Source organism: Camellia sinensis, chromosome 7 (genome assembly GCF_055761805.1).
Source record: "Camellia sinensis isolate YWXY chromosome 7, ASM5576180v1, whole genome shotgun sequence".
Classification (NCBI taxonomy): Eukaryota; Viridiplantae; Streptophyta; class Magnoliopsida; order Ericales; family Theaceae; genus Camellia; species Camellia sinensis.
Window position 1 is genome coordinate 49201846 of NC_138967.1, and position 72089 is coordinate 49273934.

Genomic DNA, 72089 nt, shown 5'->3' on the forward strand with positions numbered 1-72089 from the left:
ACTTGTTGAATCTACAGGATCAATGCTAGATTGTAAATTTTGGATGATCCTACTTTGCATCATAATTTAGTCATTGGACTTGTCTATTATCAGCATAATAGTGTAAATGCAACATTTTCAATCAAAGAATCATGTAACAAGGCTCAACCCCCTTTTAATTGTTGTGTCTTCCCTTTATAAATTATAGACGTGGCATACTTATGAAAGACAATATTTGTACACGTGAGATGAAAGTTCTGCATCGTTTGTTTTCAAATAATTACTTCCACCTAGAATTGTTCTTTGATGTTACTATCCATGTTGTAAGATATATTTCAAATGATTCATACCCCAAACAAAATCTTAAAAAAGGATTTTGCTGAAGATTCAATTAAACGTACACTTTGGGGGGAATTTTAGCATGCTGGGTTTCTATCCAAATTCAGATTGGCTGAAGAACATTTATATCTAATCTTAACTGTCAATGTGTGCAATACCAACAAATTCAATCTAGCCTTACTGTCTCTAATAAGTTTTTCTTGTGATGTGCAATAGGAATTCATTGGATCAAGACATTTATGTTTGTTCCAAAGTAAGCTAGATTGGAACCAGAGTCCTTACCATTTAAGTGGATACCTCAAGCAGGTTGTTTGCAGTAGACTACTAGGCCATTTTTCATGAAGTAGCCTTCATTAACTCTAAGAAATTCACTCTTAAGTGAACCCCGGTCAGGCGGGCTGTAATTTTCCTTTCAAATTATGCTATGAATGATGTTGGTCTGCGTTCACTAGTAGAAGTAAAGGAAGGTAAACCCTTGGAGAGGTCTAGGTAAGATCTCTTTTCCCTTCATTTCTCTTACTTCTTTTTAAAGTACTTCCTTCAATTCTCTCTCAAATCTTCTATCAAATGTCTCTCCCACTAGTGCTCTTGCAAACAATCCCTGTCTTGGTTTCCAAGGTTATTCCATATCAATATTAAAAATTCACTATTCTTCAAATTCTATTTCTAAAAATGCTGGAGCTTCATATATTTGGGACACTATTCAACAAATCTTTCAGGACATTTGTAGATGGAAATAAAGGCATACTTCAATAGGCTCATATTGACATTATGAGCAGCATTAAGAGTTCCACAAAGTCACTTGCAATAACAGTCCAGGCTCTCAAAATAATCAACTAAACGTTCATGATTGTTGTGAGAACTATTTTTGCACAGTATAAGTTAATATGCGTGTTGCTATTCTAGTGATACTAGTATACATGCAGACTCCGACCGCTGAAACTTCTAAGTTATCTCCTTCACCTCGGCCCCAATCTCAACTCTCATCCCCATCAACATCTCCAACAGACGGAAAGAATTCAGCACATAATACCCAACCACCGTGTCCAAAACCGGCACCGGCGCGTTTTCAAACCCAAATCATCCACTTAAATAAAGTTCATGCAATCTTAAGAGTTTTTGAATTGGTATGCCAACCAAAATTCACTATTCTCATAGGTTGCACATCTAGTACATCCAACTTAACAAAAATCCATGTATCCATGTATCGCTAAAAGTGTTAAAATTACTTCCAAAAACACTCAAACATCCGCCCTTACAATTCCATTCTACATCTTTCTGTTGGAATTCACCATAATTGCATGACCTTTTCTAAGCAATAAATGCATCATAGTTGCCCATGGTTTCAAACTTGAACTAAGGTTAAGGTACCTCCAAAACCATCAACGTAATAAGATTTAGTAAAGTCATTTTAATATTTGGAAAAGGCCAAAAAAGAAACTTTGCCGAATCTTTCTACACTTAGAAAATACACAATCATTATGGCACTGCTAGAAAAAGGGGTATATGACAAGAAACTTTTTGCAACGGCATAATTATTCGTCGCAAAAAATCACTTTTTGCAACGGTTAATACCTTGTCGCCAATAGTCGCTTTTTGCGACGGCAAATACTGTCTCAAAAAGAGGAAAAAAATATAATGGCTGGTTTTTGCGACGACGAGTCAATAGTCGTTGTGGAAGGCTTATTTTTTGCGACGGTTTTTTCTTCCCGTCACGAATATTTTTTTTTTATTTTAGCCATGTCCTTTGTTGTGCCCTCGCTAGTAGACCAAAAAAAAAAAAAACTCCTCCTTCTTGTGAAGCCCTTATGCTCAAAATCCCCAAATTTTATCAAATTTTGGTGCTCTTGACCTCAATCTCATTTTCAAGCTCATCTCTCTCTCTCTCTCTCTCCATCTGCATATTCCATCTTCGTGTGACTCAGAATCACTCCCATCCCGCCGGCAAGGGCTCAAATTTGTAGAGCATCAATGTCGAAGCCACCGTTGCTTATCTTAATGTCGCACGGGACCGCATAGTGTCCGTCAATCTTCCACCGTCGCTCGTCGTCGCACATCATCACATGGCCACCGCCGCTCACCATTGCCTCGACGACCACCACCACCACCACCACCACCATTGATATCACCACCGCCAACCAGCAACCATTCTCTTCTTATCTCACAGCACGATCCACCATCGGAGCACTACCCCCAAGTATATCTTTTATATTTCGCTCTCTCTCTCTCTCTCTCTCTCTCTCTCTCTCTCTCTCTGTGTATCTCTGTCTCTCTTCCCCCAATTTTAGCCTTTAGGTTTTTTTTTTTCGCATACCTTCAAGCAAACCCACCCCCAAATCGACCCACCCACCGCCATTAATGAATGACTGGAATCTTGAAGTTTTTTTTTTAATGATATGATGATCTTGATTCATGGATTCAAAATATCAAATGGGGTTTATTAATCTTGTATTTTGGTTGTGTTATGTTACAATGCTTCACACATGTTTGCATAAATTCCCCACACAAACTATATAATATTTTTGTACTTCGCTGGGTTTTTTTTTCCTTCTTGTTTTGGGCTTGTGTTTTGTTTCCCACGCATATTTTCCTATCTATGTATCGAGTTTTAGGCGAAATCCAATTTTTTAGCAGATTGGTATTTGACATTGAAATTGTTTGTCTTTACTTTTAAGCTAAATTTTTGATAACCCACTTTCACACCTTCTGCACTTTCTGCTTCAGCAATCTGATTGTGGATGTCTCTTCTCTTCTTACTAGTGATTATTAGTTGTCCATGGTGCAAATTCCAATCATCGACCTCAATATTTTCTCGCCATTATATCTCTATTTTGAACAACACCTTATGAACTGGATCCCCTATTCGATTGCCTCCAATCATGCATGATTTTCTCGAGCCTCGCATTCTCAAGGTTAGGTAATTAAAGTAATGTTGCTTGATTTCATTTTTATTTTGCTGTTATAAATTCGATTCTTGTTAGCTTTTTTGTTTCATTCTTTGCTAATTAGAAGTGTTATGATCTAATTAGACAAAAGATAAAGTTCTATTCTAGTTAGCATTTGTTTAATTCTCTGCTAATTAGTTTTTGTTTGATCGTTAGACGAGAGAGTGTTATGATCTAATTAGACAAATTGACGGGTTTTCGTTTCATGTTGATTATTAATAAATTCAAATAATAGTTATCTACGATGTGTTTGTTCGGGATTCTTCTTGTTTCTTTGTTCTTCTCTCACACGCTTCATATAAAGTTTGTGCTTGTATGAGCATAAGCAAACAGTAGAACATTTGACTTTGTTTTCTTAAATATTAAGGCAAAGATTAACCTAGTGGTGGCTATTAAGTTTGTGTGCATGGCTTTCTAAATCATCAGCTTTGGGCAAGGCACTACAAGAGTGATGATCTAAGCTTTGGGTTATGGTCCTTCTGCTTTATTTGCATGCGCTACAAGAGTGATGATGTAAGCTTTATTTTTGTGGGTTTTAAGGGTTTGTGGTTATTCATGACTGTATATGCCCTGTTGTCTGTTAAGAGTTCTCATTTTTTGTGCTAGAGTTTCATGTCTGAAAGCCTCATCAGGAGTTGTAAATGTATTGAGAGTTTCATATGCTAAAAGTTTCTTTATCTGCAACTTTTTTCACATTTTAACGACCAATACTATCTTTTTGCTTTGTGGAGTTTGTTTGATATGTATACATAGTGTTCTTCACAGCTATTCTTTATCAGAGCGCCATCGGTAGCCTAAAAACTCACCATAGAACCCAAGTAGTTGTTAAACGTTGTGGCTAGGTAAGTTGTTTCAGCTTGAGGAGGGCTTATAATGCTCCAACTAGAGTTTTTAATTTCCTGTTCCAGTGTCATCTATTCCAGTGATTTCAATTGTCGATAGTGTGATTTGAGTTTGAACAAACGTTCTGCATTTTTCCCTTATTTTTTATTTTTGTTTTCGTACTTGTTTCTCCATGCTACTGCTAGTGGCACATTATGGCATATCAAATTTGTTTTTCTTATACTCATATTCAAGCCCTTCTTTATACATGATGTTTTTATGGTTGCAAGAGTAATATTAGGTAAATGTTGCCTAGTGATGTTTCTAATTCTCGGTCACAGAGTCTTAGTGAGGTTCCAATATTTTTTTTAAGAGTTAATAGTTTCTGGTAACTTGTTCTTAAGAGTTGTTGGAACCTGTTATGATGTTGTTGACCACTTAAAGATTGTGCCTGTCTTTGGAGTTTTGAGACCCATTCACTGTTTAATGCCTTCTTTTTTTCTTTTTTTACTTTCTTCCTTTGCTGCCCGGAATTTATACAGCAATCTTAATTTCATGATATTCACATCTTCCATTGTTGTCATAGCTTTTCAGTTGTTCTATTATTTGCTTTAGGGTGTTAAAGTTTTCTGATTGCTTCAATATGTTTCAACTTTGTATTCTTTTCATCTGGTTTGGAAGCGTTTACTAGATATGGTTTCATTTCTATGATTTCTGTCAGATATTTTTTACAACTTTAGATGTATTTTGGTTATCTTCAGGTTAGAGCGCTGGGCTGTTGTAAACTTTTGGGCTCGGTGCAACATACGTGGCCTTGTTAGAGATCTGATCAAATGTGGAGACATGAAAGGAATTGTACGTTATGTCATTCTCTGTTTCTTGTTTCCAAATTTTGTTGATTGTTTTAGTAATGCAGCTGATTAAATGCCATTCAGATTATTCATGTAATTTAGTTCTTGTTATATTCCCGTGATTATGATTACAACTCCATTGAGCCAAAGCAAGACTCTCTCTTTCAATTTCAGGGAGCTTTTACTGGATTTCTATGTTAGGTTGGGGAAAAGGAAGCCTGATCAAATTATCATATTCAGGTAATTATTTCTTCTCCATTTGGCCAATGGCAAGTATGTTCACTGCATCATACCTGAATTATTATCTGCTCTACTCTCTAATTTTGCTTTAAGAAAGAATGGCACGGAAATAAAATCAGAGAGCACAATAAAGATACAGAAATAGTTGAGAAGCAACTGATGGAGAAGATGTGAGATGATATTAACAGAGAACTACCTTTCTATTGAGGGATATTTGAGATTGGAATAAAATTAACTTATTATCTTCTTAAATCTATATTGTTATCATCAAAATCAATTATAAACAATGTGTGGGCCTAACGCTATGGCATTCAATGACGGGATAATAAAATGTTAACCATTGATCCGGACTCTGTTTGTCACGTGTAATAGGTTTATTGGGATGATGGAACGAAATTTTATCTTGTACATCAGAGTATCACAAGCATCTTACATGAACTCTCATAAATTTGTGAAGTATCTGTGTTGGACTTGTGGGTATGGGTGTGAAATATGTGTCCGACATTAAATTGAGAATGTCACATGAGAATGCAATCCTCTACCTGCTTTTGGTGCCCCTTCTAGGCCCCATTAATCCTATTGGTCCATTGTGATGACATGGATAACAACATTAATTAGTATTTTATTTTTGATATTAAATAGTTATTATCCATAATAAAACTAAACGAACAATCCCCTAATCTGTTATGACTCCTTCATAAATATAATGCTCAATTAGAAAATCAAAATAAAAAGGGAGTCGCTATTCCCACTCCACTTTACTCTAAATATATTCCTTTCGTTATCCTTATTATACATAGTTACATTAATACCCTTTCACACAAAATATACTCCCTGAAAAAATCAAAATTCCAAGGTTATTAATATAACTATGTATAATAAGGATAAAACAAAAAAAGTATATTTGGAGTAAAGTAGAGTGAGAATAACGGCTCCCAATAAAAATTCTCCTAATAAAAATTCAATCTAATAGGTAACCCTTAAACACAACAGTAGTTGCCTCATTAGTGAAACCACAATAAGTAGGTGCCAAGTTAATATTAGGGTGTTCAAATTATCCCGTAAAAAAAAAAAAAAATTGAACAAAATTGACTTTTTTAGATTGGGTTGGGTTGGGTTTGGTTGGATTGGATTGATTTTCTAGTGTATTCATTTGGTTTTGGATTTTCAAATCATCAAATGGATATAATTGAGTTGATTCTTAGTTTAGACCTTACTTAAATCGAACCAACCAGATAACCAAACGTATATATATTTTCAAAATTTTATTTATATTGACATGTTTTTCACTTAATGGGTGTATTACAATGGACTTGATTTCAACTAATAATTTCTCATATACAATAATTAATTAAGTGAATGAAGGAAGTAATAGGAGTTTGAGTCGGATTTCTCACTTGATTTTAAATTGTATTGATTGTATTAATGAATTTAATTTGTATTGGTTATTATTAAGTTTGAGTTAGATTTATAGGAAATATCATTTTGTCTCTCAAACTTTTACACAATTTTCAATTTGACCCCTAGACTTCAAGTAATATCAATTTTACACCCAAACTTTTAAAATTTTGATCGTCACATTCCGTCTACAATTTGACAGAATGTGCTGACGTGACACAAAAATTCATTTGAAATTTCATTTTACCTCCCAAACTATACCTTAAAAATTAATTTGCCTCCCAAATATAAAAAAAAAAAATTTAAATTTAAATATTTAATAAATAATTTTTTATCTCAATAATGAAAAAAATTAAATTTTAAATAATATGTACTTTGCAAAAAAAAAAAAAAAAAAAGTAATAATAAAAAATATAAAAATCGTCATTTAGAATTATCTTGAGACTATGAAGCATAGATAATTCAACAAACATGTCGTACACGTACTGGGTACTTACCAATGTATGGTATTTTTGTATACGTACTGAGTACACAAAACATGTACTCAAATTTTTCCTTCTTAATTTTTGATGTATCCAGACATATCTAGTATATACCCAAACCATGCCGTACCTCAGTCGAAATAATATTTTCTTCTACTACAAAGATAAAATTCTTTTTACTGAACTTCTTTTTCATTTTTAGTTTTGTACTCAGCATGGTTTTAAAATTAAGTTATAGTTTGTAAGTTATTTAATATAATGATATTTAATTTTGATTTATCTTATACCTATACTTTTGGCATTAAATGTCAATTGTAGGTTGGATTTACAAATTAAACCATTTAATCCATTTTATATTATTCCAAATTAAAAACAAATATTTTTTTACAAACGTATTAAGCCGTACCCGTATCTTACTTTTTTTTGAATTTTACTCTGCCAACATACCCGTATAGTACCAATATTAGTACTCATACGCGTACCTGTGCTTCATAGGTCTCAAATTATCTCAAGTCAATCTTAGAGAAACTTATTGAGCTGAAAATTTCTTGGTTACTCTATGTATGTGTGTGTGCGAATTGTAACTAGCTTTTTACCCAAATTAATTTCAATATAATTGATCGACTAATAGTAATTTTAAAATTGAGTGAGAAAAAAATTTCAAAATTCGGTAAGTACCTGTTACGGGTACGACATGTTTGTCGAAGTACCCACGCTTCATAATCTCAAGATAATTCTAAATGAGGATTGTTCTATTTTTTTATTAGTTTTTGCAAAGTATATATTGTTTCAAATTTAATTTTTTCATTATTGAGATAAAAAACTATTTATTATTTATTAAATATTTAAATTTAATTTTTTTTAATATTTGGGGGGTAAATTGATTTTTAAGGTATAGTTTGGGGGGTAAAATGAAATTTCAAATGAATTTTAGTGCCACGTCAGCACAATCCGTCTAATTATAGACAAAATGTGACGGCATGGGTCAAATTGATCAAAATTTTGAAAGTTTGGGTGTAAAATTGATATTAATTGAAATTTGTGGTCAAATTTAAAAATGTGTGAAAGTTTGAGGGGCAAAATGATATTTCCTCTTAGATTTAATTGTATTGGTTTGCATTAAACAATATTTTTTTCTTTGTTTGTGTTATGCTTAAATGTTAAAGACTTACTCATTTTAATTTTTTATTATTTATTGATTCACTTATTTTTAATATAGTGGAATTGTGGTTTCAACTCGAACTACATTGGATTTGGTTGGGCTGGATATAGTGTGTGATTGGTTTGGTTTTGGATCTAAAAACTTAGAATCGATTATGATTAGGTTGATTCTAAATTTAATGTCAAACCAAACTAAACCGATCCATGAACACTCCTAATTCAAATATTGGGATTCATTGTTTAATTTCAATTTTTTTTAAAAAAATACAGTCTTAAGTTTTAATCTTTTCGGATCAAAAGGATAAAACAATTTGGAAGATTATATTATTTCTATCTATTTTTTCACATGTGCACTATTCACTTATTTGTTCACATGTCAGTTATCTATCAACCTAAATGTCCACCTATAATTTGCCGCAACCTCCGATGACTTTTGCTACTATTTTTTTGACGATTGATTGGCATAAAAATAGGGGCATAAAAATAAAAATATTGTCATTTTTATTAAATAATTTCATTAAATAAAAATAGGGGCATAAAAATAAAAATAAAAAGAAAATTATTTAAAATAATAATTTGTCATTTTTATTAAATAATTTCATTAATCAGGTGTTTGTTATTCAAAAAAATTAATCCTCGGACTTAATGCCATATTCCCCATAGAAAAGGACTTGCCAATAAAACCCTGGTATATAAAAATTGCCAATGTTTAAATCATAAATTTAAGATAAATTTATTAAGGAAAAAAAAAAAAAATGATGACCAATGCGTGTAGGAAACATGACGACCCCCGATGTGGATGTTTGGGTTTTGCTTTTTTTTGTTTTGTTTTGTTTTGTTTTTTTGTTTTTGTTTTTATAGATGTTTTGTTGATTAATTTTTGTTTTTGTGGATTTATTTTTGTCCTTTGTTTTATATAATAGTATAGATAACACGATACATGTGGGATTGACCAAATTCATTTTGGAAGTTGATTTTATACTGAAAAATAGTTTGTTTGGTTTTCAAAAAATTGAAATATTTTGGGCTTGTTTGGTTTGTATTTGAGAAACATGTTTTGAGATAAAAAGTATGAAAATTTGTTTGGTTTAGTTTTTTTTCAAAAGATGTTTTGAAAAATTATTTTGAGAGAGAGTTTTGGAAAAAGTGATTGATTTGATGTGTATGAGAGAGAGATTTGTTTGGAAAACTTGTAAACCCAACAAGTTTTGGAAAAAAATTTTGGAAAAATTTGTTTGGTTTGATTACTTTTGAAAACTTACTTGTAGAAAATTTTTCCCAAAATTTTTTGAGAAACACAAACCAAACAAGGCCTTTTTGTTTTTCGTATTTTTTTTTTTTATTAATTTTTTTTAATATTCTAAGCAATTTTACTTTAATTTTTAGATACACTTAACATAAATACACTTAAAAAGTATAATATTTGTGAAAAAAATATTTAGAAAATTCACTAAATATCAAAAATATAAAAAAAAATACGAGAATTCAATATATTTTTTGTATTCTTGTAAATTTATTGATTTTAAAAAAATTATAAATATTTTGCTTTGTAGATACATCTAAATAAGATGTATTTAAAAAAGTAAAAAAATTATTTAAAATTTTAAAAATATTTATTAAAAAAAATTACGAAAAATAAAAATTCAACATTCAAAAAATTGAATATAAAAAATTAAAACAAAACTTAATAAAAATTATTATAAAGTATCACATCACTTTTTTAACTTCCGGTACCTATCTTTATAAAAAATTAAAATACAACTAAGATAGCTAATTATGCAAATCTTTGGGCGTAAGGCCCCGTTTGTTTTGGAAGATAAAGATGGGAATGAGATTGAGGGATTTGGGGTGGCTACTGTGTGGGGTGCACAACAGCTACTGTTGTGCTGTCAAATGGGCCCATTTCGATAATCCGAGGCGTTCACATTTTAGAATACATCAAGTAGAACATACCAGCAAGAAATCAAGTTAATCGGATATTGTTTATCCTTTCATCCACTCACATTTGTATTCAATTTAATACTTTAAATCACAATTGTTATTTATTTTTGTAGGTACAAATGTGAGTGAATGAATGGGTAAATGATATCTGATTAACTTGATTTTTTTGCAAAGATGTACTAATTGATGTATTTTAAAATGTGAACAGTTCGGATTATTGAAATGGGCCTCGAAATGGGCCTATTTGACTGCACAACAGTGGCTGCTGTGCACCCTGCACAACAGCCACCCCAAATCTGAGATTGAGATGGAGGTGAGGCCAACTATATATTGTGTTTGTTTTGGAAGATGGAGAGGGGATTCATAATCCCATAGGATTAGGATGGGCCTTAGTGTTGGGATTGAGATGGAGGAGGTGGATGTGGAGGTGGTATTAGGAAATTAGTCCTCCGATTTAGGTTTTGTTTGTTTTTTTGTTTTTTTTTTAAATGTCGGGCATTTTTTTTTAACATTAATGGTTAATGTTTTTGTATTTTTTGTTAAGTAAAAATCATAATTTTATTTGTTTTAATATATTACATTTCTTTTATAGGATAATAATTTAACAATCTCTACGCTAACAACTATCATCAAAACAAACATAATTTTACTTAATCCTCTCACTATCAATTCCCTCATGAACAAACTTTCACTATTAATCCACTCATTATCAATTCCTTCCATTCTACCTGGGAAAACAAACGAAACCTAAGGGACAGGTAGAGAGTTGAACGACGGGACATAATATCTACATGGAAAATACAAAACAAAAGCACATGCACTTCCATGTGAGCTAACCAACAACAATAACCCTTGTCCATATCGTTGCTTTTCTTTTTGAAAAGTGCTTAGAGATCCCAAAAGAAAATTTATTAAATTTTTTATTAAGTATTTTATATGGGTGGAGGACTCACACCATATAAGTGTCAGCAAATCTCACTCCATGTAAGATATTTAATAAATCTTTTTACTCTCTATCATTACTCTTTCTCATTTATAATTCTCTTGGATCTATTTTCATACCTGTTTGGGGTCGCTGCTATGCATGGTGTGCAACAACTATTGCACACCTTATTGGGCCTATTTTAGGGCCTAATTCGATAATTTAAACCGTTCACATTTTAGAAGTTATCGAGTAGAATATATTTGTAAAAAATCACGTTGATCAGATATCATTATCTCTTTCATCAAATCATATTTGCATTGTGTTTTATATTTCAAATTACATTTATCTTTTTTTTTTTATTTAAATGCAAATGCGATTTGATGAAAGGGCCAACAATATCTAATTGACGTGATTTTTTACTAGTATACTCAATAATTTCTAAAATATGAACAATTTAAATTATCAAATTAAGTCCTAAAATAGACCCAACAAAAACAATTGCTACACCCCCAAAAAGACTTTTCACACTCACTACCTTTGAACATTAGGGTTTTGAAAAATCACCACAAACAAACAAACAACCAATAACAAGAAAAGGAAGCTTCTCACTGTGAATCTCATTCCCTGTCCTTTTCTTTCTTTTTGGTAACTCTCTCTCTCTCTCTCTCTCTCTCTTTCTCTCTCTCTCATACCCATCTTTTAATTTTTTTCCCTCTACTTTTTGAATCTCGTCTTATTATCTTACTGGAGAAGAAAAGAAGGGTCAAGTTGTGTACTGATTTTTTATTTTTTTCCCCTCAGTTTTCTCTGGAAACAAGCAAAGGGTATATGATTGTAGTGTGCTCGTTTTGAATCTTAATTAAGAAATAACAAGGGATTTTGCAGAACCCAAATGGCATGCCAGGCCATTCATTCATGGACATTTAGTGGGTTAGTGGGTGCTTTTCTTGATCTTGCTATTGCTTATCTCTTACTCTCTGCATCCACTCTTGCATTTTTCGCCTCCAAATTTCTGGGTTTTTTGGGGCTTTTCTTACCATGTCCTTCTAATGGCCTATTTGGCAACGTCAATAGCAATTACTGCTTGAAGAGGCAGTTAATTGATTGCCCAATTGAGACAGTCTCTTCTGTTCAACCGTCTGTGAACACAAAGTTTCCCTTCGATTCAATTGGCGGGAAAAATGCAGATTGCCAATTGAATTTGAAGTTAATTAAAGATCAAAACAATTGTGTTGATGGGTTTGTTGAAATGGAAGGCGAAGCGTCTTGTAGCTCAATATCAGGTGCTAGGAAGTTGCAAAATGTGGTTGAGAGGGACTTGATTTTGAGGAATGAATTGGTTAGGGGGTTTGATGTAGTGAATTCATCAGTTCATGTCAAGAAGGGAGGGTTTGATCTCAAGGGTAAGGGGATTGTAAATCAGAGGCCAAGGAATGGTCTTAGGCGACGTTGAAAAGGTCTTGCTGATTATGCAAAAGTTTTGCCCGTTTCTTATGACCCTTCATATGCAAATGATCAGTCACATTTTAGCATTGATCGTAAAGGGAATAATGAGATTGAATGCAGTTCACTGCCAGTCGGCTCTGGAGCTGATGCTAATCACTTTAATTGTGAGTGTTGATTTTGATCTTGGTTTGTATTCTATCCAATTTTTTCTTTTTTCATTTCATCCGAAACTTTGCACCTTAACTGAAAAGAAAAAGAAAAAAAAGAAGAGAGGTATTAGTGTTTCGTTTTATGAACTCATGTATCTGTGTATTTTGTGTATGCACTTTCACATTTTTTAAATCAACATAAGTTGTGCTGTAATCTTACACAGCTGAAATAAAGAAATTGAAGAAGCTTGGTGTTGTAAGTTCAATAACTTATAAGAACGGTTTCTTGTATATGCTATACACGAAAAGTCACAATTTCAACTGACAATGCATATACAATACCCCAGTGAAGACCTTTCTGGTGAAATTATGTCTTACAATTTTTTTAAAAATCTTGGCCATTCTTGGCAAAGGGATGGGAAGGGATTTTAAACCATAAAGGGATGTCAAATTCCTTGGTGAGGATTCTTAAATTCTCCTAGGGTTTTCAAGGATAGACTCGGAGGTCCCATATGCACGTAGTAAAAGCTTTTAAAAGAGTTATATTTTAAAATCCTTAAAACAAAGAACAAAAAGTGGAAAAGTTCAGGAGCCCTTCAGATGATCGAAATTATTCATCTATGTGTGTGTGTGTAAGACGGCTTGTAAGGGAATTTTTTAATTTTTTTTATTGGTTAAACTCACCCCCTAGGTTAGTGCTTCATGTTTCTTTGATGATACCTACATTTTTATTCTTAATTGATCAAATCCCAAACAACTAGATTTGTAGAATTTGTAGTTTTTCTTTCTCTCTGAGTCGTAGATACATAATACAGCTTTGGCCTCTTTTTTACTTAACGTGGATATAATGCAGATAAACATTGACAATAAAGAAGAAAGAACAAATAAAATGCATTTAAGAAAAGAAAAAGAAAAAGAAAAAAGGAAATGAAGAAGTTGTTCTGGTTTTAAACAAATGGACTACCACCAATACATATATGGCAAGGGTTAAAGTATAATTTTTATGTCTCTTTTTCAATTAGCACTTTAAACTGTTAGTGTGAATGTTTAAACCTCAAGGATTATTCCTTGTGCTCTCCTCAGGGCATAAGCTTTGCACCCATTTCAAAACAATGTTTTGGACATGAGTTGTCATGAATTCTTGGTTGGTGTATCAGATTTTACATGGAATCTTACAAAACATAAATGGAAGCATTCATAGAACCATGCTTAGGTTATTGCTAATACGACGCATGACAATGCTATTGTGTGTGGTATGTGATTTAGATGACGAGGACGCTCCAATTGTTAAGAATTTTGGGGATAGAGCTTTACATGGCTTTCAGTTGGATGGAATTCTTCATGAAAAGAAACTAGCTTAGAAAAGTGAATCATCCTATGAAGAGATAAAGAGTAATGTGCAGAAGGACCTGGGTTATGAAGGTAATGAGAAAAATGCAATCAGAATCTTGGAACAGGCACTTGAAGAAGAACACGATGCTCGTGCTGCTCTTTACCTTGAGCTTGAGAAGGAGGGAAGTGCTGCTGCTACAGCTGCAGATTAGGCCATGGCTATAATACCGCGTCTACAAGACGAGAAGTTATCCATTGAAATGGAGGCTTGGCAATACCAGAGGATAATAGAAGAAAAATCTACGTGTGATGCTGAAGAAATGAACATCTGTAAAGAAATTCTTGTGAGGAGACAGAAAGAGAAGCATTTCTTGGAAAGGGAAGTTGAAGCTTATAGGCAGATGATTCATATTGGAAATTAACAGTTACAAGATGACATTCAGTAAATGGTGAACACACAGAGAGAACAGGCTGATGCTCCCACAGGTAGTGAATCCATTGACAAGAAGGAAATTGTAAAAGATAAAAGTTCAGTTAATGAGGTATTGTCTATTGATAAGCAAAACTGTACACCCTTGCTCTTGGAGAGGAATTATGAATTTCCGGATGGGATGAAGAAGCTGATTTTCAAGCAAGGATATGTAGAGAAATCTATAGTTTCTGGTCTGCAGAAAAATTTGATGTCAACTGCTGACAATGAAAGACTGAAAATTGACATGGAAGTTGAGTGACTCGGAGAGAGGTTAAGCATTGTGCAGGAACAAAGACAGAAGCTCAACTTCTCTGTGGACTATCGGGAAGGGAAAAATTTCAACTGCAACTTGTAGAAGATATAGCGTAACAACTTCGAGAAATTTGACAGCTAACAGAACCTAGAAAGGCCGTGCACAAAGCTTCTTTGCCCCTGCCATCCTCTAAGGTTTGATGTAAATTTCTCTTTCATCATTATCTTCATCTATATCAGTAAGGCTGTGTTTGGATTATGCATTTAGGTAGGGATTTGGAAAGAGAATGGAAAATGCGAGGAAATGGAGAAAAAAATTATCTTATATTTCATGCAAATTTCCTTCACCTTTTCCTTTCCGAAGACCTATCCAAATCCATTATGCAGACACAACATAAGTGCACAAAGTTACAATGCTTACTCTCTTGAAGATCAAAACTTCACCCTCCTCCCAGCTCCCACCACCATACTAATATTCACTTCAAACATATTCCCACTCCTTTCTAATACCTTTCCAAATATGCCATAAGAAATAGATACTTCTAGAGAGGTCCAATCCCCTAAATAGGAGTACAAATTGAGCCCTAGTCTACCAAATGGTTACTTGAATTCCACCTCCATTCTACCCTACAAAAAGTTGATCCATTGCTTTTCTAATCTCTCGCTCTATTTGGTTCATTGGAAAGAGATGGAATGAAATGGAATGGCCATTCTTTAAGCTCCCCTATGGAATGATCATTTTCTTACAATGGTGATTGACTATTTCAGTTGCAATGCATATTTCATTATGTTTTTCAATCAACCAAATATGTGAATGGATATTTTGAAGGAATGATTATTCTATTCAACTCCATTCTAGTGGACCAAACACTATCTTAGCAGCACTGATAGTAACAGCATACGAGGACCTAAAATGTGTTGGAAAACTTGACAAAGTAATGTTGATTGGATTACTTAGTAAAACTCTACAACCAAGTATAACGGCTAGCGAGTCAATGTTAGATACCTCCTCTTTGCACCTGAAGGCTCTCTTTATATCTCCACCAACTAGTTCTTCCCTTCAGTTTTTGTTCCTACAGGTTCTTTTGGCACTATTTATGTTGTTGGCTACCAGAATTTCTGTAATTAGCATAGTTTTAAAAAGCCTCCGCAACCATTACTGCCACCTGTTACAACCGCTATGGCGGTGTGACAAAAATTCGCATCCGTAATGGTCGCCACTGTTGCGTAGAGGTCGTAATGGCTGTTACGGTGCCGTTACAATTTCGTTGCCACCATTACAGTCATTACACTTCTACTTTTATTTTATAGATTAGGTATATAAGGCCATTTTTCTCATTTCTCTTTTTTCTAGTTAGAATCGCACAAAAAGAATATAGAACTCATGTCAAAATGTTAGATCTACAAGTTTTGAATGTCCAATCTTCAAGTTCTACAAGACTTGAGTTGATATTAAAGTTAAATGAGCGTACTTCTCTCTCTCTCTCTCTCCAATTACCATTTTATTGAAAAGCTTTCATTAATCTCATTTGATTCTTTGAATATTAACTTACATTATTTCCATATTTTCTCTTTGGTTAAATTTATTCATTTGACCTTTGCTGCCATTACGATTATATGCTTCTATTTTTTTATTTTATTTTATAGATTTTGTTTATAAGGCCATTTTTCTCTAGTTGTTAAAATTGCACAAAAAGGATATAGAACTTATGCGAATATCTTAGAGCTACACGTTTCGAATGTCCAATATTCAAGTTTTACAAGACTCCAATATTAGCGATTACTCTTTTTCTTTTCCTCTCAACACCAAATGTATTTGCAATTATGCTTGATACTTTTGGATAAATTAGCAGAGTTAGGTAAACATAGCGGTGTAAAAATGGCCTGGCCTAGGCCCGCTTGGCTCTTGCCAAAAATTGGACCGGGTTGGGGCTGCCCAATTCCAAAAAATATAGGCCCAGATCCATGGGCAATCGGGTTTCGGGCCTTAGGACTGACTCTTCTATTTTTTAATTTTTTTTTTGCCACCAAAATAGCTTGCAAGTGATGTTGGGCATCAGGGCTTATCTAGACCAGGCTCGTCGAGCTGGGCCTCAGGCAGGCTTCTGGTTGGTGGGCCATTTTTACACTCCTAGGTAAACATAGGTGAATAGTTGTAAGTCCTCTTGTTTGAGTCCTGTATTATTGAATTTTCTTAGTAGATTTTTATTGGGTGTTGTGACGTACCTTTTGGGTTTTGCACATAAAAGCTTGGGCCTTATTTGGTTTGATTTCGGGAGATAAGTTTTCAAAAAATATTTTGGGGAGAGAGTTTAGAAATTTTTGTAGTTTGTTTGGTTGTATATTTTGAAACTAGTTTTGGAGCTTGAGAGTTTGGGATTATTTGATATTTTGTTGTAATTGAGTTGATGTATGTGAGAAAAAGTGATTGAAAAGGAGAGAGGAGAGAGAAAAAATGATTGATTGATGTGTAGGAGAGTGATTTTGGAAATTTTTTGAGAAAAATTACAAACCAAACAAAATTTTCTCCAAAATCTTTTTCCCAAAGCCAAACCAAACAAGGCCTTGGTGTTTTTATGTGATTCCTTATCTGTGTGTTTAATCATTTAAAGGATACAAATTGAGTAATTAATAAGAATTGTTATTAATTGGCTTATTCACCCTCTCTAGGTAAGTTAATAATATATGTCCGGCTTTTTAGATAAGTCCAACATTTATACTAGCCTCAAAAATAAAAATATTTTTGTTAAGACTTGATAAAAAGATGAGGGTCCAATCCAACTTATCCAAGTCTAAACTTTGAACTTAAGGGCCCAAAATCCCAATTGTAAATATTTGAAAGTAATAGACTGTTGTTTTACAAATGTATGAATTGTTTATAGAATATTGTTGATTATATTATTATAATTGTTTTCTAAAATTTTTTATTTTCAAAGTTGAGTTGATCAAATCTTACTTTTCGACTATGTCACAAGAAAATTTAATAGATTAATTATGTTAATGATATGTGAAAAATCTTAAATCCCCGAGATATTGATTTGTGATTATGTACCAATTTTAACAAGTAAATAGCAATTTCAATCAAACAATCAAAGACAAATCGACACAACAATTTTACGTGGAAAAATCACAATTGGAGCGCTTCCAATTGTGATAAAAAAATCACGGGCAAAAGTCACAAAACAATCCATTAAGAAGACATAAAGGAATTACACCCGAGATATTGATTTGTGATTATGTACCAATTTTAACAAGTAAATAGCAATTTCAATCAAACAATCAAAGACAAATCGACACAACAATTTTACGTCGAAAAATCACAATTGGAGCGCTTCCAATTGTGATAAAAAAATCACGGGCGAAAGTCACAAAACAATCCATTAAGAAGACATAAAGGAATTACACAAGTGTAAATGGGATTGCCAATAACAAAAACATAATAATATGTTAGATAGTATAGATTATACAAATTTAATTAGCAATTTCGTCATTAAAATATTATGAACTAGTTTAGTGAGAAAAGTTATAACATGTTTGTTACGGAACTCTAGCGGCTCTCAAATTTGATAAAATGATTTTTCTTAATATTAAATTAAAGCCTCCATTTGGAGAATCTTAGCTTCCAAACTAACCCAGATTGGTCGATGAACCTTTATGTCTAGGTGCTTGTAGGGCGTTTTTGGATGGATGTGAATTTTTTAATTGCATATATTTGACATTAAGGTCACGTTTGGGAATTTAGCTTTTAGTATAATTAAAAATACAAATTAAAAAAAAATGTCAAAAAATTAAAAGTTTGACCTTACATGGAACTTAGCTTTTAAGTATTAAACTAGCTATTGTTAAAACCACTAATAAGATTCAGTACACAAGAAATGTGAGACTTACAATTTAGAATTCACAATTTAATATTTATCCACAATGATAGGGTAATAATTGAGTTTGTGATAAATTGAAAGTTGACATGCAACACGCCATATCATTGTGGATAAATTTTGAGAGTACTATTCAAAAAGATAAATGTGTCATAGTCTCAGGACATGCACCATTATTAGTAAAGTTTTCTTCTTACTGGTAAATGTGGGATCTAACAAACAGCCTCTTGCTATCCACTGGAGTCTGCAACACTTCCTCCACCATAGACACCGTCATCAATAGCTTCTTCAGTAGTGGGGGGCTGCTGCTCAACAAGGCGAGGGATTGGCTTTTCCATGATCGGTCTTCCAATGGTCAAGATCTATGGGATAGGGTAAGCACACCTGATTCACATTTTTAATTTGAACTGAGTTAGCTTTGCAATTAGCCATTATCATACAAGGGATGTGTCTCTGACTGAGCTTGTTGCTGAGTTGTGACATGATTATTTGTTGTTGATGAAGGCGAATGAGCTCTACAAGGAAGGAAGGGTGTCAGAGTTTGTGGACCGGAAATTGATACCATCGATTGTCCTTGATCAAGTACAATTGTGCGTACATATTGGGGTAATGTGCACCGAATATGATCCAGAACTACGACCCACCATGGGTCGCGTTTATTCAATGCTATCAAAGAACCATAGCAGCAGCAGCACCCTAGTTGAAGAACCAATGAGAGATGGATCATCATCAGCATCATCCACAGCTCGAAATTCGGGTCAGTCCAATTCCCATATCTATTCTGTTTAAAACTGATCACAGTGCTACTGCTACTTCCAAGGGCCCTTTACGTTCAATGATTTTCCTAAGAATTTCTTTCCAGTTGACAAAATCGAGACTTACTAGTTTTATCTAGTCCAACTAGTGTTTTTTTGCACGAGTGTTTGTGGAACCCATAGCATAGCAAAATTTTCACCTTTTGAACCTCAAATCAAAATGTTTGTAAGCTATCTTGTACTAAATCAAAATATTCCTATACAATTTATTATTTGATTATGCTTTTCCTATAATGTACCCTACACAAAATATATAATTATGTCACAAAATTTCTAACATCAATCACAACATACGTCACCTCATCACAAATTAGCTTTACAAAATGTCCAAAATTTTGTGATTAATGTTGCAAAAGTTTATAGTTAAGTTATGACATTTTTTGTTACGTCAATTTGTGACGAACTTAGCATTTTTAGGATTGATGTTATAAAATTTTATGATCAAATTACACATTTAGTGGTACGATGCATATGGTATGCGCACCTAAAGGAGTGCACACCATAGCATTTTCGAAAGAAATTTTTTTTTTTGTTATTTCTTGTGTGGTGTTTTGGTATGACTAATCATTCATTTTTAGCTATAACTGAAAATGATTTATTGATGACATTTGTGGTAATAAACAAAAAATCACAAATGTCAGAACTTGTATATACATATTCTAGCCTGACCCTATGTATATATATATACACATACATAGACCTCCTATACACACGCACATAGGTCTACAAAATAAATAACTACTGTGATGAACTTCACAGACCTAACTAAAATGGAGAATAGAAGCTAGTTACACACCTATGGGGGTGTATTTTTGGGGGCCTCGTGGGCTCCCACCAAAAATAGGTCGGGCCAAGCCAATCTTGCAAAATCTCGACCTAGGCACAAGCTCAAGCGCAAGCCTTAGGGAGATTCGGGCCCGACAATTATTTATTTAATTATTTTCATTTTTTTTACCAAAATTGCTTTAAAATAAGGTTGGACCTCGGTTGGGTAGGGCGGGTCGGGCCTCAGGTGGGCTTCAGAGTGGACTTGGAGCGGGTCGGGCCGAGCCAAATAGTGCATGGCCAATCCCAAGCCTGGGGGTTTGGTTTGGGATCAGGCTCAAGCTTGGTCAGGCAGCTGACAAGCTTTGGGTGGGCTTCAGGCCGGGTGGACCATTTGTACACCACTACACACATTATATACTAGCGATTGACACACACAACGGGTGTGCAATTTAAATAAATGATAAAAAAAATTAAATAATACAATAATACATGTATTGCTCTAGTGTTCAGAGTTTTATTCTTTACACTCAAAGTCAAGGTTTCGAGTCTTATGCATATTTTTTTTGTTGGTTTTTTGTTTTAAATATAAAAACAAGGACACATAAGAAAAAGGTCTAATGTATTGATAATATAATTCCTAAAGTCCTATTTGCGTCATTAACTACAAACATGATATGTATTTTTTTTTTGCAGGCCCAACTGAGGTCGCTAACCATGGAACATCTAAGGCAAACATTCACTTGGAGAATGAGGGCCTACCCAAACACAGAGGACTAACCTGTGCTCGACGAATCCAACCAGAGGATGTGCAATCTTACATACCCTCCATTCCAAGCTTCTCATGTAGCAGTATGGATGGTATAGATAATTACTAAAGTCCCGTTTGCATCATCAACTATAAACATGATCAGTATTATTTTTTTGCAGGCCCAATTGAGCTTGCTGACAGTGGATCATCATCTGGGGCATACATTCACTTGGAGAACGAGGGCCTACCCAAACACAGACGACTTTGAATGTCTGTCCCAGATGATGATCCTTTGTTAGCGAGCTCAATTGGGCCTGCAAAAAAATAATACTGATCATGTTTGTAGTTGATGATGCAAATGGGACTTTAGTAATTATCTATACCATCCATACTGCTACATGAGGAGCTTGGAATAGAGGGTATGTAAGATTGCACATCCTTTGGCTGGATTCGTCGAGCATGGGTTAGTCCTCTGTGTTTGGGTAGGCCCTCGTTCTCCAAGTGAATGTCTGCCCTAGATGATGATCCATTGTTAGTGAGCTTAGTTGGGCCTGCAAAAAAATAATATAGATCATGTTTGTAGTTGATGATGCAAACAGGACTTTCGGAATTATATTATCAATACATTAGGCCTTTTTCTTATGCCATGTGTCCTTGCTTTTACATTAAAGAAAAAAAAAAATATATATATATATATATATATATGCGTAAGACTCGTAACCTTGACTTTGAGTGAAGAATAAAACTCTGAACACTTGAGCAATACATATATTATTGTATTATTTAATTTTTTTTTATCATTTATTTAAATTGCACACGCATCGTGTGTGTCAATCGCTAGTATATAATGTGTAGTGGTGTAAAAATGGTCCGCCCGGCCTGAAGCCCACTCGAAGCTTGTCAACTGCCCGACCAAGCTTGAGCCCGATCCCAAATTGAACCCTTGGACTTGGGCTGTGCACTATTTGGCTCGGCCCGACTTGCTCCGAGCGCACTCTAAAGCCCACCTAAGGCTCGACCCGCCCTACCCAACCAAGGTCCAATCGTATTTTCAAGCGATTTTGGTGAAAAAAATGAAAATAAATAAATAAGCGAGGCCCAAGGACAGGGCCAAAATTACACCCCCATAGATGTGGAACTAGCTTCTCTTCTCCACTTTAGGTGGGTCTGTGAAGTTCATCACAATAGTTATTTGTATATAGGTCTTTGTATGTGTATATATATATATATAGGGGCAGGCTAGAATATGTATATACAAGTTATGACATTTGTGATTTTTTGTTTATTACCACAAATGTCATCAGCAAATCTTTTTTAGTTATAGCAAAAAAGGAATGATTAGTCATACCAAAACACCACACAAGAAATAATAAAAAAAAATTCTTTAAAAAATGTTATGGTGTGCACTCTTTTAGGTGCGCATACCATATGCATCGTACCACTAAATGTGTAATTTTATAACATCAATCCTAAAATGCTTATTTCATCACAAATTGACGTAACAAAAAATATCATAACTACGCTATGAACTTTTGCAACATTAATCACAAAATTTTGGACATTTTGTTAAGCTAATTTGTGATGAGGTTACGTATTTTGTGATTGATGTTAGAAATTATGTGTCAAAATTATATATTTTTTGTAGGCTACATTATAGGAGAAGCATAATCAAATAATAAATTATATAGGAATATTTTGATTTAGTACAAGATAGCTTACAAATATTTTGATTTGAGGTTCAGAAGGTGAAAATTTTGCTATGCAATGGGTTCCACAAACACTCGTACAAAAAAACACCAATTGGACTAGATAAAACTAGTAAGTCTCGATTTTGTCAATTGGAAAGAAATTCTTAGAGGAAAATCATTGAACATAAAGGGCCCTTGGAAGTAGCAGTAGCACTGTGATCAATTTTAAACATAATAGATATGGGAATTGAACTCACCCGAATTTCGAGCTGTGGATGATGCTGATGATGATCCATCTCTCATCGGTTCTTCATCTAGGGTGTTGTTGCTACTATGGTTCTCTGACAGCATTGAGTAAACGCGACCCATGGTGGGTCGTAGTTCTGGATCATATTCGGTGCACATTATCCCAATATGTACGCACAATTGTACTCGATCAACGATAGCCGATGGTATCAATTTCCGGTCTATAAACTCTGACTCCCTTCCTTCCTTGTAGAGCTCATTTGCCTTCGTCAACAACAAATAATCATGTCACAACTCAGCAACAAGCTCAGTTAGAGACACCTCTCTTGTATGATAATGGCTAATTGCAAAGCAAACTTAGTTCAAATTAAAAATGTGAATCAGGTGTGCTTACCCAATCCCGTAGATCTTGACCATTGGAAGACCGATCATGGAAAAGTCAATTCTTTTGACCGCTTATCAACTCCAAAACCACTACCCCAAAGCTGTATGTGTCTGCCTTTGGAGAGACGTCTCCACAATTGTACTCGGGAACCAAATACCCATTGATTCCATGTACAAGCATATATTAACAACAAATCCAAAAAGTTTGGTTCGGTTTAAAAAAAAAAAAAGAAAAAAAAAAGGTTTTTGAAAACTCAACAAAACACTGATTGGATGGATTTGATTTTTTTTTTTTTTTTTAAAGAATAGGATTTAGTGACAACATATAGAGAATTTAAATTATATCCCAAAATCAAATTGCTGAAAAAAAGTATACTAGGAAAAATAAGAAAAATTAAATGCTTAACACATATAGGGTATCGACAACTTCACTGATATTCACATGTGTTAATCTTGAGGGAAGAGGCTGGCCTTGCCAAAATCAGCATTGGGACCCAATTTTCATCTATTAGGATGTTGGTGGGTTTGATGTCATAGTGGATAATTACATTGTGTGATTGTTCAGGAAGGTAAAGCAAGCCCCGGGCAATAGCTACAATTATGCCATATGTTTGCTTCCATTCAAGCGCATCTGACCTGCTAGTCTTTGAATCTAAAGCATCAAAAATAGTTCAAAACTTTGAGATTAGTTGCGTGTTGAAAATGGTGACTTAATTCAAAAATTGTAGTATTATTATACAATTATTGTTTTTTGAACGAAGTATTATTATACAATTAATTTATATTATGTTCGATGCAAATTAGAAGAGAACAGATGTATAACTCTTATGAGCATATCCTTCCCAGAACGGAGGGTGTCTTCACTTTATGTGTAATTTTTATTCTTTGATCAAATGAATGATTGTTCCTCATGGTTTTTCATTTTTTTTAAGACAGTAAAGAAAGGGAACTTTATTGATGATATGTAAGATACAAAGAGCATAACATACATCAAAAAGGCAAGCGAATGTTACAAGTATCATAACTAGACTAAACGATTTCAACTAGGTTAACACCGAAAAGATAGTGCAATCATATACTAGCAAAGCGCTAAGTTGATAAACCAACCAACAAAGCAAAGAAGGAAAGAAAAAAAAATCAACACCAGTCACACCCAATGATCAATGGGAACTAAATAACCCTAAATCCCTTATCATTTTAGATTAAAACAAATTTTTATCTATTTATTATTATAATAAATTTAGATTATTTAAAATTGCAAGTCTATGGGAGAGTCTTTTATTGGTTCTCATTAATTGCAATCTTAGCAATATAATATCAAATGGTGGTCAAATATTAATCAATCATATTGGTTATTTAATATTTTTATTAACTAATTAAATAAAACTTAGACAAAAAAATTAATAAATAAAAAACAAATGAAAAACTTCTCAAAAAGTTATATGAAAGTTAATGTAGGAATTTGAATAGAAATTTTTGAATTACATTGAATTTAATAAATGGTAAAATAACATTGAGAATTTGTGTGATAGTAAGGCATGTGTAATTTTAAAATAATAAATTTAGAATGAATCTTTTTGATTTTCGAAGACCCTATATGTTATAACTCAACTTACAAATAAAAATACAGTAGGTGATATTAGTACTTACTAAAAAGAAGGTAATCAAGGCTGCCATTTCTTGCAAACTCAAATACAAGCAGCATCTCTTCACGGTGTGAACAGAAACCCAGGAACTTAACAATATTTTGGTGGTGTGCAGACCCCAGCAGCAGTTACATCTCGTTCAGGACAAGTTCTTTTCTCTTCTCTGAGATCAACAATGGTTTCTTCACCGCGATCTCTCTTCCATCATTCAACTTTCCCTACAAAACATTTTCAGTCAAGGATGGATCCAAGATTCAAATTTCAGGGGAGGGCAAAAATAAATATATTTTGAAATTATTTTACTAATTACTCATATAATAACTATATATATATTTTTTATAGTTTTTAGATGTGTGATTGTGCTTGCCCCAAGATCCATCCTTCCTCTTTGTTGATGTATGTGGTTCATTCTTCGTTCATCAATGAAGTTTATTTTTTCCTAACCAAAACAAAAATATTTTCTTTTTTTGATCTACTTAAGGTTGTGTTTGGAATAACCTTGTACACTTGAGCAAAGCCACTGTGGGTGTTGATTTCTAACCACACAACCAAACGGGGAACTTAGCTGGAGTGCACCGGCAGAATAGATTAAGCCCGAACAACCCGTTACAGAAAGATAAGAATCCCGCGGTGGTTCGTCCACCCGGGGGCACTCCGACGATCAAGTCAGTAAAATATCTCTCAAAGATAATCAATAGTGCTTAACTCACTAGACAGAGCATAAAAGACATACCTTAGACCCATGAGGGTGCCTTTCTTTTATAGCCAACACTGACCTAATCCCAATAGATTTTGGATTACTTCTTATCTTGGACTCCTAGTAGGATTGAGATAAACTCTCTAAGAGTCCTATCTTTATCCAAACTGGAGTCCTCACCCAATCTAAGACTCTTGTCCCTTATCCGCTTATCTCGCATTCCGGTATCTCTGCAAATAACCTCGGCCCAGCCGAGATTACCTTAGCGTCAAGTCAAGGATACATGGCACCTCGGCTGACACTTCGGTGTCACCTCAGCCACGTGTTGACATTCAAAAATTATGTCCCCACAGCCACGTTTGCCAAGCTTATTTTTGCATTGGAATTCTTCTGTCGCAGAAGAAAGGGTTTTGAAATTGAATTGCTTGGGTTCTTGTTTTGCCACGATCTCCTCTGCATCTTCAATTACAACACAGCCACGAGTTGAGCGCAAGAAGATGAAAATAACTATAAATACATATTTGGTGACTCAGATATAAATCCGATAAAAAAAAAATCATTTAAGAAGTGTATGATTTGGGAGTTGTGTTGAGAGATTGAGACTTCTTCTCCTTTGTTTTGTATTTATTTTTGTTGTTTATAGTGAACCTTTCTCTCTTTTCTCCCGTGGACGTAGGCATTGGACTGAACCACGCAAATATATATTGTCTCATTTGTGTGTGTGATTGTTTGTAGATCATTTTTTGGGTGTCTTTAATCATAACAAGTGGTATCAAAGCCAAGGTGAGGGAGTTTTAGAAAAACAGAGTGTTTTTCTTTGAAATTGAAATCACGATTTGAGTACACCAGAAGGACCATCTCAACGAGAGAATTCCAGACCCCGAAAAATCAATCCAAGAAGAGTATCCACGTGCCTCACGCGCGTCGTCGGAGGATCACCAGAAAGTTCAATCTGACGAGGAAGTAAAAGTTGAAGACGACCTTTCTGTTTTTATGTAATAAATATTTATTTGTGAAGATATATACCACAAGTCTTGTGTTGGCAGAGTGGGTAAACCCCAAGTCTTGGAAGTCAAGAGTTTGAAACTCTTTGGCAACAAATTTATTTTTTTTTTTAGAAAATTCACTAGAGCCGAGCCGAAGCCTAAGCCGAGCCGAAATTGAGCCTTCTATGCCGATGACGTCAGCAGATCTGAAGTAATCATTCAGTGCTTCGCAGGTGCTTCAGATTCCGCCGATCAACCGTTAAACTATTTTGGCTCGATCTAGGCCATTTGAAGTCCGTTTTTGACGTTCCAATAGTGCGTTCCAACTATTTGGAATATTCAGGACACATTCGTATGGTCAGATTTTGCAAATCATATTTTAAAAAGTTGCAGTTTTTATTTTGGCAATCCAAAGTGCTTTCTGGCTAATTTGACCAGTCCAGACTCAATAGTGAAGTCTGATTTTTCAGATAGAGATCATTTTTTTGTAGAGACAGTTATTGATGGAGAAATCAATATCCACTTTGGGATCCATGATCAAGCTGAATGCTTCCAACTATGCAATTTAGAAGCCCAGAATGGAAGATGTCTTGTGCTGCCGAGATTTGTTTGACCCCATTGAGCTTAATGGAGTTAAACTAGCTGCGAAGAAGGATGAAGAATGGAAGTGGAAGAACTGAAAGACCATTGGTCAGATCAGACAATGGATCGATCATAGTGTCTTCCACCATGTCGCCGAAGAGACTGATGCCTATGCTCTTTGGACAAAATTAGAAGGCATATACCAGTCGGAGACTGCTCAGAATAAGGCCCTCTTAATGAGAAGGCTTGTAAATTTGAAGCTGAAAGGCAGTGTCTTTGTTGCAGAACACACCGGTGAGTTCCAAAATCTGGTGAACGAACTAGCAACTGTCAAAATAGAGTTGGATGATGAGATACAAGCCCTATTGCTGCTAGCTTCTTGCTAGATAGTTGGGAGACGTTGGTGGTGTCCCTCAGCAACTCTGCACCTGAAGGAAGACTGACCACGAACATGGTCACCGATGCTTTATTTAGTGAAGAGGCAAGAAAGAAAGACATGGGTTGAGATCAGTCCCATGCCCTCATCACAAAAAATAAAGGTAAAGGTAGAGGTAGAGGCAAGGGCGGAAGCAAAAATAGAGGACGCAACAGAGGAAGATCTCAAGACAGAGGGAAGCCTAGAGAAGGTACGAGCCGGCCAAGGTTCAAGTGTTATCATTGTGGCCAAGAAGGTCACATAAAGAAATATTGCTATACTTTGAAGGGAGAACAAAAACAAGGCAATAGACAGCCAAAGACTGAAGATTGAAACACTGCAGTTACTGTCTCAAAATATATTGCATTATTCTCTGTTGGAGAAGAAGAATGCCTCCATATGGCAGATAACGACACCGAGTGGGTGGTAGATACAACAGCTTCCTACCACACCACACCCCAAAAGAAGTTTTTCAGTACGTACCAAGCTGGAGATTTTGGTACAGTGAAGATGGGTAACTCCAATTTTTCGAAGATTGTGGGAATCAGTGATGTTCGCATCCAAACCAAAGTTGGGTGCACGATGGTGTTGAAAGATGTCAGGCATGTTCCCGATTTATGCCTTAATCTTATTTTAGGAATAGCCTTAGATTGACAAGACTATGAGAACTACTTCAGCAAAGGCATGTGGAAATTGAAGAAGGGATCTCTAGTGGTAGCTAGAGGACAAGCAACTAGTACGTTGTACAAGACTCATGTGAAGGTGATTTCAGATAGCCTCAACGCAGCAGAAGATGAGGCATCACCAAATTTGTGGCACAAAAGGTTGGGTCACATGAGTGAGAAAGGGTTGCAGATTCTGGCAAAGAAGTCTCTTATTCCATTTGCCAAAGATGCGAAAGTGAACCTTTGTGACAACTGCTTATTTGGGAAGCATCATAGAGTCGCTTTCCTCTCATCATCCAGAAGACAATTAGAGTTGTTGAGTAGAGTATACTCTAATGTATGCGGTCCCATAGAAGTGGAATATTTGGGTGGCAGAAAATGCTTCCTGATGTTTATTGATGTTGCATCACGAAAGGTATGGGTTGACGTCCTAAAGACCAAAGCTGAGGTGTTCCAGCATTTTTAGACATTCTATGCTATGGTGGAAAGAGAAACTGGAAAGAAATTGAAGTGTCTCTGAATGGAGGCAAGTACACGTCAAAGGAGTTTGAAGCCTACTGTGCTACTCGCGGTATTCGGCATAAGAAGACTGTTCTTGGAACGCCAAAACACAATGGTGTAGCCGAGAAAATGAATCGGACCATTATGGAGAAGGTCAGATGTATGCTCAAAATGGCAAAGATGCCAAAGTCATTTTGGGGAGAAGTTGTTCGTGTTGCTTGCTATTTGATCAATAGATCGCCATAAGTTCCACAGAATTTTGAGATTCCAGAAAAGGATTTCTTACTCTCATTTGAGAGTGTTCAGGTGCAAAGCATTTGCATATGTATCTAAGAAGCACAGGCATAAGTTGGATGATAAAGCTACTCCATGTATTTTTATTAGCTATGGAGATGAAGAATTTGGACACAGATTATGGGATCCGAAAAACAAGGTCATTTGAAGCCGAGATGTGGCGTTTTAAGAAGGTTAGACCTTAGAAGAATTTGGGCAGCTAGCCAAACCCAAAGTTGATGATGTTTTAGAAATTGTTTCAAATCTTGCACCATCATAGCATGCCACTAATGAAGAAGAGCTACCGCAACATGCAACCAACGATGTAGAGTTATAGGATGGATTTCCAGAAGATGAAGATCTAGAAGAAGAGGGTGTTGAGCAGGGGAAGCCACAACCCCTCCGCCAGAGACTGTTGGTCCACAAATACGAAGATCAACAAGAGAGCCTAAGCCATCGTCAAAATACCCTGTTTCTGTGTATATTTTGCTTACAGATGAGGGGCAGCGAGAAAGTTTTCAAGAAGTTCAGAATCATAAGGAGAAGAGTAACTGGCAGCAAGCTATGCAAGAAGAGATGCAGTCCTTGCAGAAAAACCAGACTTATGATTTGGTAAAATTTCCCCAGGGTCAAAAAGCACTGAAGAACAAATGGGTGTTCAAGTTGAAGAAAGATTGGCAGTGGAAAGCTAGTCAAGTATAAGGCTCGATTGGTTGTCAAAGGTTTTAGGCAGAAGAAATGTATTGATTTTGATGAAATCTTCTCGCCAGTTGTGAAAATGACATCCATTCGATTAGTTTTGGAACTAGCAACCAGTTTGAATTTGGAACTTGAGCAAATAGATGTGAAGATGACATTTCTCCATGGCAATTTGGAGGAAGAAATTTACATGGAGCAATCAGAAAGTTTTGAAATAAAAGGGAAAGAAAACTTAGTCTGCAGATTGAAAAAGAGTCTCTACGATTTCAAACAAGCTTTGATACAATGGTACAAGAAGTTTGACTCATTCATGGTGGGTCATGAGTACATGAGAACTGCTGCAGACCAGTGTGTATATGTCAGGAAATTTCCTGATGGAAACTTCATCATACTTTTGCTCTATGTTGATGGCATGTTGATTGTTGGTCAGGATGCTGCAGCAATCAGATCACTGAAGAAAGAGTTATCATAGTCCTTTGACATGAAGGACCTAGGCCTTGCACAACAAATTTTGAGCATGAAAATTATGTGTGATGGGAAGGCCAAGAAGTTGTGGTTGTCACAAGAGAAGTATGTTGAACGAGTGCTTAAAAAGTTCAACATGAAAGATGTCAAGCCAATTAGTACTCTACTGGCTAATCATTTCAAGTTGAGCAAGAGTTCTTGTCCCTCCTCTACAAATGAAAGAAAAGAGATGGAGGCAATTCCCTATTCATCTGCAGTAGGGAGTTTGATGTATGCAATGGTGTCCACCTGACCAAATATTGCTCATGCTATTGGAGTAGTGAGCATATTTCTTTCCAATCCAGGGAAAGAGCATTGGAAAGCAGTCAAGTGGATTATGAGGTACCTTAAGGGTAAATTTAAAATGTGTTTGTGCTTTGGAAGAGCTAGTCCAATCTTGGAAGGTTATACGGATTCAGATATGACAGATGATTTTGATGGTAGAAAATCTATATCAGGATTTCTGTTTACTTTTACAAGGAGAGCTGTGTCTTGGCCGTCCAAGCTACAGAAGTGTGTTGCTTTATCTGCAATCGAGGCAGAGTATATTGTCACAGCAGAAGGTGGGAAAGAGATGTTGTGGTTGAAATGATTTCTCCAAGAACTAGAACTAAAGCAAGAGAAGTTCACGGTACATTGTGACAACAAGAGCGCCATAGATTTGAGCACGAATTCTATGTATCATTCTCGCACAAAGCACATTGATGTACGATATCATTGGATACGCGAAGTGATGGAGAAGTAGTTATTGGAACTAGTCAAGATCCATACAGATAAGAATCCAACCGACATGCTTACAAAAGTGGTCTCGAGAGACAAACTCAAAGTATGCAGGGACATTGCTGGGATGGACTTCCAGTAAGGATCCTACTTCTCATAGGTGTAGAGGGGGAGAATTGTTGAGCATTCCACACCATGTGAAGTTGGCTTTGGAAGTCAAGAATGGAGGATGTAGATTTTGGCCTAGAGATTTTGGAGACATTCAGTCAAGCTATCCTCTTGTAGGGTGGTTGTATTGACGGCTTACCATTTATTTTTTGGTGGTTGGTTGTTAGTAGGCAAGCTCTCCCGTTTGTGTATATAAATAGGGAGAGATGTGAGCTAAGTTGATATAGAGATCAAGTGTGAAGAAAAGAGAGTTGTGAGAAGTGTATGATCTGTGAGTTGAGTTGAGAGAGTGAGACTCCTCCTCCTCTGTTTTGTATTTGTTTTTGTTTATAGTGAAGCTTTCTTTCTTTCCTCCCGTGGACGTAGGCATTGGGCCGAACCACGTAAATATTTGTGTCTCATTTGTGTGTGATTATTTGTAGATCATTTTCTGGGGGTCTTTAATCACAACATTTACCTTTCTTAGATTTTGTGGGTTTGAAGAAATTTCGTAACTTGCTTGATTTAGGCATGGTTTAAGAGAGAAATGAATAAAGGTTTAATCGCAATTTCAAATGGAGAGAGAGATAGAGAGAGAACATTTGGATGAAGTAAAAGAAGAATGTGTCTGCTTTTTTAACCGTTTAGATGAAGTAAAAGAAGAATAGAAAGAGTATGTCTGCTCCTTTTCTCTGCTTTTTTAACTATTTAAGTCTCGTTTGGAAATATGTTGTTTTAATAATTTTTTTTTATCCTTTTATAAAAAGATATATAAAAAAATAAAGAGACTGATGTAATAATTTATAGTGACTTTTTGACTAAAATGTTTAGTCCTCAAACTAGATCTTATACCATCTCCAATGGTTTATCAAATCCATCATCAAATTTAAATTTGATGAAAAAACTTACTTTTTGCTCCTCTAATGATTCATTAAATCCAGGATTTCTCAAATCTTTCATCAAATTGCGGATTGATGTGCCTTTCATCAAATCACTGTTCATTGTCGTTGAATTTTTACCACCAAATGTCCCTTTCAATGTCTCCCCAAATGACTACCTCAAGGTAAAAATTTGTGGAAGATTACACTGGTCAATCATCTGCCCGGTCAATTGATGGATTGATGAAGTTTTAAAACTCTCTGTTGGGATAGTTGACATCAAAGAAAATATATATTATTTAAATTTTTACTCAAATTTAATGGGAAAAAAATTCATCGTTAAAGATGCCCTTAAATAAAGTGAAAGAAGAATAGGTAGAGAATGTTTGCTCTTTTTTATTTTTGGGAAATTATTCAGTATTGCAGAAGTTCCATCACATCTATCCTATGTGGTTTAGAGTGCTCTATTTTGATTTAGTGTTAGTGTGCCCACCATGTTGGCAACTCACTTAACCCTTAAGCAAGTGTTAATGTTTGTTAACCTAGAGAGAAGAAAATTTGTTAGCTTTTAGAGGGAAGAAAAATATTATTTTATTTTCAAGATGATAACTCCCGCTCAAGATGATATTTTCGTTTTCCTGCTTTTTTAACCATTTAGAGTCTTGATAGTTAGATCCGATCTTGTAAGAATCGTACTATATATATAAAAGGATTTTCATGTATGGTACATAAAAAGAATATAGATTATTAGATTTAGATAAGATAAATACTAGTCATTGGATGAATTAAAAGTAAAGGGTCCGACTATGGTATGCAAAAGTGGTATTTGCGTACCATACATAAAAATGATTTTGAGCCTTTGGATAAGAATCTAGAATCTTGACCATCCAAAAATAAAATGGCAACTGGTAATAACCGGTCAAGCAAAACTCTGCCCTGCATTTTCCTCTCTTTCATTTTCTCATTCCACAGTTCGTCTCTACCCCATATTCTCTGCATTTTCATGGCTTAATCTCCATCTCTTTGATTCTGTGTTTCCAGCGATCAGCCATTCCTATGTTTCCGACGATCAATGTGACTTAGCTTACTATTCATTGAAACTTGACTTACTACTCAATTTATTATTATTATTATTATTATTATTATTATTATTATTATTATTGTTGTTGTTGTTGTTGTTGTTGTTGTTGTTATTGTTGTTGTTGTTGTTGTTGATGATGATAATGATGGTGAAGAAATAAATTGAAACAAATCAGATCTGTTTAAATAGATAAAAAAAATTGAATTGTTATTTTAACAGATAAAAAAATTTGCTTGGTATTTCAATAGATTACTCTTTGAATTTCAACAAATAGCTTTGTATTTCAACAAAATACAAAATATTTAAACAGGTGAGGGAAATTTGAATTGAAAATATTAAAAAATTAAACATATAGGATGGATTTCTCACTAACAAAAAAATATCCACTGGATCTAATGCCTTATACCTTCCTTAGCGTACATATATTTGAAATTTATAATGAAACTATAAAAATTTTAAAACCAAATCAAACTAAACAAGTAATTTTATAACGTGATCGCAAAATATTACTTGTAACTTACTCGAACATCAAGCAAATAAAAATAATTCGAATAATTATTTAAAACTTAATGATACTACTATTCAATTAAATATAATTTACTACTAAATAAAAGCCCACTTACTATTACATTAAATTATTAAATAAATTATTTGGACATGTTAGGTATTTTAAAAAAATATGTGAATCCCACTTACTAATTTAAAAATACAGATCACGTTTGTAGTTGATGATGCAAATGAGACTTCAGGAATTATCTATACCATCTATACTGCTACATGAGGAGCTTGGAATAGAGGGTATGTAAGATTGCATATCCTCTGGCTGGATTCGTCAAGAATGAGTTAGTCGTCTGTGTTTGGGTAGGCCCTCGTTCTGCAAGTGAATGTCTGCCCCAGATGATGATCCATAGTTAGCGAGCTCAGTGGGCCTGCAAAAAAATAATACAGATCATGTTTGTAGTTGATGATGCAAACAGGACTTTAGGAATTATATTATCAATACATTAGGCCTTTTTCTTATGCCATGTGTCCTTACTTTTATATTTGAAACAAAAAAATATGCAAACATGCTACGTGTCCTTACTTTTATATTTAAAACAAAAAAAAATATGTGTAAGATTTGAAATCTTGACTTTGAATGTAAAGAAAAAATCCTCTGAACAGTAGAGCAATACTTATATTATTGTATTATTTAATTTTTTTTATCATTTGTTCAAATTGCACAAGCATCATGTGTGTCAACCGCTAGTATATAATGTGTGCAGAGGTGTAAAAATGGTCTGCCCGGCTTGAAGACCACCCGAAGCTTGTCAGTTGCCCGACTAAGCTCAAGCCCGAACCCCCGAGCTTGGGCTTGGGTTGTGCACTTTTTGGTTCGGTCTCACTCGCTCCAAGCCCACTTTGAAGCCCACCTGAGGCCTGTCCCGCCTGATCCAACTGAGGTCCAACCTTATTTTGAAGCGATTTTGGTGAAAAAATGAAAAAAAATAAATAAAAAAATAAATAATTGTCAGGCTTGGGCCCGAATCTCCCTAAGGCTTGGGCTTGAGCTTGGGCCTAGGTTGAGATTTTGCAAGATTGGCTTGGCCTAACCTGATTTTTGGTGGAAGCCCGCAAGGCCTGAGGACAGGGCCAAAATTACACCCCTATAAGTGTGGAACTAGCTTCTCTTCTCCACTTTAGTTGGGTCTATGAAGTTCATCACAGTAATTATTTATTTTGTAGGTCTATGTGTGTGTGTATATATATGTAAGAGGTCTATGTATATATATATATAGGGTTAGGCTAGAATATGTATATACAAGTTATGATATTTGTGATTTTTTTTTCTTACCATAAATGCCAACAATAAATCGTTTTCAATTATAGCTAAAAAGGAATGATGAGTCATACCAAAATACCACACAAGAAATAACAAGTTTTTTTTTTTCTTCCGGAAAATGCTATGGTGTGCACTCCTTCAGGTGTGCATACCATATGCATCCTACCACTAAATGTGTAATTTTATCATAAAATTTTATAACATCAAAGCCTATAATGCTAAGCTTGTCACAAATTGACGTAACAAAAAATGTCAGAATTAAACTATAAACTTTTGCAAAATTAACCACAAAATTTTGGACATTTTGTTAAGCTAATTTGTGGCGAGGTTACGCATTTTGTGATTGATGTTAGAAATTTTGTGACAAAATTATATATTTTGTGTAGGGTACATTATAGGAGAAGCATAACCAAATAATAAATTATACAGGAATGTTTTGATTTATTATAAGGTAGCTTACAAACATTTTGATTTGAGGCTTAGAAGGTGAAAATTTTGCTATGCAATGGGTTCCACAAACACTCGTGCAAAAAAACACCAGTTGGACTAGACAAAACTAGTAAGTCCCGATTTTGTCAACTGGAAAGAAATTCTTAGAGGAAAATCATTGAACATAAAAGGGCCCTTGGAAGTAGCAGTAACACTATGATCAGTTTTAAATAAAATAGATATGGGAATTGGACTCACTCGAATTTCGAGCTATGGATGATGCTGATGATGATCCATCTCTCATTGATTCTTCAACTAGGGTGCTACTACTGCTATGGTTCTCTGACAGCATTGAGTAAACGTGACCCATGGTGGGTTGTAGTTTTGGATCATATTCGGTGCACATTATCCCAATATGTATGCACAATTGTACTTGATCAAGGACAACCAATGGTACCAATTTCTGATCCATAAACTCTAACACCCTTCCTTCCTTGGAGAGCTCATTTGCCTTCGTCAACAACAAATAATCATGTCACAACTCAACAACAAGCTCAATCAGAGACACCTCCCCTGTATGATAATGGCTAATTGCAAAGCAAACTCAGTTAAAATTAAAAATGTGAATCAGGTGTGCTTAGTCCATCTCGTAGATCTTGACCATTGGAAGACCGATCATGGAAAAGCCAATTCTTCTGACTACTTATCAACTCGAAAACCACTACCTCAAAGCTGTATGTGTCCACCTTTGGAGCGATGTCTCCACAATTTTACTCGGGATCCAAATACCCATTGATTCCATGTACAAGCATATATTAACAACAAATCAAGTTTCAAAAAGTTTGGTTTGGTTAAAATAAAATAAAATAAAATAAAAACAGATAAAGGTTTTTGAAAACTCAAAAAAACACTGATCGGATGGATTTGTTTTTTTTTTTTTCTTTTCTTTGAAAAGAATAGGATTCAGTGACAACTTATAGAGAATTTAAATTATATCCTAAATCAAATTGCTAAAAAAAAAGATGCTAGGAAAAATAAGAAAAATTATATACTTAACACAAACAGGGTACCGGTAGCTTCACTGATATTAACATGCGTTTGATCTTGAGGGAAGAGGCTGGCCGTGCCAAAATCAGCAATTTTTGGGACCAAATTTTCATCTATTAGGATGTTGGTGGGTTTGATGTCACAGTGGATAATTACACTGTGTGATCGTTCATGAAGGTAAAGCAAGCCCTGGGCAACACCTACAATTATGTCATATGTTCGCTTCCATTCAAGTGCATTTGACCTGCCAGTCTCTGAATCTAAAGCATCAAAAATAGTACAAAACTTTGAGATTAGTTGCCGTGTTGAAAATGGTGACGTAATTCAAAAATTGTAGTATTATTATACAATTAATTCATATTATGTTCGATGCAAATTAGAAGAGAACAAATGTATAAATCTAATGAGTATATCCTTCCCAGAACAGAGGGTGTCTTCACTTTTTGTGTAATTTTTGTTCTCTGATCAAATGAATGATTGTTCCTCATTTTTTTTAGTCAGTAAAGAAAGAGAACTTTACTGATGATATGTAAGATATAAAGAGCATAACATACATCAAAAAAGCAAGCGAAAGTTACAAGTATCATAACTAGACTAAACGATTCCAACTAGGTTGATACCGGAAAGATAGCGCAATCATATACTAGCAAAACCCCAAGTTGATGAGAAACCAGCCAACAAAGCAAAGAAGGAAACAAAAAAACATCAACACTAGTCACACCCAATGATCAATGGCAACTAAATAATCTCAAATCCCTTATCATTTTAGATTAAAACAAATATTTATTTATTTATTATTTAAATAATTTTAGATTGTTTAAAATTGCAAGTCTATGGGAGAGTCTTTTATTGGTTCTCATTAATTGCAATCTTAGCAAGATAATATCAAATGGTGGTCAAACATTAATCAATCATATTGGTTGTTTAATATTTTTATTAACTAATTAAATAAAATTTAGACAAAAGAATAAATAAATAAATAACAGATGAAAAACTTCTCAAAAAGTTATATGAAAGTTAATGTAGGAATTTGAATAGAAATTTCTCAATTACATTGAATTTAATAGTTGGTAAAAAACATTGAGAATTTGTGTGACAGTAAGGCATGTGTAATTTTAAAATAATAAATTTAGAATGAATCTTTTTGATTTTCGAAGACCCTATATGTTATAACCCAACTTACAATTAAAAATACGGTAGGTACTTACTAAAAAGAAGGTAATCAAGGCTGCCATTTCTTGCAAACTCAAATACAAGCAGCATCTCTTCATGGTGTGAACAAAAACCCAGAAACTCAACAATATTTCAGTGGTGTGCAGACCTCAACAGCAGTTTCATCTCCTTCAAGACAAGTTCCTTTCCCTTGTCTGAGATCATCAATGGTTTCTTCACCGCGATTTCTCTCCCATCATTCAACTTTCCCTACAAAACATTTTCAGTCAAGAATGGATCCAAGATTCAAATTTTGGGGGAGGGCAAAAACACATATTTTGAAATTATTTTACTAATTACTCATATAATAAATATATTTTTTACAATTTTTAGATGTGTGACAGCCCCGTCCCCAGATCCATCCTTCCTCTTTGTCGATGTATGTGGTTCATTCCGTTCATCTAAAAAGGTTATTTTTTCCTAACCAAAAAATATTTTGGTTTTTTGGTCTACTTCAATACACTAAGGTTGTGTTTAGATTGTAAGATGATTAACCTTGTACACTTGAGCAAAGCCACCTTTGCCAAGCTTGTTTTTGGCATGGAAACCTTCTGTCGCAGAAGAAAGGGTTTTGAAACTGAATTGCTTCGGTCCTTGTTCTGCCTCGATCTCCTGTGCATCTTCAATTACAACACAGACATGAGTTGAGCACAAGAAGATGAAAATAACTATAAACACATATTTGGTGACTCAGATATAAATCCGATAAAAAAGAAAACATTTAAGAAGTGTATGAACTGTGAGTTGAGTTGAGAGAGTGAGACCCCTCCTCCTTTGTTTTGTATTTGTTTTTGTTTATAATGAAACTTTCTCTCTTTTCTCCCGTGGACGTAGGCATTGGGTTGAACCACGTAAATATTTGTGTCTCATTTGTGTGTGTGATTGTTTGTAGATCATTTTTTGGGTGTCTTTAATCACAACAAGTGGTTTCAAAGCCAAGGTGAGAGAGTTTCAGAAAAACAGAGTGTTTTTCTTTGAAACTGAAATTTTCCAGTTGCTCGAAATCACGATTTGAGTACATCAGAAGGACCGTCTTGACGAGAGAATTTCAGGCCTAGAAAAATCAATCCAAGAAGAGTATCCACGCGCCCTCAAGCGCGTTGCCGGAGACTCGTCGGAGGATCACCAGAAAGTTCATTCCAACAAGGAAGTAGAAGTTGAAGACGAGCCTTCTATTTTTATGTAATAAATGTTTATTTGTGAAGATATATACCATAAGTCTTGTGTTGGTGGAGTGGGTAGAGCCCAAGTCTTGGAAGTCAAGAGTTTAAAACTCTTTGGCAACAAAATCTTTTTTTTTAAGAAAAATCACTGGAGCTGAGCTGAAACCAAGCCTCCTATGCTGATGATGTTAGCAGATCTGGAGTAATTATTCAGTGCTTCGCAAGTGTTCCAGATTCCGCCGATTAACCGTTAAACTATTTTGATTAGATCTAAGCCATTTGAAGTTCGTTTTTGACGATCCAATAGTGCGTTCCAACTATTTGAAGTCCATTAATTAAATGAATTGAATTTAAGAGATGATGTAATAGAATTGTGTGGTTTTGACATGGTATGATTTCAAGTATATGTATGACTATCTTTGTATCCGCTATCTTCTAACGTTATAATATGAGATTGTTTGGTGAGTTAGTGGTTTGTTCACCCCCTACATGTACATGTGTACAGGGAGTGTTTTCAGATTTGAGGATCGAACAACTTGGCATGTTCTAAAGTGGTGATGAGTCGTAGTGCTTTTAATTGTTTCTTTGGCTGAGTTCTATACTTTGTAAAATGCAACACTCTCTTATTTATTGTAAGCCTCAGAGCATTTCTTTTATTTGTACGTAAATGTCGTTGTTGTATAACAAGAGAGAACATGTATATTTAATTTTTAACTATTTCATCAAAGGATGAATTGTCATTTGTAAATGGACTTAATTAATGAATATTGGTAATATTATCCGAGTAATAAAATACGGGGTGTGACAGAAATGGAATACCAGACGCCAGTGACTGTGGGCGACGATAGGATGGTGGTGAAGCGATGTGAAACCTAGGGTTACGGTTTTTGCTACAACGGTGATGGTTTTGGGAATGAATGATTTGGGGAGTGAAATATGGAACGATAATGGAATAGGATCGGCTTTGATTTCAGAATATAATAGGGGTGGGAGAAATTGAGGGTGTTTTGATATTCTAACCTCAAATAGGATCTAATGGAATAGTTAAAAAAGAATATGGGTTAGATGGAATAAAACTCTTAGAAAAATGATTTACTAAAATACCTCCCTTTTCAAAATTACAAGAGATAAAATATATTTTTGCCAAACCTCAAGTGGGTTATTGGTAAAATTTTGAATAAAAAAAAATACAATGTTGCAGTTGTTTAAAAGATGAGAAATTTTGAATTTCAATAAAAATTGTAAAATTTCAAAGCTTCTCAAAAAAATTGTAGAATTTTGCAATTTCTTACATCTCGTCTACTAAAATTTATAATAAAATACCTCTCCATAACAAAATAACTCTCCATTAGTCCACCGTTTATTGAGTTAACAATTTAGGTTAAAATCAACAGTGTAACTTATTAAAATACCCATTTCATCTTTGTAATTTATATATTTGTTGTGAAGTCAGTTTGTTGTTGTGATTTTAGCACATTGTTGTGGGATTAATCTTGAACTCAATTTCCTAGCGGTTGAGGTATGGGATTTGTGGTAGGTGAGGCGAGAGAGGAGTAAGATGGTTGTGGAGAGAGCAATAGTAATTTTTCTTAAGAATGAAAGGTAAATAAGGGAATGAAAGGTAAATAAGGGTACTTAAGTAATTTTTCTTAAGATTGAAAGGTAAATAATGTCATTTTCTCATTTATGTTAATTACTTCAATAGACGAACTCTAACAAAAGCTAATGGTTATTTTTAAAATTACAATAGGCAACCTGTATTTTATATAAACATCAAGGGTAATGGTATTTTATCAACAAATAAGAAGTAAATCACACACATCTCCCTTGAGATTTGGAGAAAATACAGGTAGTCTCACACTTTTGATATAATTATACTAATCTCTCTTGAGGTTTTAATTCATATAACATGTGATAATTTTTCATTAGTAATTTGTGAATCATATAGATGAAAAATAATATTATTATATATTTGCTACTAAAATGCATATTTACCTCTGTTTATTTATATGTCTACCCAACTTTAATTTTGTTGGCTACTAAAAGCGAGGTTAATGGTATTTTATCAAAAAATAAGGTAAATGTTATACATATATATATATATATGTGTGTGTGTGTGTGTGTGAGCGAGAGAGAGACAGAGTGTGTGTGTGTGTGTGTGTGTGTGGAAGAGCATCAGTACAAGAGTCAAGTCCTATTTTTAAAATTTTATTAAAAATTTCAAACTGATTTGTACAATATAACAAATAAGCAACTTATTTGTTACAAGTTGCCATATCACCTTTATATTTTCTACAAATCATTTTATAAAAAGTCAAAAAATCACTAAATAATATCCCAAACCACCCTTTGGCAACTCACTTTAATGGTAAGTTGTTGAACTATCAAGCTAATTTTTATTTATTTATTTTAAATGTCATAATTTTCATTGTATATAGTTTTTAATAAAATGCATATTGTTGGAACCTATCCATTGAAATCTATCAAACAAAATAAATGTTGAATATGAAATTATGTAATTTTTTTTTTTAAATTAGGAGAATTTGAAGTTATTGAAGCTAATTTATGAAAATTCTAAAAGTGTGAGATTTTATAATTTTTTTGTTTTAGTAATTAAGATATTTCATACTCACTGTACAAAAATTGTAATGTCCTCAAAATAAATGCATAAACCAATCATTCATACTACCCATAGACATAGGAAAATAAGATATATTCATTCATCATAATATTCTTTACAAAAAGTATTACATGTTGACAACAAAAGTAAATGCCCTACGGACTCACAACTTTCCAAGTCAACACTTGGTTACATCAAAAGAGAGTTCTAACTCTTTACATATTAAGCCCTCGGCTTGACATTACATATATCATCAAAATAAAAGTAACCAAAAAGAGTCTTTAACTCCCAAAACCTTCCAAGCTAAGACCTTAGAGGCGGCATATCACATGTACCTGAAAATGATGTCCCATATAGGGTGAGGCAAAGCCCAGTAGAGATATGCTAAACATAATATGAGAATTAGCTACAACATTAGCATTCGATAAATGTTTAACAATTCAAAGCTATCTCAACCCTTTTTCATCATCAATCAACACTGGTTCCCATATCCATTCACATCCTTTTATTACTCAAGTCAATTCATTGACATAGTTCAATATTATTCAACCATTCAAAAATGAGACTACAACTCATATATCAACCCTTCAATAGCAAACCTCAATCATCACTTCCATAACTTTGTCATTTTACGGAACTACGTCTGAGGGAACTGGCACCTATAAATAAATAAAGTTTCGGGACTTTCACCCAAGACACTCAGCCAACTTAGTTATCAATGGAGTCCATCCCCTATCTCCTCCCACACAATATGCATATACAATATATTTAACAAATTGTCACATACAATGACCCAACAATTTACATATTCAATGTGTTAATTCCACCGTTACATTCAATGACATAATTCGATTGATTAGTTTCAATTTTCCCTAATCAACATGTTGTGTCTACAACAATCAAGGCTATCCCACCGATAGCCCAAAACAGTTATTTCTAAACAGATAGTAAATTTCTCAAACAGATAATATATCACAATTTCCATAGGTGAGTGATTCATCAATCCAACTACACCATTTAATCACAATTTCTTCAATTTCATGATTTCCAAGTCAATTTCATATTTCCACACTGATTTCACTATTTAAACAAATAGTTCATACAAAGCAAATTAGGGCCTTCACCCCCTTTGCTCCAACATTGCACCCAAGGCCAAATCTTCCCCATTATACGCATACAACCCTATTCTCAAGGTCTCACATACATATAGGACCCCAAATAGGAAAACCCTCTTTTACAAATATCAAAACCCTCTTTTACAAAAAAAGAGTCGCTATTCTCACTCTACTTTTGTCACGACCCCAAACCACCCCTAGTAGTTCGGTGCCGTGATGACCAGTAATTCGAGATTACCGAAGGCCAACTCACAAAATTCACACACAATTAGAGTACAATTATATGGGGCTAACAAGTACAGAAGCGATTTATACAAACAGGTTAGTCCATAAGAGTTGTGCATAGGTCAAATGAGATAGCAATCATCTGGAGATGGGTTACAACTCAATTACAAACGAAACAAAGTACAAATTACATCTTTCATATTAACAAAGGGCTTCACAAGCCGATATGAACAAAATACATGAAATACAGCTAGAAGCAAAATCTTCAGAATTTCCGACATCCTCACTACCGACATAACATGTATACAAACACGCTTCTTGATCAAAAGGCTTCTCAAGCCGACGTATGCAACATGCAAGTATTACAAATCGAGAAGCATAATTTTCAAGACTGCCGACGTAATTACAGGTTAGGCCGACATAATCAAAATCCAAAATAAGCTCCAGAATCACATCTAGGCGTCACCGCCTTCTTGTTCATCACCTACATATATATATATAGAGTGAGCTTGGATACTCAGTGAATGATATAAATGATAAAGGGGTTTGCATGAATAATAGCCGAAGTCCTTTCAATACAATACAAGACAAAACTTAATATATAACAAGGAATGGACCTCGTCCATCTAACAGATCTTCAAAGCTTCAAGGGATACTCACTAGCATCACATATTACAAACAATAACATTCCGGCAAACGTATCCACGTGCTAAACCGTCAGTGGCGAAACAAAACAAGGTAAGAGAGGCATCTCAAACAAGGGTGCTACAAAAGTTTAGAGTCCTCTAGCACAAGGGACCTATGTTACAAAGGCCCATAGCCTTTTAACACGAGAGTGCTGCGAAAGTTTAGAGTCCTCCAGCACAAGGGACTTTCAAGACAAGATGTGCTGCGAAAGTTTAGAGTCCTCCAGCACAAGGGACTTCCAAAACGAGATGTGTTGCGAAAGTTTATAGTCCTCCAGCACAAGGGACTTTTAAACGAGAGGTGCTGCGAAAGTTTAGAGTCCTCCAGCACAAGAGACTTTCAAACAAGAGGTGCTACAAAAGTTTAGAGTCCTCCAGCACAAGGGACTTTCCGAGAAGGTCATTCAAGCAGGTATGATACGAGATACGAAACTAAGGACAATCATTCATGCTCAACAAATACCTTTCAAAAACAAAGCAAAGCAAAACTCATCAAAACATTGATAACATAGCTTTATCAAAAATACCACTCATCTAGTTCTTCAAACGTCGGGGTCAAGGCAAGTCCATGTCCTACAACACATGGCAAAGTCTATTGAATGCACTACTCAAAACAAGTCTAGCTTACATGCAAATGACCTCGGCATTCTTCAAAACTAAGTCAATCAAATTGAAACACAGTTTCTTATCCTTGGAAAAACACGTTGGGCAACTACCAGGTCTAAGTCGAGGTCCCACACCTCCTTGCCGAGGTGTAGCCTCGTTGGCCACACTCAAAAGTGAAGTCGGGAAAAAACTGGGTTTCCCTCTTGATAAACATGAAGAACATGAGCATGAAGAACTTGAAGAACATGAACATGAGGAAGATGAATGCAAAAAAAAAAAAAAATCAAAACTTGCTATTACAACAGCTGAGACTTCATGCTATGAATCCAAAAACTTGGACCTGGGTACCCACACTCAAGGACCTTATCAAAACAAACACAAAAACATGAGCTTTAATGCAAACTTTCGGATCAAACGAGGCTTTTCTTCAAAAACACATGAAAACCGTTTTCTCTTTCTAAACCAACTTTAAATCGATGAATGGCGTGTAGGATAGGTTTGATCGAGCAATGCAGTTAGATGATCAATAAGAACAACAAGAATAGGTTAAGATTCTAACCTCAAAACTCGAATCTAACGGCTCAAGCTCTAACGATCAAGCTTGGAAGTCACCCTCTCTAGCCCAAACTTCTCCTTCTTCTTCCTTGAGTTTCTCTCTCTAAAAGGCAAGACTTGATACAAATGATATGTTTCTCACGACAATCACTGACTTAATCCCTATGTCGGGACACGTGGCATCGACTGATTCGCTCAACTCAAAAAGGTGACTAACTTGACAAGACAAGACCAAGACAAAGCGTACTCAACAAGCTAAACAACAAGAGTACTCCGGCAAGTGATGACCTCGGCTAAGGGCAAAGCTTCGGCAAGCAGGGTAACAATGACATCGGCTTGGAAGGACAACACTTGACTAAGCTGTGCCACACCTCGGTCTAGGTCATACCATTCTAGGAACAAAATCACTCATGTAAGGATCAAGGATCTAGAACGCCTAGATATTAACATCTCGGCCCAGATGATGCACATCTCGGCCTAGGCAACGCGAACCTCGGCCCAGATGGTGACATCTCGGCCAATATGCCAGGGTGAAGATGGAGGTCAACCAAAGGGGTTCCAAGATAGTTCTAAGTGATAAAGGTCTCGAAGGTGTCTAGGCTTAAGATGACCTCGGCAACACACCAGACAAAAACAAAGCATGCAAGCAATCATTCAAGCAAAACAAGACAAGATTTGCAAATGCACATATTAAAACAAGATCATCCGTAAATGTATGCAAGTATGACCAAGTTAAAATGAGGGTTGTTACAACTTTAACCTAAATATACTCTCTTCTTTGTCTTTATTATACATAGTTACATTAATACCCTTTCACACAAAATATACTCCCTGAAAAAATCAAAATTCCAAGGATATTAATGCAACTATATATTTAAAAAAAGAAGAAGGTGTACTTGTAGCAAAGCGGAGTGGGAATAACGGCTCCCAATAAAAATTCAATTTAATAGGTAACCCTTAAACACAAAAGTAGTGGCCTCATTAGTGAAACCAAAAAAAGTAGGTGCCAAGTTAATATTAGGGTGTTCAAATCATCCAGTAAAAAAAAAAATTGAACAAAATTGACTTTTTTTGGATTGGATTGGGTTGGGTTGGGTTGGGTTGGATTCATTTTCTAATGTATTCGTTTGGTTTTGCATTTTCAAATCATCAAACCAAAAAAATTGAGTTGATTCTTAGTTTACTTAAATCAAACCAACCAGATAACCAAACATATATATATTTCAAAATTTTATTTATATTGATATGTTTTTCACCTAATGGGTCTATTATAATGGATTTGATTTCAACTAATAATTTCTCATATACAATAATTAATTAAGTGAATGAAGGAAGTAATAGAAGTTTGAGTTAGATTTCTCACTTGATTTTAAATTGTATTGATTGTATTAATGAATTTAATTTGTTTTGGTTATGTTTAAGTTTGAGTTAGATTTAGAGGAAATATTATTTTACCTCTCAAACTCTCACGTGTTTTTTAATTCAACCCCCAGACTTCAATTAATATCAATTTTACATCCAATCTTTTAAAATTTTGATCAATTTGGTCCCTACCGTTACATTCTATTTACAATTGGACGGAATGTGCTGACGTGACATCAAAATTCATTTGAAATTTTATATGACCCCCCAAACTATACCTTAAAAATTAATTTGCCCCCCAAATATAAAAACAAATTTAAATATTTAATAAATAATTTTTTATCTCAATAATGAAAAAATTGAATTTTAAATAATATATACTTTGCAAAAAAATAATAAAAAATATAAAAATCATCATTTAGAATTATCTTGAGATTAAGAAATATGGATAAATCGACAAACATGTCACATACGTACCGGGTACTTACCGATGTATGATGTTTCTACATACGTATGGGTACACAAAACATGTACTCAAATTTTTCGTTCCTAATTTTTGACATACGCAAACATATCTAATATATATCCAAGCCGTGCCGTACTTCAGTTAAAATAATATTTTCTTCTACTACGAAGATAAAATTCCTTTTACTAAACTTCTTTTTCATTTTTAGTTTTGTACTTAATATGGTTTTAAAATTAAGTTATGGTTTGTAAGTTATTTAATATAATGATATTTAATTTTGGTTTATCTTACACCTATACTTTTGGCATTAATGTCAATTGTAGGTTGGATTTAACAAATTAAACCATTTAATCAATTTTTATATTTTCCAAATTAAAAACAAATATTTTTTAACAATGTATTAAGCCGTACCCGTGTCCTACTTTTTTTTTTAATTTTACTGTGTCAACATGCCCCGTATAGTACCAATATTAGTTAGGGTTGAGCAAGGAATCCGTGAAATCTGTAATCGGATCCAGTCCAGTCCAATCCGATAGGTTTGGATTGATTTTTGAATCCGCGATTCGGTTATGGATTGAAGAATTAAAAATCCGTAGTCCACGGATTGGTTCCGGATTGAACCCCACAGTTCTGGATTGGAACCGATCCGGACCGTTTACAAATAGTCTGTATTTTTATTCTACATCCTCCCCCATAGTATCTTCTCTTATTCTATATAAAATCTAAACTCAAACCTAAAACCGTATAATATCTTCTTTTATTACTTTTGTTTGTTAGTTTTTAGTTTTAATTTGTAATGGTTTAAATACTTATGGTGAAACCAGTTTTCTTATGGTTGTTTAAATTCTAGAACAGTATGTCACTATTATAGAAAAACATATTGCTATTGTGGAAGTAATATAGCGCTATGTTTATATTTTTATGAAATTAAAGTGTTATATATATATATTTTTGTTATTTAATTATGTGAATCCGTGGTCCTAAACCGATCCAATCCGTATTTAAATGGATTAGTTCGGATTGGTTCCATGATTTAAACGGATTGGATTGGTTCCAATTTTTTAGGAACCGTAGATAACGGATTGGTCCTGGTTTTACCCCAATCCGGTTCAATCCGGACCATGCTCACCCCTAATATTAGTACTCATACATGTACCTGTGCTTCATAGGTCTCAAATTATCTCGAGTCAATCCTAGATAAACTTATTGAGTCAAAAATTTCTTGGCTTCTCTATGTATGTGTGTGTGCGAATTGTAAATAGCTTATTATCCAAATTAATTTCAATAGAATTGATTGATTAATAGTAATTTTAAAATTAAGTGAGAAAAATTTTCAAAATTCGGTAAGTACTTGGTACGAGTACAACATGTTTGTCGAAGTATCCACGCTTCATAATCTCAAGATAATTCTAAATGAGTATTTTTATATATTTTATTATGTTTTTGCAAAGTATATATTATTTAAAATTTTGAAAGTTTGGGTGAAAAATTGATATTAATCGAAATTTGGGTTCAGATTGAAAAATGCGTGAAAGTTTGAGGGGCAAAATAATATTTCCTCTTAGATTTAATTGTATTGGTTTGCATTAAACGATATTTTTTTCTTTGTTTGTGTTATGTTTAAATGTTAAAGACTTGATCATTTTAATTATTTATTATTCATTGATTCACTTATTTTTAATATAGTGGAATTGTGGCTTTAACCCAAACAACATTGAGTTGGGTTGGGTTGGATAAAGTGTGTGATTGGTTTGACTTTGGATCTAAAAACTTAGAATCGATTATGATTAGGTTGATTCTAAATTTAATATCAAACCAAACTAAATCGATCCATAAACACTCCTAATTCATATATTGGGATTCATTAGTTTCATTTCAATTTTTTGTGAATATATAGTCTTAAGTTTTAATCTTTTCTAATCAAAAGGATAAAACAATTTGAAAGATTACATTATTTGTATCTATTTGTTCACTTGTGCACTGTTCACCTATTTGTTCACATGTCAGTTATCTATCAACCTATTCGTCAACCTAATTTGCTCCAACCTCCGATGACTTTTGCTGCTATTTTTTTAGGATTGATTGGTGATCATCTGGCAGTACACTACAAGAAAAATGTGGTGTTATAGAGGTGTAGTGGGAAGTGTGTGGTGCATAAGGCTTATGGTGTGGGAGGTTAGGGGTTTGAGTCTTTATAAGAGCGGATGCAAAGCTTAACAATGAATTATTTTTTTTCACGGATGAAGCTTTTGACGACTAAAAATGTTGGTCGCCGTTTGGTAGCTTTTGGCGACTAAAGATTTTGGTCGGCGATTCCTTGACTATTGGCGACTAAAACATTGGTCGGTGAATGTATGATTTTAAAGAAATATAATTGACTATTGGCGACCAAAATTTTGGTCGCTAAAGACTTGTTTTTTGCCGACCAAAGGTTTTTAAGTCAGCAAAACCTTTCCCGACAGGTTTTTGGTGACAAATGTAGTGACCAAAATTTTTTGTCGCAGAATGGCTTTGGCAACCAAAAAACAGACAATTAGCGACCAATATTTTAGTAGCTAAAAGTGACTTTTTTTGTAGTGGTAGTAGCATAAAAATAAAATAAAAATTATTTAAAATAATAAATTGTCATTTTTATTAAATAATTTCATTAATCATGTGTTTATTATTCAAAAAAAAAAATGATCCTCGAACTTAATGCCATATTCCCCATAGAAAAAGATTTATTGCCAATAAAACCCTAGTATATAAAAATTGCCAATGTTTAAATCACAAATTTAAGTTAAATTTATTGACGAAAAAAAAAATGTTGACCAATGCGTGTAGAAAACAAGACGACCCATGATGTGGATGTTTGGGTTTTGCATTTTTTTTTAGGGTAAATTATAAATATATCCCCTGAGGTTTGATTAAAATAAGAATCATCTTCTGTGATTTTGAAAATTACATTCCACGCCTGAGGTTTCTAATTTCATAACAAATTATTCCTTTTATTAATAAATCATGAAATAAATTAATAGTTTTTAATGATGTTATAAATATATTTCAATTAATAATTTAAGTAATTTTATTATTGTGTAGGAAAGCAATCATGAATTTTATTTTTTTAGTTAATTCTGTTAAATAAAAAATACTAACAAGGAAGTATTTGTAATTTTTTAAATCACAAAGTATTTGTAATTTTTTAAATCACAGGGAGCAACTTGTAAGCAAACCTTAGAAGGCGTATTTGTAATTTATCCCTTTTTTTTTTATAGATGTTTTGTTGATTTATTTTTGTTTTTGTTGATTTATTTTTGTCCTTTGTTTTATATAATAGTACATATAATAGTATAGATAACACGATACATGTGAGATTTGGGTTGTTTGATAAACTCATTGGGCTAAAAAATCACAAAATGACAAAAAAAAAAAAGGTCAAAAAATTACAAAAAGACAAAATAAGCAAAAAGACAAAAAAAAAAAAAATACACCATTCCTAAGCAAAAAAGCCAAACAAGAATACTAAACAACTAAAAAAGTCTCAGGCTAAAAAAGTCAAAAAAGCCAAAAAACTAACTAAAAAAGTAATTGCCAAACAAGCACCGACCAAATTCATTTTGGAAGTTGATTTTATAATAAAAAAAACAGTTTGTTTGGTTTAGTTTTTTAAGATTTACTTTTTAGAAAATTAAAATTTTATATTTTCATTTTTTTTATTGAACTTTTTAATATTTTAAGAATTTTTTTTTTAATTTTTAAATACATCTAACATAAATATACTTAAAAAGTATAATATTTATATAAAAAAATTATTTAGAAAATTCACTAAATATCAAAAACATTATAAAAAAAAATATGAGAATTCAGTACATTTTTCTATTCTTGTATATTTATTGATTTTTAAAAAAAAATTATAAATATTTTACTTTGTAGATACATCTAAATAAAGTATATTTAAAAAAATATAAAAAAATTATTTAAAATATTTATTAAAAAAGTACCAAAAATAAAAAAAATTAATTTTTAAAAAATTGATATAAAAAATTAAAACAATACTCAATAAAATATTATAAAGTATCGCATCACTTCTTTAATTTGGTGCTATAAAAAATTAAAATACAACTAAAATAGCTAATTATGCAAATCTTTGGGCTTAAGGGACAGGTGGGGAGTTGAACGACGTGACGTGTTATTTACTTGAAAAATACAAAACAAAACTGCAGGCACTTCCATATGAACAAACCAACAACAATAACCCTCGTCCATATCATTGCTTCTCTCTTTCATGTACGATTCGCACTATGTAAATCTCATTCATCTCACATCATATGGTAGTTTAGGATAATTTAAATAAATGTATTCTTTGATTTTTTATAAAATATAGATTGGATATAAGTTGGGTTTAATATAATGTAATAGAAAAGTAATGTGACTTAAATAAAATAATGTGACTTAAATAAGATAGTGATTTTTTAATTTTTTTAATTTTTTTAAATTATGACAAATAAATAAAAAATTTTACTCTCCAACATTACTTTTTCTCTTTTATAATTCTCTTGGACCTATTTTCATACCCACTATCTTTGAACGTTTGCAGCCTTACCACAAACAAACACAAAATAACAAGAAAACGAGCTTCTCACTGTGATTCTCATTCCCTGTCCGTTTCTTTCTTTTTGGTAACTCTCTCTCTCTCTCTCTCTCTCTCTCTCATATCCATCTTTTAATTTTTTTCAATCTACTTTTTGAATCTCGTCTTTTTATCTTACTGGAGAAGAAAAGAAGAGTCAAGTTGTGTATAGATTTTTTATTTTTTTTCCCCTCAGTTTTCTCTGGAAACAAACAAGGGTATGTGATTGTAGTGTGCTCGTTTTGAATCTTAATTAAGAAATAACAAGGGATTTTGCAGAACCCAAATGGCATGCGAGGCCATTCATCCATGGACATTTAGTGAGTGTTTGGAAAATTGTTATTTTAGTAGGTATTTTAGTTTTTAATTATTTTAATAAGTTAAATTTTTTGTGTTTGAAAAAATAGTTAGATTTTTTTATAGTTAGATGTGATATTTGTGAGAGAAAAAATGAAATGATTATAAATTTGACGTGACATTTTTAGGTTTTTTGGCTATTTAACTACGTTAGTAGACTATTTTAGTTTTAATTTTTGTGTTTAGAAAGATATGATAAATTTTTATTTGAATTGTTATATTGTAAAATATGTTTGAAATAATAGTGGAATATAATATGACCAAACTATCTATACAAAAAAATAATAAAATACAAAAGACAGCATTACACGTGACAGTGACACTGCCACCGTCCAACCTTTGTTGACTTGGGTTCACAAATTTGTTTGTGATAAATTAATTCAGTTGATGTTAGCTTGACAAAATCAATGCACATATTTATAAAAAATTTGTATATTAACTGGTATATCAACAAATATTAATTAGTATATCAACAAATCACATTATAGAAATTATAAATACCCAAAACTTATTACTCCCTGTATCTCAAAATATTAGTTTCTTATTCAATTTTTTATTGTCCCAAAAAATCAGTCTCTCTTTAAAAATTAATGAAAAAAATAATATAAATTTTCTATTTTACCCTTCTTTCAAATTAATTACTAACACAAAAGCAATTATGATAATTAATATTTAAAAAAAATAAAGGGGAAATGGTGGATTTGAGAAATTAATATTTTTAAAATTTACTAATTGTGCTATCAAAAAAAGTTAAATTCTTCAAAATGGACTATTATTTTCCGATCGACTGCATGAAAATTGTTACTATTCATCTGTTACTATTCAACTGATGAGAATCCCTTCATCAGTTGTCACTTTTTGTTTTTTTGGATATGAGCTACACAAAGGATAAAAATGTCTTTTTACCCACATAATGACATCCAGCTATACAGAAGATTGGTATCTCACCTACAGTCAGGCTACATGGCTTTTTTTTGTAAAAGAGGCTAAAATAGCCTGATCAATGGGTTGCCAAACACTGCCTTTGTAAGGTCCCGATGTCCTACATCGGGAATGAGCGGGAGTTCCTGAGCTATAAAAGTAAAAACCTGGACCCTTATATAGCAATAAGGCCTTTTCCCGGGTGATGAAATCACTAATAGAACTCCCCAGTTAAGCGTGCTTAGGCTGGAGTAGTTCTGGGATGGGTGACCCATTGGGAAGAACAAATCTGTACAAGCGTGGCCCAAAGCGGACAATATCGATGACATGTGAAGGGTTGGGGTGTTACAAATGGTATCAGAGCCGACTCCCCGGATTACCGAATGTAGGCCCCTAGCGTCTCTCGGCGCATGTGGGCTGGCTTGCGAGATGGCAGGCTACTGCACTGGGACGTGCAACCCTAAGGGAGGTGGATTGTAATCTCCCGGTGGCGTCTCCCGGTGCATATGGGCAAGTTTGCGAGTTGGCAGGCAACTGCACGGGGATGTGTAACCCTAAGGGAGGTGGATTGTAAGGTCTCGATGTCCCACATCGAGAATGGAGAGGGAGTTCTTAGGCTATAAACGTAAAAATCTAGACCCTTATATAGCAACGAGGCCTTTTCCGGAGTGGTGAAATCCCTAGCAGAACTCACCAGTTAAGCGTCCTTAGGCTAGAGTAGAGTGCTTAGGCTAGAGTAATTCTGGGATGGGTGACCCATTGGAAAGAACAAATCCGTGCGGGCGTGGCCCAAAGTGGACAATATCAATGACATATGAAGGGTTAGGGTGTTACAGCTAAGGTTGTTCACGGATCAGTTTCGTGCGGTTCGAATGACGGGTTGGACCCGCCCGATGGGGTGCGGGTTGGGAAAAAATGAAACCGCGTCTGCCCGCAGTGCGAGTTGTGGATCGAACGGGTGGGTCATGCGGTTGCGAGCGGTTTGTGAATTATTTAAATTTTTTTTTTTGTGCTTCAACAAAGTGCAAAATTGCAAATAAGAGAGATATTTTTTCTTTTGAGAGAGATTTTTTTTAGAGATTTTTTTTAAAATAGATTTTTTTCCACAGTTATTTTTTTTTTTGGCAGATTATGGTTAACAAACAGTGTATGATTGACAAAAAAAAAAAAATCTCTCTAAAGTCCAACCTAGTACAAATGATTGACAATTCATTTTTTTTTTTTTTGAGATTCTGTATTGAACAAAAATTAGACTTTATTATTATTATTCAACCTATTCAAACACACCCTTATTTTTGTGATTTACAAACAATTTTATTATTATTATTATTCAACAATAAAAATATTTTCTTTTATTAAATAAACAAAGCAAAATGTTACAAACCCCTTTGCAAACCCACAACACAACAACACAACGACACAACCAAAAATATTTTCTTTTATTAAATAAAAGAAGCAAAAAGTTACAAACCTACAACAAAGCAAGTCTGCAAACCATCAATAAATGAAGGAGGAGAGGAGAGGAGAGATTTGGGTACCTTCTTTTTTTTTTTCTTTTTTTTTTTTGCAGTAGATCTTCTAGATCTAGCATCTCTAGATCTAGTTTGAGGCGACGGCGACATTGCGACAGGGACAAGAAGAGGGGATGGAGAGACTACGGCGGCGGTGGCAGTAAAGGAGAGGGGAGCGATGGTAACGTGGAGGAGATGAAAGAGACGGTGAGCAAGGGGCGAGAGATGGTGGTGGTGACGGCAATGGGGAGAGGGGAAAAGAGAGGTAAGCGAGAGAGAGAGTGAGGGACATGCCCAGAGGAGAGAAAAAGAGAGAGATAGCTAGGTAGAAAGAGAAAGGTGAAAAAAAAATGAATTTGAGAGAGACATATCCAGATTTTTTTTTCTTTTAAACATAAGCTGCGAATCATGCGCGCTGGTTGCGGATTTGCACGAGTAGGGTCGGGTCTGACCCGAACTCGATTTTGTATGAAAAAATAGACCCGCACCCGCCTTATTTATGCATGCGGGTAGGGTCGGATTTGTGCGGGTAGAGTCGTTTTGGGCGGGGTTGGACGGGTCGGATAAACTGTTGCCCACCCCTAGTTACATTCTTTATCTTATTAACTATTTTAATCTATTTTATCTTTCTATAAATTTTAGTTTGAAAAAAAAAAAAACAAAAGAAGATTGAAATCCAATTTGCCAAACACCGCCTTCGTGGGTTAGTGGGTGCTTTTCTTGATCTTGCTATTGCTTATATCTTACTCTCTGCCTCGAAATTTCTAGGTTTTTTGGGGCTTTGCTTACCATGTCCTTCTAATGGCCTATTTGCAACGCCAATAGCAATTACGGCTTGAAGAGGCTGTTAATTGATTGCCCAATTGAAACAGTCTCTTCTGTTCAACTGTCTGTGAACACAAAGTTCCCCTTTGATTCAATTGGCTCGAAAAACCCAGATTGCCAATTGAATTTGAAGTTTATTAAAGATCAAAACAATTGTGTTGATGGGTTTGTTGAAATGGAAGGCAAAGCGTCGTGTAGCTCAATATCGGGTGCTAGGAAGTTGCAAAATGTGGTTGAGAGGGACTTGATTTTGAGGAATGAATTGGTTAGGGGGTTTGATGTAGTGAATTCATCAATTCATGTCAAGAAGGAAGGGTTTGATCTCAAGGGTAAGGGGATTGTAAATCAGAGGCCAAGGAATGGTCTTAGGCGATTATGCAAAAGTTTCGCTTGTTTCTTATGACCCTTCATATGCAAATGATCAGTCACATTTTAGCATTGATCGTAAAGGGAATAATGAGATTGAATGCAGTTCACTGCCAATCGGCTCTGGAGCTGATGCTAATCACTTTAATTGTGAGTGTTGATTTTGATCTTGGTTTGTATTCTATCCAATTTTTTTTTTTCTTTCATCCGAAACTTTGCACCTTAACTGAAAAGAAAAGGAAAAGAAGAAGAAGAGAGGCATGTAGTGTTTCATTTTGTGAACTCATGTATCTGTGTATTTTGTCTATGCACTTTCACATTTTTAAAATCAACATAAGTTGTGCTATAATCTTACACAGCTGAAATAAAGAAATTGAAGAAGCTTGGTGTTGTAAGTGCTTATAAGAACGGTTTCTTGTATATGCTATACATGAAAAGTCATAATTTCAACTGACAATGCATATACAATACCCCAGTGAAGATCCTTTCTGGTGAAATTACTGTCTTATAATTTTTTTAAAAAGCTTGGCCATTCTTGGCATAGGGATGGGAAGGGATTTTAAACCATAAAGGGATGTCAATTTCCTTGGTTTTGAAATCCTTTAGTTAGTTTTAAGAACAAGGATTCTTAAATTCTCGTGGGGTTTTCAAGGACAGACTTGGAGGTCCCATATGCACGTACTAAAAGCTTTTAAAAGAGTTATATTTTAAAAATCCTTAAAGCAAAGAACAAAAAGTGGAAAAGTTCAGGAGCACTTCAGATGATCGAAATTATTCATCTATGTAAGTGTGTGTAAGATGGCTTGTCAGAGAATTTTTTTAATTTTTTTTAATGGTTAAACTCGCCCCCTAGGTTAGTGCTTCATGTTTCTTTGAGGATACCTACATTTTTGTTCTTAATTGATCAAATCCCAAACAACTAGATTTGTAGAATTTGTAGTTTTTCTTTCGCTCTGAGTCGTAGATACATAATACAGTTTTGGCCTCTTTTTTACTTAACATGGATATAATGCAGATAAACATTGACAAGAAAGAACAAATAAAATGCATTTAAAAAAAGAAAAAGAAAAAAAGAAATAAAGAGGTAGTTCTGGTTTTAAACAAATGGACTGCCACTAATACATATATGGCAAGGGTTAAAGTATAATTTTTATGTCTTTTTTTCAATTAGCACTTTAAGCTGTTAGCGTGAATGTTTAAACCTCAAGGGTTATTCCTTGCGCTCTCCACAGGGCATAAGCTTTGTACCCATTTCAAAAAAATGTCTTGGACATCAGTTGTCATGAATTCTTGGTTGGTGTATCAGATTTTACATGGAATCTTACACAACAGAAATGGAAGCATTCATAGATCCATGCTTAGGTTATTGCTAATACGATGCATGACAATGCTATTGTGTGGTATGTGATTTTGATGACAAGGACTCTCCAGTTAAGAATTTTTGGGATAGAGCTTCACATGGCTTTCAGTTGGATGAAACTCTTCATGAAAAGAAACTAGTTGAGAAAAGTGAATCATCCTATGAAGATATAAAAAGTAATGTGCAGAAGGAACTGGGTTATGAAGGTAATGAGAAAAATACAATCAGAATCTTGGAACAGGCACTTGAAGAAGAGCATGCTGCTCGTGCTGCTGCTACAGCTACAGATGAGACCATGGCTATGATACTGCGCCTACAAGATGAGAAGGCATAATAGAAGAAAAATCTGCTTATGATGCTGAAGAAATGAACATCCTTAAAGAAATTCTGGTGAGAGAAGCATTTCTTGGAAAGGGAAGTTGAAGCTTATAGGCAGATGATTCATATTGGAAATTAACAGTTACAAGATGGCATTCAGTATATGGTGAACACAGAGATAACAGGCTGATGCTCCAACAGCTTAGTGAATCCATTGACAAGAAGGAAATTGTAAAAGATAAAAGTTCAGTTAATGAGGTATTGTCTATTGATAAGCAAAACTGTACACCCTTGCTCTTGGAGAGGAATTGTGAATTTCAGGATGGGGTGAAGAAGCTGATTTTCAAGCAAGGAGATGTAGAGAAATCTATAGTTTCTGATCTGTAGAAAATTTTGATGTCAGCAGTTGACAATGAAAGATTGAAAATTGACATGGAAGTCGAGTGACTCAGAGAGAGGTTAAGCATTGTGTGGGAACGAAGACACAAGCTCAACTTCTCTGTGGACTATTGGGAAAGGGAAAACTTTCAACTGCAACTTGTAGAAGATATAGCATAACAATTTCGATAGATTTGACAGCTAACAAAACCTAGAAAGGCCGTGCACGAAGCTTCTTTGCCCCTGCCATCCTCTAAGGCTTGATGTTAGATTTCTCTTTCATCATTATCTTCATCTATATCAAACACAGTCAGGACGTATTTAGATTATGCATTCGGGTAGGAATTTCAAAACCGAAAGGAAAAGATGAGGAAATGGAGAAAAAAATTATCTTATATTTCATGCAAATTTCCTTCACCTTTACGTTTCCAAAGACCTATCCAAATCCAAACACAACCTAAGTGCACAAAGTTACAATGCTTACTCTCTTGAAGACCAAAACTTCACCCTCCTCCCTGCTCGCACCACACTAATATTCACTACAAACTTATTCCGACTCCTTTCTAATATCGTTCCAAATATGCCACAAGAAATAGATACTTCTAGAGAGGTCCAATCCCCTAAATCACACCCATACTTCAAAGCTACTACCATTCTTCATCATATATCCCTCTCACCCGCAATACATTTCCTCCGCTTCCCCAATAAAGCTTGACTAGGCATTACTAACTTCTTGATAAAAAGTCCCTATTATAATAGGAGTACAAATTGAGTTCTAGTCTACCAAATGGTTATTTGAATTCCTCCTCCATTCTACCCTACAAAAAATTGCGCCATTGCTTTTCTAATCTCTCGCTCTATTTGGTTCATTGGAAAGAGATGGAATGAAATGGAATGGTCATTCTTTAAGCTCCCCTATGGAATGATCATTTCTTACAATGGTGATTGATGATATCAGTTGCAATGCATATTTCATTATGTTTTTTAGTCAACCAAATATGTGAATGGATATTTTGATGGAATGATTATTCTATTCGAATTCATTCTACTAAACCAAACACTATCTTAGCAGCAGTGATAGTAATAGCGTACGAGGATGTAAAATGTGTAGGAAAACTTGATAAAGTAATGTTGATTGGATTACTTAATAAAACTCTACAACCAAGTATAATGGCTAGCGAGTCAATGTTAGATACCTCCTCTTTGTGCATAAAGGCTCTCTTTATATCTCCACCAACTAGTTCTTTCCTTTAGTTTTTGTTCCTAAAGGTTCTTCTGGCACTCTTTATGTTCCTTGATTAACTGTTGTTGACTACCAGAATTTCTATTATTAGCATAGTTTTAAAAAGCCTCCGCAACTGTTACTGCCACCTATTATGGCAGCTATGGCAGTGTGACAAAAATTCACATCCGTAATGGCTGCTGCTGTTGCGTAAAGGTCGTAATATCCATTACGGTGTCGTTACAATTTCGTTGCCGCCATTACAATCATTACAGTTCTATTTTTTTATTTATTTATAGATGTTGTATATAAGGCCATTTTTCTCATTTCTTTTTTTTTTCTAGTTGTTAAAATCGCACAAAAAGAATATAGATCTCATGTGAAAATCTTAGATCTACAAGTTTTGAATGTCTAATCTTCAAGTTCTACATGACTTGAGTTGATATTAAAGTTAAATGAGCTTACTTCACTCACTCTCTCTCTCTCTCTAAACTTCATTACCTTTTTATTGAAAAGCTTTCATTAATCTCATTTGATTCTTTGAATATTAACTTATATTATATCTATATTTGCTCTTTGGTCAAATTTATTCATCTGACCTTTGCCGCCATTATGATCATATGCTTCTATTTTATTTTTATTTTTTTTATTTTTTTATAGATTTCGTATATAAGGCCATTTTTCTCTAGTTCTTAAAATCACACAAAAAGGATATAGAACTTATGTGAAAATCTTATAGCTACACATTTTGAATGTCCAATATTAAAGTTTTACAAGACTTAAGTTGCTATCAGAGTTAAATGAGCTTCTTTTCTCCCTCCCCCCCCCCCCTCTCTCTCTCCCCAAACTTTCATTACTTTTTGTTGACAAACTTTCATTAATTTCTCTTTGATTCTTTGAATATTAATATACTAGGGATGACCCGTGCTTGAAGGCACTACCAACAATTTTTTTGGTGTCACGTGCTACGAAACTCAATGATAATAAATCAATTCAAAATGGTAAATGTCACTCCGACTTAAAACTTCACATATAAGAAATTAAAATTATTTCTACACATTGAATTAGCGAAAGCATTTATAAATTTCAAATAGCAAATTTCAAAATTAAAGTCCAAAAAATGAATTATGTATTTGAATGTAGCATATGCAAAGAATCTAAAAATATTTGCTAAACTTAAAAGTCCAAATAGCAAATTTTAGATTTTTATCCACGTCAAAATGACACACCTATACACTATAGCAAGTTAGAATGTGATAACCTTCAATAAAAAAATGTTATTGAATTAATATTATAACTGGTAACCCTATCGCTTTATCAGGTTTAAATTCCTTCAAATAAAGGTCAATGAACATTATGATACAAAAGAATAATCCTAGCTAACCCAAAAATAAATAAATAAATAATTTAACATGAGAGAGCCAACCAACGACACACTGGTAGAAGCAACGTAACCCAATGTTTCTAATATGGATCAATGACTTGCAACAAAATCACTCGCTTAAATTCGCTTCAAAAAACCAATAGCTATGAAAAATCACATCAAAATGCATATGAGAAATCGGAAGAAATTATAATGAAGAATAATTGCATCAAAAGAAACTGTAACATGAAAAATCGCATCAAAATACATATGAGAAATAGGAAAATCAATAGCTATGAATTAAGAAGAATTAAACATAACTATTATGGTCAATTGAATTATGTATGCATTACAAAAGTAAACAAATGAGAATACACAATTGAATGCATTACTAAAGTAAACAAATGAATAGAAAAGCAAATAATAGTATAGAAGGATCAATTGAGAATGCCGATAAATCATACAAACCTCCAAATAGAATTAAACTCGAATTTTGTAAGGGGAGCGAATAATTTTCTTTATTAAGACTAAGAGAGTCTTGTTATAAGGAAGAAGAATTTTTGAAGGTTGTAAAACCAAACAAAATTAAAATTTTAAACAATTAAAGCTTACCTTGTGCGAAGTATCCATTTTTGGATGATCATGCTCCTTTGAGTTTCCATCCCTGTGATAATGCATAACCCATTTTCTAATTGAAGCATTATGTATAACAATTAGTAGGCAACAAAAAAAGAATCAAACTTGAAATTAATGTTAATGGGCAAATCTAACTAAAATTAAACCCAAGGTTCATTAAATAAAATTAACTGTACTATTTTTTTAAACAAAGATTACAACCAAATACTTGTGCTAGTTCATTTATCATTTTAATATTTTTGGAATCAAAACCATTCAAAAACACATTTAAATCTAACCCATTTTTTAAAAAAAATCATTACATGAAGATAGGTTTCTAAAATTTAAACCATTTCAAAAAATTATTACATGAAATTCACAGCTTTTCCTCACCTCATACCCAACACCACATTTGCCTCAAACCAATCAATTGACCTGCCTACTTAAAAACAAAAAAAAAGGAAAAATAAAAAGGGATTACATACTTTTCACTTTCTAAGTGATTGATAACATGTTGTATACTCCAAATCAATCACCAAGAATTTGCCCACAACATTTAAGAGAGCACTTCACCAACATTAAGGGTTGAAAGTGAACCACCTTCTTCTTCACTTATGAGGTACCATTATGCATAATCATCCAATTAAAAGTATAAAGTATGTTTAAACTACTTCAAGGATAAAGTAAGTTTATGCCATCACTCATTACTCCAAGATGACTAACTAATAACATAGATGATCTACTAAATTAATTTAGTTCCAAAACCAAATATTTGAAGAAAAAAGAAACAACCAATTGGCTTAAAACTGGCTTTTATTAATATAGACCTCTTTACTGTTTTTCTTTTACAAATTCTTTATAGACCTCATTGAGCCAATCTTAGCATTGTTTATAGAGTCTTACAAAATAACTGGCAAAGTTGAAAGTATAATTTTTTTGGGTAAATTACAAATACACCCCTGAGGTTTGCTTAAAATACGAATTGTCCCTTGTGGTTTGGAAAATTAAGAATACCTCTGTCAGAATTTTTTATTTAACAAAAATAATTGAAAAAAGTGAAATTTCTAATTGTTCACCTATACAATAATCAAATTTATCTGAATTATTAATTGAAATAAAATTTTAACATTATTAAAAATTGTTAATTAACTTGATGATTTATTAATAAAATGACATATTTATTATGAAATTAGAAACCTTAGAGGACATAATGTAATTTCTAGAACCACAGGGGGTAATTTGTAATTTAAGTAAATCTCAAGGGGTGTGTTTGTAATTTACCCTATTTTTATAGTTATTTATCACAACTTACAATCCTCACTTTGAAAATAAAATAAAAAATGAGAGGAGGAGAAGAAGAAAGAAAGAAAGAAAGAAAGAAAGAAAGAAAGAAAAAAAAGAAAGAAAGGAAAGAACAGGCGCAACTCTTGTACAAAATAACAAATGATTTTCACCCAATAAAACTAAAATATATTGAGTTAAGAGTCACAGGGGTAAAGGGAAGAAGAAAAAAAAATTGACTCTAACCCATCAAATCAAAATTTTAATTTATTATAATCATATTTGTTTGTCACATCTATTTTAAAATGAATATACAATTATGCCTACAGTGTTTAAATTTTAAAATGAAAATTTAATTGATTATAAGCACTGGTAAAGTTATAGGGTGTGGAATAAGTAGTAGGCAAAGTTATTCTATTGAATCAACCTGATCTAAATTTTTCTTCCACCCCCAAAATCACCTATATCAAGAATAAAAATGACAATAAAAAGAAACTCCATAAATACACTTCTAGTTCCCCAAACAAAGATATAAAATTGTGAAGAAAAAAAAGGCTCACTTGAAAAATTCACTAATAGACCCATACAACACTTCCATTCATTGTATAACTTAAATTTTTCAAGTCTAATCAAAACAATGCAAAATCAAACATAAAGGCATTCTAAACCATGCTAATTTTCAAAATTATAGTAAAAATTATCACAATGATTATCATCAAAATTGTACAAAATTCAAAAATTAAAATAGAAGGCCCAAGTTATCACCATAAAAAAATCAAGTACTCGCTCTTCTTAGTTCTGAACCTAGCTAATAATCCAGAAGATAGCAACATGTAAATGAAGCCTATTTAATAAAAATTTAAGATTCTTAATTTGAATAGATAAGCAACAAATTACTGACAAATCCATCAATGGAAGGCAGACCAATTACCTAATCAACCATTGCAGCAAACAAAGTCACAACAACTTTTTATGAGCTAATCAAACACTCCTTCAAGCCAAGGCATATGTACCTGAAACAAAAGGAAGAATAGAAAATATAAGCAAGCAAGCTCCATTATCCAAAATCAACCCCTTAAAAATTGCCCATTGTTTGTTATGACACCAGATACGTAGGAATTAAGAATAACCTCTCAAGAGAATTCATAATCTCATAATAGAAGACAGAGAAGTTGAGAGCAAGGCCAAGACGAATTGGGTGTGTTGAAGGGAGATCTGTATTTGCAGTGGTAGAAGCAACCTAAAAAAAAGAAAAAGAAGAAAGAACAGCATCAAGAAGACACATCAAGTGAAGGTTAAAAACAAAACTATGTCAATATGCAGCAATTCACTATGCATATCCCTAGTATAGGATGTCAAGACAATTGATCAACATGCCTCATAACCCTTCAGTGATTGCTCAGCAACCTCTTTTCTTTCCTGGTCAGTCTTAAACTCCGCAAGATACCAGTAGTTGTCACCTTTCCTGAATTAAGCTAGTCTTTAACACAGAGAAGATAAACTTACTTCCAATTTGGAAAGGAAAGAAAAATATGAGAAAAATAAAAAGTCACATTCAAGGTAGGCCTCAAACCAAATTGTATTAGTATTAGAAGTATCAACTGATAAAACCAAATGGCACTAACTAATGTACTTCAAAAAAATAAAAATAAAAGAAGCACACCAACTAATAGGAAAAAAAAAATCTAAATCAACAACCAACATAAACAATTATTGCAAAACCAACTCACCATTGACAACAAATTGAATTCATCTTGGTAATGAAAAAAAGAAAAGAAGCAGAGAATAACATTCTAAGCTAGTTTCCATATTAAAAAGTAACAAAGACTAACAATTAATGGTGTTCTACACAAAATTGGAAACCAATATGATTAGTGGTGTTCATACACTATCACCACAACCATATATGTATTAAGCATACTAAACTGCAAGTAGACAAACCAGTTTTCTAATCATTAAACCCATACCTACTATTTTCAATGTGTTTGATGGAGGTCATTTTAGTATAGGATGTCAAGACAATATATATCAACAACCAATGTAAACAATTATTACAAAACCAACTTCATATGCAATAGTAGCTTTCCCTGAACTATCTGTTTCAATTTTTGATATATATCATTAGTTTTTCAACTTAATTGGTCTCTAAGTGAGTTACTCGAAGCTTAAAGTTGAGTGAAAAAGATGCAGTTATGATGGCATGACTTTAAGAACATGTGAACATTGTATTTGCCTATGCAAGCCAAATAATGTTTTATGTAATAATTGCAGGCTCTAATAATTAGTAAATGTTTTCATAGTAGCAGAAGCAAAACCAAGGAAGATCTACAGAGTTAATTTTCATCATTTGATGCTCAATACAGATCAAAAATCATAGATGGGATAATGAAAGTACCCTCACAAAAATCAGACACCTAAACTACAAAACCAAAAATTACTATCAAACAACAAAACAACAAATCCAAACAACTCCTTCAGGATTCAGAATTTAAACAACAAATCAAAATTATAGGCAAGAGCAGAGAAAGTGAAAAGGCAAACAACGAAGAGTGAATAAATCTTACCGGCAAGAGCAGAGAAAGGGAAAAACACAACATAATCAACAACGATCGGGAAAAAATACTATACAGCGAGTTCGAAGTCTTACCTAAATGAGAAACAAATCACATAATATAAATGAGAAAAAAATCACATAATATAAATGAGAAACACAATCAAACCCAAATGAGAAACAAATCACATAAGAATTTAGACACCCAACGAAAACCCAAATAAAAATTTTGAGGCATTTTGGAGACCCATTTTACAAATCACATAGTGAATGCATACAAAGAGACACATAAAAAATTAAAAAAAAAGCCGAAAAAGAAAAAGAAAAAATAAATTGAAACATTCACTAATAAACCCATTCAATAAAAAAATTGAAACATTCAATAAAAAATAAGAGGAAAAAAAAAGGCTCACTTGTTAAATGGGCTGTTGTGTCATTGCTCTCCATTTCTTGAAACATTCACTAATAGACCCACACAACACTTCCATTCATTGTCTAACTTGAATTTTTCAAGTCTAATCAAAACAAACTAAAATATCTTGTTTTGGAAAAACAATAAAATCAAACATAAAGGCATTCTAAACAATGCTAATTTTTAAAATTACAGTAAAAATTATCACAATGATTATTATCAAAATAGTATGAAATTCAAAAATTAAAATAGAAGACCCAAATTATTAGCATAAAAAAATCAAGTACTCGTTCTTCTTGGTTCTTGCTTCTCTACCGTCTCTGAACAAAAAACAAAAACTGCATGTAGCTAATAATCCAGAAGATAGCCAACATATAAAATGAAGCCTAGCTAGTAAAAATGAAGCCAAGTTAAACAATAGATAAACAACAAATTATTGACAAATCCATCAATGGAAGGCAGACCAATTACCTAATCAACCATTGTAGCAAACAAAGCCATAACAACTTTTTATGAGCTAATCAAACACACCTTCAAGCCAAGGCATATGTACCTGAAGCAAAAGGAAGAATAAAAAATATAAGCAAGCAAGCTCCATTATCCACTATCCATTATCTAAAATCAACTCCCTAAAAATTGCCCACTATTTATTATTAAAAATAAGATCTAACTCCCATTGATTGATTCACCAATTTGAATATACCTATATTTTTGTTAACCTTACCAAATATCCAAGGCATGTATCATTCACTATTTGGGGGGAATGTAGAATAAACTATAATGGATTCACTCACTAATTTTTGTGTGTGTGTGTGTGTGTGTGTGTGTGTGTGTGTGTGTGTGTTTGGGAGGGGGAGGGGGGAATATAGAATAAACTATAAGATAACTTTGATCAATTAGGATATTCACATTACCAGCACTAAGTGCATTCAAACATGGTTAATCAAACTCTCTGTAAGAAAGGTTGTTTAGTCATTTACTTGGCTTGATAGATTCACTCACTATTTGAACCAAAAAAAAGTATATAATTATGTAAGAAAATAAACTATTTTAATTGAGGCATTTTACATAACATCCAAAATTTGACCATCAAAAACAACCGCCACAACTTTCTAGCAAAATTTGCAATTAGTTACCTGACCAAAGGTAATGTTGAAGAAGATAACCAACAATTCTATAGCAAAACTGAATGCTTATGTGTCATAAAAAGTGAATCTGAAAGGTTCAACTAAATGCAAGTAAAGAAATGATGTCTATTCCTAACAAAGAAAAAATATACACAACATCATTGCAACTTAAGCCTAAACTCAGAAAACCCACATAGAAAAATCGTAAAAAAATAACAGAACACAGACCCATAAGTAGAAATCAAGAGAAGAATAATATTGGTAATTGGATGATTCCCATTATCCAAAAGCAAGTTAAAAAATTATTGGGTTGATTCCCATTTCTCCACAAAATCAAACCGAAAAATCTATATATGAGAGAGGATACCATCAACTGGATTTGTTGTGTGTAAATTCCATTGAAACATTTTATCAAACACGTAATAAGCAATAGAATGGTTAATGGCACAACAACCATTCAATAGAGTAACTCAATACAATAGTTGCACAAATTCCTACTAAAGAAAAATCAATACAATATAGAATGGTTTTGTGTGTATATATTATCTGTATAAGAAAAATCAACAAAACAATACTCACAGTTTGATTTTGGGAATCGTTCTTTCCCTACTCCACTAATGTTCAAATTAATGTACACCTATGACCTATGAGTAAGCTAGCCAACTGAATTCAACAATTTCAAAATGTATGTATACATATTTTTCCTCTTGGCTGGGCAAAATCAGCTGGTAATTTATTAGATCAATACACAGGAAAATAGAATTTCATAAATATATTCTAATTCACAAATTAGTAAGACTAAGAATATTGGCATAGATTGAATTTAATGAATCAAGGATTTGATATAAATTAACATGAAACTGTGAAATGGAGAATTGTAGAGTGATTTAAACTGTAGCATTATTGCCTTAAAATCACAGTTTATTGCCTTAAAACATGTGATTTAAACTGTAGACAATTTTACTCACAAAAAATATGTGATTTAAACTGTGAAATGTATATGTGATTTAAACTCACATGGGAAAGCTAACCAACTAAAGGCAGCTAACCAACTAAAATTAATGTACACCTATGAGTAAGCTAATCAACTAAAGGCAGCTTCTCCAAAATTTACATATACATTTTTTTTTTCTTGGCTGGGCATATTAGGCCAATATACAGGAAAATAAAATTTTAACTCACAAAATTGTTTTCCCTATAACATGCCAAGTATAAGAAATTAACAAAACTCACCGATTATGAAATGTAATGAAAACAATACTCACAGTTTAATCTCACAGTTAAATCAACAAAACAATACTCACAGTTTGATCTCTGTGCTTCAAAGAAAAAAAACAAAAAAAAATCGTGCTGCTAATCACCCATAATGAGAGAAAAACTGACTCAAGGTTGGTTTTATTGAAAACAAAGGGCTGGAGAACCTCACCGATTACAGATTCTGGAGAACCTCAAACAAAAGATTTTGAACCTCACCGATTATAGATTCTTGATTATGTTTGTTGCCACGATGTCGCCGATTTGGACCTCGCGATGTCGCCGATTAGCACCCAACAAACTCTCCAATGCGAAGTCGCCGATTAGCACCCTTGCGAAGTCGCCGATCTACTATGTTTTCGGGGGAGATTGAAGATGAAGAGTGAGCTCTGAGAGTGAGAGATGAGGGAGACAACTCAATTTTAAATTTTGAGTGAGAGAGAGAGAGAGAGAGAAAGATGGATGGATGGAAGGGAAGAAGAAACCCAACAAAAAGTATTTGTCTCTTTGGACACCGTACGATTGATCACCAATGTAAATCCACCATTGAAAATGTATTTGCCTCTTCGACATTTTTTAGCCGTTGAATTGAGTCAATCTAATGGTTCACATTGTGACAAAGGGACAATAGTCACATCGGAATTCAAAAATCACTCTTCCTTATTATATAGATTATATCTATATTTGCTCTTAGGTTAAATTTATTGAACAAAATTTGTGTATCATGTTAAGTATTTTTACATTAGTGTGTTGATATTTTGTATTATGTATGAATTTGTGTTTATGAGATTATCATTGTTAATATTAAACATGTTTCGTGTGTTTTTCTTCTTAACAAGTGGGAAGTTATCTACAAGTATAATTAGTAATGCAAAGAAAATTAAATACATCCAACAACAGGAAAAATCCCTATAGTGACTTAAACCTAACATAAAAATTAGTACACATATTGGATCATACATAAAAACTAAACAAAACACACGAAAAATCATTATAAACCTTACTAAATGTGATTTTGAAATAAAAACATGTTTGTTAGTATGTTTTCCTGAAGTTATGCAAAGAACCAAAAATTTTATGGCTCCAGTCGATTGCCACCACTATTATGCTATGGCCGTCACTTTTTGCAGCTGCATCAACCTTTACTTAAAACCTTGGTTATTAGGTAATGTCAAAGAAAAGGTGTTGTCAAAGTGTACCTTTACACTATGTTTGGTTGGGGGATTTGAGGAGGGATTTGGAAAGGGAAAGGAAAAAGGGAAAGTTAGGTGAAATGTGAATAACATATTCCTACATTTCACCTAGTTTCACACCCATTTTCTTTTTTCTTTTCCAAATCACTCTCCAAATCTCTCAACCAAACACAACGTTAGGAGTTCACAAAACACTCAAAGTATGAATTTTGTTGCTTCATAAATACATATAGGTTCTATTTGGTTCCCCGGAACAGTGAGGTAAAACAAAAAAGAAAGGGAAAGGAAATGAAGAGGGAAAAAGGGAAAGAAAAGTAAAAACATAAAGAATTCATTTATTAGAAATGTGATTTTGATTTGATTGCGGGTTTCCTGTGTCCTCCTCCTTTGGGGGTTAGTCATGTTTCCCTATTTTCCTCAATGTTTTATAATGAAAATTGGGTTACTTCAAAACAAGAAAATTCCCTCAAAATATTGTCCTTCACAATTTTCCATCACAGCCAAACAAAGAAAAAGTAAAATTGCATTTGATTTCTTTTTCCTTGTAATTTGCTAGTCTCAAAAAGTATTTGAATACTTGAATATTTTCCATCTGCTTGGAAATTATTATTTTAGATAAAAAAAAAAAAGTTGGGCTTAATTACCTTGTATTTGTTACTCCTTTAGAGTTAGTCATCTGGGATCAACGCGTTGGTTGTCTTCAGACATTCGCTTCATCCATAGATCTGCTATATTCATTTTAACAGGAATGTGGGATCCTCTCTAACAAAAGGCATCATCATCGAAGTCCTCTGAAGTATGCAGTTTGCTGGATCATCTTCTTGGGATCCTAGAATTGCTGCAACAAGTGGATAAGAGTTATGCAGTGTTGGCATGAGTTGTAAAATGAGAGTGAGTGTGGCATGAGTTGTAAAGCAAGTGTGCATGTGGCATGAATTGTAAAGCAAGAGTGCATGTGGCATGAGTTGTAAAGAAAAGTGATTGCAGGGATTGTCTAGAATAAACTCTGTATGATAGTCTATATATATGGACTTGTATTTCATAGAAAAATGAATAAGAGCTATACAGTTGTTCCATGTCTCTACATGGTATTAGAGCAGAGATCCTAGGCTTTCTGCTTCACACTTTACACCTTCACTAGACCTAGCCAACTATGGCAACTCCATCCACAGACCAAACATCCATTACCAACCCAACCCTAGAAGACCTAACATCCAGAATGACAGATTTATTGTCCCAGACCCTGACTCAGAACCAGGCACCAACCTATGAAATTTCCGCTGCACCGATCGGCATCAAGTTGGATGGCACCAACTATGCTCTGTGGTCCCAAGTTTTGGAGATGTATATCTTTGGCAAGGATAAACTTGGATACATCAATGGAGATCTCCAGCAGCCCCAACAAACTGACCCAACATGGTGAAAATGGCGGGCTGAAAATTCGATTGTGAAAGGGTGGTTAATTAACTCCATGGAACCAAGCATGATTGGTAATTTCATTCGATTCCCAACGACAAAAGCAGTGTGGGATGCCATTGCCACAACTTTTTTTGATGGCACAGACACATCGCAGGTTTATGATCTCAAGAAACGGGTGACCAAGATGCGACAGGGCGGTGGGCAAATTGAAACCTACTACAATGGCCTTCAGGCCTTATGGAGGGAGATCGATTTCCGACGCCCCAATCCGATGGTCTCTTCCAATGATATTCAGAAATTTACTTCCATTCTACAAGAGGATCGAGTGTATACCTTTCTTGATGGCTTAGACGATCGGCTTGACAAGGTTCGTAGCAACGTACTCCTCATGAACCCGTTCCCCTCAGTCGAACAGGCATATGCCTATGTTCGCCGTGAAGATTCACGACAGTTCGTGATGATGGTCAGCACAGATGGACAGGTTGGCGCTGCTATGGCATCTCGAGGAGGAACCCGCTCCAATCCGCAGCCTCTGAAACAGCAGCTATCGATGGTCCCAACTGGGAAATCTGCAGCTGGAACTCGGCCTGCAGCTGGAACTCGGTCCAGTGCAGCGCTGCCCAAATCTGGTTTGTCTTCTTCCAGCCGTAGCTCTGGGCAGCCATCTACTGAAGGTCATGGATGTACTTATTGTGGCAAGCCCAAACACACCCATGAGACCTGTTTTAAATTACATGGGTTTCCAGAATGGTGGGACGAGTTCAAAGCCCGGAAACAAAGTGAAAGTGAAGCTGCTGTCAACAGTGTTTCGGGCCGGGCTGCTTTAGCACATGCGGATCCCGAGTTGTCTCTTCTAACGTCCACAAGTACTTCTCATCTCCTAGATGGCTCTACCCCTTTCAGTGCTTCAGGTAACTGTGGTTACGCTTTATTTAATTCCACTCCGGATGCCTTTAATGGTTGGATACTTGATTCGGGAGCCACCGATCATATGATGTTTGATCCCAATGACTTTACTTCTATTACTCAACCAAAACGGGTAAATATTGCTAATGCCAATGGGGTCACTTATCCGGTTACAGGAGCCGGCACTGTTTCTCTCTCTTCCTCACTCTCATTGTCAAACACTTTACTTGTTCCATCCCTATCAAGTAAATTAATATCTGTGGGACAAGCCACTGAAGAATTCAATTGTTGTGCACTAATATATCCCAAGTTTTGTTTTCTTCAGAATATTCTCACCAAGGAGATCATTGGTCGTGGTACTAAGAGGGGGGGCTATATGTTATGGATGATTTCAGTCCCGGCCAAGCTCATCATGTACAACAAGTGCCCAATGTGAAACGTCAACAGATTTGGCTTTGGCATCGTCGCTTGGGGCATCCATCCTTTAGCTACTTAAAGCATTTGTTACCCGATTTATTTTCTGCCATTAGTGAGTCTGATTTTAAATGTGACACGTGCATTTTGGCCAAGAGTCACCGTGTGCCTTATCCTTTGAGTTTGAATAAAAGTAATGTTCCATTTACTTTGGTACACTCCGATGTTTAGGGACCTTCTCTAGTTTTAACTCCTTCCGGGATTCGTTGGTTTGTGACCTTTGTGGATGACTGTACTCGCATGACTTGGGTTTATTTGTTGAAACATAAGAGTGACGTATTTCCCCTTTTCCAGTCCTTCCATGCCATGATTCAGACTCAATTCTCTGCCAAGCTTCAGATTCTCCACTCCGATAATGGTGGCGAATATATGAATGATGCATTCAAGAGTTATTTTAACACTCGTGGTCTCATTCATGAGACCAGTTGCTCTGCCACTCCTCAACAGAATGGTGTAGCGGAACGAAAAAACTGACATATCTTGGAGACTGCTCGGGCCCTTTTGATTGGTGCCCATGCCCCTCGTAGTTATTGGGCCGATGCCATTGTTACAGCAGTTTATTTGTTGAATCGCATGCCTTCCAAAGTCTTGGACTTTCAGACACCGCTTCAGGCTCTCTCATGCCATGGCTCTTTACCCTCTGTCCTGATGCTCCCACCTCGGATATTTGGGTGTGTTGCTTTCGTACATCTCCCGAAACCTCAACGTACTAAGCTTGATCCTTGTGCTCTACGTTGTTTTTTTCTGGGCTATGCAACGCATTAAAAAGGGTATCGATGTTATCATCCCCCCACCCGACGTACTTATGTTACCATGGATGTCACATTTCTCGAGTCTGAGTTCTTTTTCCCTAACCCCATGACAATTCTCCTCTTCAGGGGGCGATACGACATAATGAAGAGCAGAATTGGGCTGTTTTCGATTTCCTAGCAATGGGGACAGAAGTAGCTTATCCCGAGCCTACCGTAGCTTCTACCACTACTACAGCCGCCGCTCCTACTGATGTATCAGGAAGGACTGCTGACCCTGGAATGGAAATCATAACTACACCAGCTTGTATGGCTGACTGTCGAGAAGAACCTGGTAGAAGTCTCGACGATGAAGACCCCCCTCATCAACCTTTAATACCCGAGACTGATCAATCTCTTAAGAATATTCGTAAGGTAACTACTCCTCCTCCTGATAATGCTTGTGATACTTCTATTGGTTATCAATTACCTTTCAGGCATAACCGTGGAAAACCACCAGACCGATACTCTTCAGATCA

General features: G+C 34.2%; 2 long non-coding RNA genes across 7 annotated transcripts; one reads left to right on the forward strand and one right to left on the reverse strand.

Moving 5' to 3' along the window:
- The first annotated feature begins 2119 nt into the window (after positions 1-2119).
- Positions 2120-21670, forward strand: LOC114283362 (uncharacterized). 4 transcript variants are annotated; one of them, XR_014335287.1, is made up of 8 exons: positions 2120-2515; positions 3079-3235; positions 4847-4940; positions 5111-5176; positions 13945-14929; positions 18833-18983; positions 19114-19366; positions 20886-21670. It is a non-coding gene; the product is annotated as an uncharacterized LOC114283362 (long non-coding RNA). The 4 variants fall into 4 exon arrangements; XR_014335288.1 differs by lacking the exon at positions 20886-21670 and having other exon boundaries at positions 2121-2515; positions 3079-3230; positions 19114-20364; XR_014335285.1 differs by lacking the exon at positions 20886-21670 and having other exon boundaries at positions 2122-2515; positions 19114-20363.
- Positions 21671-60081: 38411 nt separating this feature from the next.
- Positions 60082-65234, reverse strand: LOC145794644 (uncharacterized). Of its 3 annotated transcripts, none has more exons than XR_014334576.1 (6): positions 64921-65234; positions 64051-64133; positions 62864-62951; positions 62617-62726; positions 62418-62499; positions 60082-60278 (listed from the first exon to the last, which is right to left on the reverse strand). It is a non-coding gene; the product is annotated as an uncharacterized LOC145794644 (long non-coding RNA). The 3 variants fall into 3 exon arrangements; XR_014334575.1 differs by having other exon boundaries at positions 62864-62966; XR_014334574.1 differs by having other exon boundaries at positions 62864-64133.
- Between the last annotated feature and the right edge of the window lie 6855 nt (positions 65235-72089).